Genomic DNA, 72,089 nt, shown 5'->3' with positions numbered 1-72,089 from the left:
CGCTGTCGTCGTCGCTCGGCTCGGCTTCGGCTTCGGCTTCGGATTCAGATTTGGCAAATGATCGATTAGATTTATTTTTTGGACAAAGTTTATTTCATTAATTATTTAAGAACTAATTAATGCCAGTCAGTTCATTAACGGCAAATGAGGACCAAACTAATGCTAATGGAACGGGTGCTACTGTTACGAGTGTTGCTGCCTCGTCGAGCCGTTCAACTCCTGCTCATGCTATGTCACCAGCAGAAAAACCCGGAAAGTTTTCCGGTATTGACTTCAAACGTTGGCAAATGAAGATGCTCTTCTATCTTACTACGTTGAGTTTGCAGCGATTCATCAAGGAGTATCCTCTGGTCCTTGCTGAAGGCACTCCGGATGATGAACGATTTGTTGTAACTGAAGCATGGAAACATTCTGATTTCTTGTGCAAAAACTACATTTTGAGTTGTTTGGAAGATAGTTTGTACAATGTCTATAGTGTCATGGAAACTTCAAAAGCATTATGGAATGCGTTTGAGAAGAAGTACAAGACTGAGGATGTCGGACTTAAGAAGTTCGTGGCTTCAAGGTTTTTAGATTTCAAGATGGTTGACACTAGGTCGGTCATAACTCAAGTCCAAGAATTACAAGTCATTGTGCATGACCTCCTTGCTGAAGGTATGACCCGAATCAATAATTTTATTAATAAGATTTATCTTGTTATTAATTATGAATTTATTATTGAAGGTATGGTCATAAATGAGGCCTTTCAAGTTGTCGCTTTCATTGAGAAGTTACCTCTATTGTGGAAGGACTTTAAGAACTATCTAAAACACAAGCGTAATGAAATAACACTTGAAGATTTGATTGTTCGTTTGAGGATAAAAGAAGACAACAAAAATGCTGAAAAGAAGTCACGTGGAAACTCGACAATAATAAGGGCTAACATTGTTGAGGAGGCGCCACAAAATAAGAAGAGAAAGAAGGATTCTGGACCAAAGAATTGCCCAAGCAAGAAAAATGCAAGGGTAATTCCACAACTATTGAAAGTCTAGGCATAAGGTCGTGGACTGTCGTGCACCAAAGACTGATGTACAAAAGAAGAAGAATAAGAAGAATCAAGCTAACATGGTTGAAAATGTTGAAGAAATGGAGGACTTGTGTGCCATGTTGTCTGAATGCAACTTGGTAGGAAATCCTAAAGAATGGTGGATTGATTCTGGAGCCACCCGCCATGTTTGTACTAACAAGGAGTTATTTTCTTCTTATGCCCCCGCAGGACCTGATGAGACAATCTTCATGGGAAATTCGTGTACAACCAAAATTGGAGTTGACAAGATTGCGTTGAAGATGACGTCGGGAAAAATTGTGACTCTAAACCAAGTTCTCCATGTTCCAGAAATTCGCAAGAATCTTGTGTCAACCTCACTTCTTGTCAAGAATGGATTCAAATGTATTTTTGTTTCTAATAGCGTTGTACTAAGTAAGAATGATGTGTATGTAAGAAAAGGTTACCTGAATGAGGGCCTTTTTAAGTTAAATGTAATAGCAGTTCCTATCAATAAAGTTAATGTTTCTTCTTACTTACTTGAGTCAAACACTTTATGGCATGCACGCCTAGGTCATATCAACTTCAAAACGTTGCGAAAAATGATAAATTTGGAAGTATTGCCAAAATTTGATTGCATTAATTCCAAATGTCAAATATGTGTGGAATCAAAGTATGCTAAGTATCCTTATAAGTCCGTTAAAAGGAATTCAAGTCCTTTAGACTTAATTCACACAGATATTTGCGACATGAAGTCAATACCATATCGCAGTGGGAAAAAGTATTTCATTACTTTTATTGACGATAGTACGAGATATTGCTATGTTTACTTACTTAATAGTAAAGATGAAGCAATTGATGCTTTCAAGCAATACAATAGTGAAGTTGAAACACAACTAAACAAAAAGATCAAGATGATAAGAAGTGATAGGGGTGGCGAATATGAATCTCCTTTTGAAGAAATATGTTTGGAAAATGGCATTATTCACCAAACAACTGCCCCTTACTCTCCATAATCTAATGGAATTGCGTAGAGAAAGAATCGAATGTTGAAAGAGATGATGAATGCGTTGTTGATAAGTTTTGGTTTACCATAGAACTTGTGGGGGAAAGCTATACTTACAGCTAACCGAATAATCAATTGTGTACCTCATAGTAAAACACAGTCCATTCCTCATGAAAAATGGAAAGGAAGGAAGCCCAGCTTAAAATACTTCAAAGTGTGGGGGTGTTTAGCTAAGGTACAAGTTCCTAACCTAAAAGGGTTAAGATAGGTCCAAAAACGGTTGATTGTGTATTTATTGGATATGTAACCAATACTAAGGCATATCGTTTTCTAGTTCATAAATCAGAAAATCCTGAGATCCATATTAATACGGTAATAAAATTAGATAATGTTGAAATCTTTGAAACTATTTATCCGTATAAAAAGGAAAGTGAATTGTCCTACCAAAAGTCAAAACGACCTCGGGAGGAAACAACAAATGGTATGCCTAATGAGGAAAATTCGAGAAGAAGCAAACGTCAAAGAACATCTACTTCATTCGGTCCAGATTTGCTGACTTTCCTGCTAGAAAATGAGCCTCGAACCTTCAAGGAAGCAATGTCTTCCTCAGAAGCACAATATTGGAAAGAGGCTGTCAATAGTGATATAGAATCCATATTGAGCAACCACACTTGGGAATTGGTTGATCTTCCTCCAGGTAACAAAACTTTGGATTCTAAATGGATTTTCAAGAAGAAAATAAAAGGTGATGGTACTATTGACAAATACAAGGCAAGACTTGTTGTCAAAGGATTTAGACAGCGAGAAGGTCTTGACTATTTTGACACATACTCGCCGGTAACAAGAATTACATCTATTCGGATGCTAATAGCGTTAGCCGCCTTGTATGGTCTTCAAATCCATCAAATGGATGTAAAAATAGCCTACTTAAATGGTGATCTAGAGAAAGAAATTTACGTGAACCAACGTGAAGGATTTGTGGTTCCGGGAAAAGAAAAGAAAGTGTGCCAACTTGTTAAGTCCCTTTATGGACTAAAACAAGCACCCAAGCAATGGCATGCGAAATTTGACCAAACAATGTTGTCAAATGGCTTTAAGATTAATGAATGTGATAAATTTGTTTACATTAAGAATGTTCTAAATCATATAGTCATTATTTGCTTATATGTTGATGATATGCTAATAATGAGCAAAGACATTGCCGACATTCAAGCTACTAAGCGAATGTTTGCTAGTAAGTTTGATATGAAAAACTTAGGAGTTGCCGATATAATTCTAGGAATTAAAATCCAGAGGACTCCTCAGGGTCTGGCTTTGTCTCAATCACATTACGTGAAAATGGTACTGGAAAAATTCAAACACTTGGAATTTAGAAGTGCAAGAACTCCAATTAACTTAAACCATTATCTTGTAAAGAATAAAGGTGAAAACACGTCTCAATTGGATTATGCCCGTGTGTTGGGAAGATTAATGTATATCATGAACAGTACACGTCCTGATATAGCTTGTGCAATAAGTAAATTTAGTCGATCCACAAGTAATGCCAACAAACAACACTGGTTGGCAATGAAACGAGTTCTGGGATATTTGGAATATACCCAAGATTACGCTTTGCACTACAATAGATATCATGTGGTTATCGAAGGATATAGTGATGCAAATTGGATAACCGGCTCAACAGAAACAAAGTCCACAAGTGGATATGTTTTTACTATTGGCGGAGGAGTAGTATCTTGGAAGTCTTCCAAACAGACGTGCATCGCTCGCTGTACAATGGAATCAGAGTTTATAGCTTTGGTTAAGGCCGGCGAAGAAGCTGAATGAATTCGAAATCTCTTAGAAGACATTCTGTTCTGGCCAAAACCTTTGGCTCCTATATGCATACATTGCGATAGTGAGGCTGCAATAGGACGGGCAGGGAGCGTTATGTATAACGGAAAGTCTCGTCATATACGACGAAGACATAAAACCGTTAGACAACTACTCTCTAGTGGAATTATCACTATTGATTATGTAAGATCAAAGGCTAATGTGGCGGATCCGCTTACAAAAGGCCTAACTAGAGAGGGGGTTGAGAAATCATCTAAGGGAATGGGACTATGGCCGAGGACAAGTCATCATGGCATTAACTCTACCTAGAATTTTGGATATTCCGAGATCTAGGTTCAAGGAGCTCAAACAAAGTTGTGATTGACCGGTTCAACATTGCCAAAGTAAAATCTTTGGTCCCTTCTCGTGATGAAGACAATGTTCAGTAACAAGGATAGAACTTTACACGTTCTTTAATGATTACCTAAGTTTGATGTGGTATTTATCAAATAGTGTCAATCTAAAGGATTATACGTTTAGGAATCACCTATGTAAGTGTGAAGTGGAAGCCGCTTCAATGAGAATTCTGTAAGGCCAATTCTCTACTCACTTATGAAATCAGGCGGTATTCATGGCTGAAACGAATACAACAATGAGAACCAAAAGACGGTTAAGGATTAGTTGTGTGACATATGGTTGTCTAGGTATACACTAAAGTTTGACGGTTCAAAGATATCAAATCTACCAATTGACCGAGTATATCCGACATATGCTCACTACGAAAAGTTCAAAGGGAAACCTACTTATCCAGATGCAATTAATCCTTACTTGCAAATCACACAACTTTCATCTATGTTCATTCTTGTTACAGTCATTCCCATTCATATGGGGGATTGTTGGACTTTAAGCCATTGGGCTTTAAAGACTAGAAGTGTGAATTGGAAAATGGTGGGAAATAAAATGGAGGGAAATGAAAAATTTGGAAAATTTGAATCAAGTGAGCTTTTTCATTTATGACAAATGAACTTTGTCCCTCATTGGTGGGGGGCAACTACACTTGTGTATATAAATATAGGATCACTTCTTAGAGCTCTTAAAGGAGTTGAAGAGAATGAAATCGCGCGCCGTCGTCGTCGCTCGGCTCGGCTTCAGATTCGAATTTGGATTTAGATTTGGAAAATGATCGATCGATGAGATTAATATTTTGGACAAAGTTTATTTAATTAATTATTTAAGAATTAATTAAATGATAGTCAGTTCATTAACGGAATTAACTAGAATGTTTCCCTTCTGTTCACATTATGAATAGACACCTCTTCCTTTCAAATATCTGTTCACATTATGAACATACATCACACCTCTTCCGACAATTGCCTATAAATTCCAAGGCATGGCTTCCTTTTTACATACAGAGAAAATATAGAACTTCCTTCTGAAAATCCAGCATTCTACTTCGCAGTTTCTCTTTTAAATTCGTAAGTGTGATTTTGCTCCGTTCTTTGAGTTCGTTGGTATCCTGCAGTTTGTATTGCCACTGTTGCAGGAAAGTTTATTCCGTTTCATCCTGGGAGGATTTAATCTATTAAATTGGCAACTTGTGAGGGGGTTAAAATTCATTAAGGACACATAAGGAAATTGTGGACTCGGAATATTTCTTATTGTTTACAGTTTTTCCAATTTCTTCTAATAGTTTTCTAATTTTTGTTTTAACATAATAGCGACCACATGCACCAACAACCATCTCGTGGAAAATTCCTCTTCTGATTAATGTGATTCTCTGAGGATAATGACACACCCCAAAGCTGGGGAGGCAAGACTGGCACCCGTTGCCTCATTTAACCGACCGTACCAACCTGAGACTAAAGGACTCTCAACATACAATGCTATACTTTGTCCATAGGGCCACATTGCAAAACAATTTGTGAAACAAAATATAAAACTGAATGGAAACTAGCTCTGACTGAATATCAATATAAAGCTGGGCCGACAAGACCGTCATAACTACTACAGCTGACAACCCAAATAAATATATATACAAGCCCTACAAGCCCAACATGATACTGCACTGACTGACAGGATATGTCTACAAACCTCTACTGATGGATTTACTGTGGTCGGAACAAGGCCCTGACCTACCCATATAATATATACTCTTTCTGTTTCAATTTATGTGAACCTATTTCCTTTTAGTCCGTGCCAAAAAGAATGACCCATTTCCCTATTTGGAAATAATTTACCTTTATGCAATAATTTATAGCCACACAAAATATATGTGCCTCATTTTACACCACAAGTTCAAAACTCTTCTCTCTTTTCTTAAACTCCGTGCCTAGTCAAATGAGTTCACATAAATTGAAACGGATGGAGTATTATGTATGTATTCATTAAATTAAACAATACTTGAAGAAGATTAGAGCGTCATGCTGCGGGACTTCCGAAGGACGTGGAGTTTATCGATCAAGTTGAACTCGGATAGCACCTATTGCTACCTGTCTGTCTATCTGAACTTGCATGCATGAAATGCAGCGTCCCCAGAAAAGGGAAGACAATACAAAATAATGTACCGAGTATCTAAGGCAATAGGATAACTGAAAGCTGAAACTGAACTGATAATATAATAACTGAAAGTAACTAGGAGTCAAAGATGATCTGAAGATATACTTACTTGTTGATACTCACTTAACTCTCTCAATATAGTAAGTAAAATAGTTTTCCAGCCTTATAAGGCTCAATACGTGTAATTGCTCGATCGTATAATGCTCACTCATAGGCGCTCGGTCATACTAGGCTCGGTATCTCGGCCATTCCGGGCTCGATCATAGGCGCTCGACCACAGTATGCTCGGTTTATAACTTACTATTTGATCTAAGGTTGGCCAATAGGGGCCTGCTGTTACACCCCATATTTTCGTACGTGGAAGTATGCCATAAGTAAATTGATATAAGCTCGAAAATGAGATGTTACATTCTGCATTTTCATACGTTAAAGTTTCATCGTAAGCAAATCGACGTAAGTTCGGGAATGAGATTATTTTGAGATTATAAGCATTATGCTATTTCAAACAAGTGATGAGTAAATTCGTGAAGGTGAGCGGGTAAGCAAATCAAAGAAAATAATTTTCGTCAAAGTTTGACATGTTGGGATAAAATAAGGCCCGAGCTAAAATACCTGATATTTATGGACTAGTACCATACAAGGTATCACATGACCATGATAGCAAGGTGTATAAGGTATGTTAAACTTGAGTGGCATTTTAAGTAATTTGAGATAATCCTTAATTATATGGATTATTGAATAATGAGGGAATTAACAAGTTAATTAATAATTAGTGGATGATTAATTAAAGTCTTTGGATAAAGACTAAGGCATTAACGTGGCAGCCACATACATGAGCCATTAAGTGACTCTTGAACAACTTTGCAAGGTGGCAATCTTTAAAGAAATGATTGAAAAATGACTTCTTAAATTCAAGATTTGCATTACTCACAAAGATATGGAATTCACAAAAAGTCATAAAGACTCTAACGTTATTACTTTAGTAAGTATCTTACAAGGTTGTGATCAAATTCACAAAGTGATCATATGGAATTTGCTACAAAAATTCATACGAGAATTCATAAAGTAATCGCAACGGGATTTTGCGATTCTAAGGGAGTACGGTGCAATTTTTTTCAAGAATATCATATGAATTTTTCTCTACTTCGATCTTGCCATCACGTGTTTTGTCGAAATTAATGTGTGATAGAGGAATTGTCAAGAGAATTGACTCAGGTATGTTAAGACTATCCTTTCTTTCCTTTTTGGCATGATCCATGTGATACAAACGAAATGAGAAGATGCACAACTTCCATAAATGACTCTATTCATTGAAATGCTAGAGATGCCTATGTTCTTGATTCTCCATATGTCTTATTATTTTATCATCTTTTCATGGGTCTCAAAAAATGCGTAAGTTGATAAAGGTTATTTCATGATATCAATCAACGGCATAATGGTCTTATGACAGTCCGAGAGATTTTGTTGACAGAATTCTCATGCATTGCATTCATTTATACATTTACATTAATCTATGACCAGATGATGTTATATAAGCATATATATGTATATTATATGTATATGGGATATGGAAATAGGTTACGGCGTTATATACGCACCACCACCTGATCAGCTGGTGTGCATTGATGATTTTGCCCACAGTGGCCGAGATAATATGATGGGATACCCTTAGAGACTTGATGATATTATGTACATTATACCTATGCATGACACGACATTTATATGCACGTGCATGACATTATAAATGTTTCAGAATTTACAAAGTTATTTAGATTTACAGGCAGAATTCTTTATTCCATGTTTCATCTATGTCTCTTATATATTGATCGTCTTGCCTTACATACTCGGTAAATTATTTGTACTAACGCACTTTTTGCCTGTGGAAGTGTGTTTCATGCCTGAAGGTCCCAATAGACAGGTTGAGAGTCCTCCAAGTAGGCTATCAGCTCACCGGAAGATGTTGGTACGCTCCATTTGCTCCGAAGTTGCTTTTTTGGTCAATATGATTTAGATGTGTATTGTTTGGTATGGCAGGGCATGTCCCGACCTTTATGATAAGTATGTAATCTTAGAGGCTTGTAGATAGATGTCATATATACGGATACTTGTATGGCCTTATCGGCCTGTATTTTAAATATATAATGGATCGCATTGGCCTTATAGGCCCGTATGTCACAGGTATGAGTTTCTATATCAGGTTGAGTCATTCTATGTCGGGTATTACCTCATATTTACTCTGATTATCTCATGGCACCCCTTTTGGCCAACTTAACTATGATGATGTGATAAGTAAGATATTTATGTTGGTACTTGGTTAGGTAAGGTACCGGGTGCTCGTTATGGCCCATAGGTTTGGGTCGTGATAAAAGTGGTATTAGAGTAGTTTTGTCCTAGGCAGTCTATAAGTCGTGTCTAGTAGAGTCTTGTTTATGGGTGTGTCGTGCACCATACTTATAATCAGGAGGCTACAAGGCATTTAGGACTGTCACTCTTTCTTCTTACTCTAGATCGTGTGGTAGAGCTCAATTATAAAAACTCACTTTTCTAAACTCTATCTTATTCATAATACGACGATGCCTATATCTAGAAAGATGGTTGGTAAGGGATTGAATGCGGCTGTGGAATTGAGTCAGAGGAACTCGATTTTTCATGATGCTTATGATAAGTAAATGTAAGGTCTTCAGTAGATCATGTGTGTACTAAGACGTGTAAGTCTTTTGATAAGGAGCCTTAAGGCAGGAATATCTATCCACCCCTATGGTAAAAGTCAATGCGAGATTCAGAAGATAGATACAAGTTTCGACAAGTAAAATAAGCAAGATGAAGAAGGGTATGAGGTGCCAAGTTAATGAAGATTATCAGTATTTACAATTCAGGCAGAGGAATATAAGTTTTTTGAGTTACCTTCAACAATAACAGAGGTATGTATAATTGGTCACACCTATCTCATTTATTCCCTATGGAAGCTAACAGAAGTATTATAAGAGAAGGACGGCTATAAGGATCCGGATGGGGATAGAGTGACCCAAAATGGTGGATGGATTGTTTGAGTTAGTTGACATTTCTGAAGGGTATTGCAAAGGTGCAAATAGATCTCCTTGTGAGACACCCAAATAGTGCACTCTAGAATAGTATAACTAGATATGAATACTAGAATGTTAAAAAAAATTACAAAGATAGGCACTGGAAGCCTTGAAAGGGATAAATATTACCTTAGTGTGGCTCCCATCCCTAGTAAAGAAAGAATGTTAGACAACCCAAAGAGCCGGAAGATGAAGCAAGGGGAGCTAGAAGCAAAAGAATGTCCTATTGAAATTTTCAAAATAAAGTGATAGACAGAAATGTTAGCAGGAAATGAGAAGAGAGTTAATGAAGCATTATGAGTAAGATGTGATGCATGGATGACAACGGTAGATAAAAAAATGAAAATGACAGTATTACAGAGTATATAGTCAAGTGAAGGAAAAGACGAAAGGAGTCAGGCCTTGAGATAACAAAAGAGTATAGGCCATAAAGTCATATCCTTATTTCGAGGAATAAGTTCGTAACTCCAACGTGACTACCAGAAGGGAGGGTTAAACCCAAAGTAACAGAAATTAGTATGGGCAGGTGAACGAGATACACTAAAAATGAATTAGGCACTGAGTGATTTGATAATAGTCATCATTATGAGAATTTCATATTGCATTCTGGCGGTAATAGAATGGACAACAGGAGAAGATTCATGAGAAATTCAAAGAATGGTCATTCAGGAAGACGCTTCCCTAAAGCGAGCAAAGTTAAGCTTAAGGGACTATATGTGCCAATTACACTAAGTGTCACCATCGCGAGTAAGGAATTTCGTTATCCTTGGCACAGAAGGATTACCGCAAGGCGAGTAAGGGTCATCGATAATGTGAAAGGACGCCAAAGATGAAGAGGTAAAACATCTATAGGTAGGTCATTGTAGCTCCAACTCTTAGTACTCTCCTAAAGAGGGAATATGGAGTGATGTGGCATTAAGTCAGAATTAAGTGGTTCTAGTAATTATAGAATGGTAAAGGAAGAATGCGATAAAAAATGAGAAAGGAACGAGATTGCATTTATTTAAATCTTACATATATGCTACGATTCCAGAACATTATGCAAACACGACATCAAGGAAAGGAAGTAAGGGTCCCTACCCGGAGTGTTATTGATAAACAAGGAGCCAGTGCAAAAGGTAAGTTAAGACAAAGTAAATAACTCAAGGAAGATTACGTGGAATATTAATATGAGAATGGGCCAACGAGTAGTTGGTAGTTGATTTAGGAAAAGCCTAGTTATGGCTAGATAGAAGGTTACAGACGAATCAGCAGATAGAGCAAGATAAACATAATAAAACCCAATATAGTGAATTCAGCCTTGCAGTAATGCCATTGTAATACTTGAGAAATATTCAGATAGGAGTTGGGGTATTTAAAGGTACTATATGAATGTTATGGGAATAAAAGAGAGTGCTACTGGGAAGACAGTCAAAATATCAGTTCATAAGCAGCCCTACAAGCATAAGGGCAAGGAGGTAAGTAACTAAGGATAATTATAGGCAAGGAAGGACATCAAAAGGTCCGTCGAGTATACGATGTAATATGCTCGCAACTTTACAAGAGTCAGAGAGTCCTCCCTAAGTACTAAAACGAAAGACTAGCTGAGGGAATAAGGAAGAAGGCTTCAGCCTAAGCACAGTGACCTAAAGAGGAAATGTTCTTGTAACAATAGTCTCACAACAATATTATCTGCACTCCATAAGAAAGTGGCACCTACCGTGGCTAATGAATTGGAAGTAAAATCAGAAGTGATATTCAAGATAACATGAGTTATATGGAATTCAATATGTGTTGGCACTAAGGTAAGCTAAGTATGCACGTAACAAGGGGCAGGAAGACCAGGAAAAGTAATTGCTTACATTTAAAGAAAGCTGAGAAGGAACGGAAAGAATCATTCGATTAATAATCTAGAGTTAGTTACGTTATGAACGCACTTAAGAGTCGGAGTTTTATACATGCAACATATATATTGACAATCATACAGACATAGAAGACTCCAGTATAAGTTAAAAGAAAGAACTGAGCCTAAGGCATAGACAAAAGATTGAGTTGTTAGAAGATTGTATCATGGATATTCCATAACGCCCATGAAAGCTAAAGTAATAACTAATATCAGGAGCGCAGATCGAAAGATATCTTAAGCCTAAATAAAGGTTGATCAGAAGGAAGAGGAAACTAAAGAGGTACATCAACCAAGTAAATCCGGAATCTGATTATTGGACCCAGAAAATTATAGAAATCGTGATTGAGAACATTGCAGGATCACCCTTAATATCAGAGGTACAAGAGAGAAAGTACAACAACCATATTCTATAACGGCCCTACGATAAAGCAGTAGTAAGGTAAAGGTGAACAATGTACGAAATACTCAAATGCAGAAGGTTGTAAATAGTTCATACTTCAGATAAAAGAATAAAGCAAGGGAATTCAGTATCCAAGAATAATAGCGGCATCGTCAGTAGCATATCTTCCAGCCTATGGTTAAGAGATCTAGCCAAAAGAGTAAATAAGAGTTAGAGATGATGTGATGTCTTGTTTGATGTTCCAGAATAACATAAGGAAATCTATGGTGCAAGCAAGTTGAAGGAAGGATGCAAATAGTATAAATAGATACGTATAGGTCGCAAGCTAAATATAGTAAAGCGACAAGGTTTTATGATAGGAGTAAGGATGAGAAAAGGTGAGTGAGAAGGTGACGAGAATGGATAACTCCTCGGGATTAAGCCCATGAAAGCAAGAGAGCTAATGGTTTCTCTAAGTTATAGAAAGTTCAATATAGCCGGAATGAACTCAAAGGAATCTAAGACTAATAGCATCTAGAAGAAATGGAATGCTGCCCTAGTAGTGGAATGAGGGTATGATTGTGATAGATAAAGGATGACGTTTGTGCCTTCGATTGAGCAATGACCTGAAAAGGATTTCATGAATTGTACGGGATTAAAATACCCATGTAAGGGTGAGTCATATTGGGATGATATAAAAATACGATTATGGAAGTATAATATCGCCCATAGCTGGATCAATATAATTACTCCAGATGTCCCCGATGAGACGTGAGCCCTAGCGGTAGTGTTACATAAGAGGTCAAGTTATTAGTGATAGATGATAGATCAACATTAAGGTGAATCAACAATGGATGGACAAAAGTCACAAAGTATGAGGTGAGATTAGGCCGTCATTCTTAAGATGAACAGTAATGAAGAAGCATTAAAGGACATAGATTTATACATATAAGATAAGCAACGAGAGTAACCTGGAATTTGGTAGCAGACCTCAGTAACGATAAATCAAAGTAAGAGTTATGGCAGTAAAGTCATACGGATGGATAAACGGATCTATGAAATAAGGTATAACAATATTCGTAAGTTCAACAAAGTACCGAGCGAAGAACTTCAGTATACTTATAGATGCCCAGAGGGACATCTTGTCAAGCTCTGTATATGTTTACAAAGTGAGGCCTAGAGATTGGCTAAAAGTTGGAGGAAAAAGGAGAGAAGAGTCGCATAGGCGCATTTACAAGGTCAGAGTCGTACAGGCTACATGATAGAAGGTAACAATAGTTACGAGATTGAAGGATTCCGACCATAAGTTATGGTATGAGAAAGAGGCCTAAAGGGGGGGTGTCCAGGACTTTGAAATTATTTACAGAATAGTTGCCTAGATGGCAAGGAGAGTAATAAGGTATTCAGAAGGCATAAGTCATGAAAATGATAAGTGCATCAGTCAACATTCGAGGACGAATGTTTCAAAGGGGGGAATGATGTTACACCTCATGTTTTCGTACGTGGAAGTACGCCATAAGTAAATTGATAAAAGCTCGAAAATGAGATGTTACATTTCGTATTTTCGTACGTTAAAGTTTCGTTGTAAACTAATCGACGTAAGTTCGAGAATGAGATTATTTTGAGATTATTAGCATTATGCTATTTCAAACAAGTGATGAGTAAATTCGTGAAGGTGAGAGGGTAAGCAAATCAAAGAAAATGATTTTTTGTCAAAGTTTGACATGTTGAGATAAAATATGGCCCGAGCTAAAATACCTGGTATTTATGGACTAGTACCATACAAAGTACCACATGACTATGATAGAAAGGTGTATAAGGTATGTTAAAAGTGAGTATTTTAAATAATTTGAGATAATCCTTAATTATGTGGATTATTGAATAATGGGGGAATTAACAAAATTATTAATAATTAGTAGATGATTAATTAAAGTCTTTGGATAAAGACTAAGGCACTAACGTGGCAGCCACATACATGAGCCATTAAATGACTCTTGAACAACTTTGCAAGGTGGCAATCATTAAATAAATGATTGAAAAATGACTTCTTAAATTCAAGATTTGCATTACTCACAAAGATATGGAATTTACAAAAAGTCATAAAGACTCTAACGTTATTACTTCAGTAATTATCTTACAAGGTTGTGATCAAATTCACAAAGTGATCATATGGAATTTTCTACAAAAATTCATACGAGATTTCATAAGGTAATAGCAACGGAATTTTGCGATTCTAAGGGAGTACGGTGCAATCTTTCTCAAGAATATCATACGGATTTTTACCTACTCTGATATTTCCATCACGTGTTTTGTCAAAATTAACGCGTATTAGAGGGATTGTCAAGAGAATCGACTCAGGTATGTTAAGGCTATCCATTCTTTCCTTTTTGGCATGATCCATACGATACAAACGAAACGAGAAAATGTACAACTTCCATAAATGACTCTATTCATTGAAATTCTTGAGATGCTTATGTTCTTGATTCACCATATGTCCTATTATTTTATCATCTGTTCATGGGTCTTAGAAAATATGTAAGTTGATAAAGGTTATTTCATGATATTAATCAAAGGCATAATGGTCTTATGACAGTCCGAGAGATTTTATTGACATAATACTCATGCATTGCATTCATTAATACATGTACATTGACCCATGACCAGATGGAATTATATACGCATATCTATGTATATTATATGTACATAGGATATAGGAAAAGGTTACGGCGTTATATACGCACCACCACCTGATTAGCTGGTATACGTTGATGATTTCACCCACAGTGGCCGAGATAATATGATGGGATGCCCTCAGAGGCTTGATGATATTATGTACACCTATACCTATGTATGGCATAACATTTATACGCACGTGCATGATATTATAAATATTTCATAATTTACAAAGTTATTTAGACTTACAGGCGGAATTCTTTCCATTTTTCATCTATATCTCTTATGTATTGATATTCTTGCCTTACATACTCGGTACATTATTTGTACCGACGCCCCTTTTGCTTGGGGACGCTACGTTTCATGCTCACAGGTCCCGATAGACAGGTAGAGAGTCCTCTAAGTAGGCTATCAGCTCAGCGGAAGATGTTGGTGCGCTCCATTTGCTACGAAGTTGCTTGTTTGGTCAGTATGATTTAGACATGTATTGTTTGGTATGGCGGGGCCCTGTCCCGACCTTTATGATAAGTTTGTACTCTTAGAAGTTTGTAGATAGATGTTAGGTATACGGATACTTGTATGGACTTGTCGCCTATATTTTAAGTATATAATGGATCACATTGGCCTTATAGGCTTGTATGTCACAGGTATGAGTTTCTATATTAGGTTGAGTCATTCTATGTCGGGTATTCCCTCATATTTACTCTAGTTGTCTGATGGCGCCCCTTCTGGTCCACTTACCTATGATGATATGACAAGTAAGATATGTATGTTGGTACTCGGTTAGGTAAGGTACCGGGTGCCCGTTGTGGCCCATAGGTTTGGGTCGTAACACCTACCCACCGGTTATAGCTCGATGGTGGTGAAAATACAGTAATACTACCCAATAGGGGCCTGCCCACCGATTATGGCTCGATGGTAATGAAAATACTATAATACCATATATTTATAGAGATAGAGAGAGAGTATTATAGAGAGAGAGAGAGAGAGAAAGACTTTTTGCTCTCATGACTGGAAGAAAATAATACTTAATTGAATATAAAGTCTCGATAAGGAAGAATACTGTAACTTATGAGACTAGGATAATGTACATAAGTTCAAGAATATGAACTTCTCTTTATGTCTCGTTATCAAATACATGTAGTTACAGGATCATGCCAAAATGAAGAAAGGGTTTAGCCTTTACATACCTTATCACAATCTTTCCAATAACCACATTGAACTCGTCTCTTTGCACCTTAATCTACACCAACGATAATAATACTATCGTTAAGTTACGAAAGGTACAACTATCGCACAACGAACGACAAGCTTATTTTATATTAAAACGGGCAGCATCTCCCCTATAATCTATACTTCCTCCCAATTCGAGATAACACCAACAACACAATAACACAACAATAAAGATATATATACATCATTTTCTAATCTTATATCGATCATAAAATACCACAAAACATCCCGACATACCTCAATCATTTCATACACAAAACGACAACTCTAGTAGTGTCAAACAATCCGAAAATATTACGACGAATGACCAGCCCACCACCCTGCCATTATGTGGTATTTCTCCACACCCTTTCTCCTCAAAAACTCCATAAAATATTAACAAAACATTCAACCCAACAACAACACAAAACAGCCCCCAAAATAGTCCACTACAAGTTGAATAACTCGAACTCACGGCTTCCGATCACCGTCCCGTGAGTTCTTACAATTATAGAATGAATTTCTATACTTTTTTCAACATAAAAATAGTATAATTACCCTATTTGGTTAATATCTCAGCTCCTATCTTGGTTCTTCAATCATTAGGCCCTCCTCCAACTAGAAATTGAAAAGAAGAGAAAATCATTTAGGATTTGTGTTGGATTTTTTGGGAGAAGTTTGCAGGGGATTATCTCTGATTTTTTTTGCTCTATAATGACTGTAATATATGAAGGAAATAATACCTTAAAATTTCCCTTTGTCCTACCCAAAATATCCCCTTTTTGGACATATTTAGTCCTCTCATTTATGCAAGCAGGTGATACATCTACTTGTCACATATGCAGTCTGCGTAGTCTTGTAAAAACACATATATCTCTCTACTCCTATGTCGTATTGGCAAACGATTTAATGCGTTAGAAACTAGACTCATATATCTTCAATTTTATGGGTGGATCACCCCGTAACTCTAAGTACATTCGGAGAAAAATGCAGTGATATTTGACCCAAATTTCAATAAAATTTATGAACATAACTTGTGATAACTTTCATCGACTTTTGTTCCACAACTCGCTTGATGTCAAAACTTAAAACATGACTATAATGTGACTAAAATAACTCATAACATAACCCTCCTATCATGTTAGGCACCCTAGTCTCACCCAAAGGTATGGTTTATAACACTCCCAACTTGTCGACTTTCTACGAAACATTATTTTCTTCAATTCGTTTAGCTTCTGAACCTTCCAACCCTTTTGGTACTTATTGTTCATGATCTTAGTTTGTAACCTCCAAAGCAACATGATTAACTTACTTTATATACTTTCAAATATGATCTCACTTTTTGGTCTTACATCAGTTTACTTATGACGTACTTTTACGTACGAAAATATGAGGTGTAACATCATTCCCCCCTTTGGAACATTCGTCATCGAATGTTGACTGATGCGTTTATCAGTCTCCAAACCTCATAATACTTCCTTAAAACATGTTTTATCTTATTATTATCTTGGTAAAGGTCCTTAAACTCTCCGACTTATATTGATCCACTTAAGATGCATTCCAACATAAAAGTATCGGGTGTAATATCCTCAGTTATCCCCCCCAGAACATTCGTCCTCGAATGTTTACTCTTAGAGACTTGGAAAGATTTCGCCAGAGTCTCCTCTGTACACTAGATTAAAACCAAATTTCACGCTGCCAGAAACCATACTATACATGCCACACATGGCCAATGTCTATAAGTAGCAACACTTGGCCTCATACAGCTGTCAATCATAAATACTGCAAGTCAAAAATAAGAGCTTACCCGATGACCTACTGGTTTGAATCGGGATGTGCTAAAGTATCCCATCTCAATCCATATCTTCAGTTTGAAATAGGTGGGGGTATTTAGACTTCTTTTCTTCCTCCATTTTCCACATCATCTCTTCCACGTTCTTGCTTCTCCATAAAACTTTCACGGAGGCTACCTCCTTATTTTGTAGCTTGCGAATTTGTCGGTCTAGGATGGAAAATGGAACTTCCTTGTACGATAAGTCCTTAGTGATTTGTACATTATCAGTGGGCACCACTCGGATAGGATCCCCAATGCACTTCCGTAGCATAGATACGTGAAAAACTGGATGGACAGACTCCAATTTCGAGGACAAATCTAACTCATAACTACTCGGCCCACTCTTCGAATAATCCTATAAGGCAATACCGTGGGCTAAGCTTCCCTTTCTTGCCAAATATCATCACGCCCTTCATATGTGACACCTTTAAGAATACCTAGGCATCAACCCCAAACTCTAAGTCTTGTCATCGCACGTCAGAATATGACTTCTGATGACTCTGAGCTGTCAATAGTCTCTCCTGAATAAGCTTTACCTTCTCTACAGCTTGCTAAACCAAGTCTAGCCCATATAACCCAAATTCTCCACATCAAACCACCCTATAAGAGATCTGCACTTACACACATACAAAGCCTCATTTAGAGCCATCTGGATACTGGAGTGGTAAAACTCGATAAGAGGTATATGTCCATCCCAATTTCTTACAATCCAAAAAACATGCTCATAACATATCCTCGAGCTTCTGAATTGTGCGCTCGGCTTGTCCATCAGTGAGTGGATGAATAACTGTGCTAAGATTCACCTGTGTCCCTAGACCTCTCTGAAATGACATCCAGAAATGTGTTGTAAAATGGGCCCCATGATTAGATATATTAGATATTGGTCTATCTCTATAACTTTGTATAATCTTCGGCTGTATATGTAGATCTGACTGGTAGGAAATGGGCTGATTTCGTGAGCCGATTGAGTATCACTCATATAGAATCGGACTTACGATAAGAACGAGGCAAACCTGTGATGAAGTCCATATTTATCGCCTCTCATTTCCACGTGGGGATATCTATAGTCTGCATTAGCCCTCCGGGCTTCTGGTGCTCTACCTTCACCTGCTAGAAACTAGGAGACTGGGCGACAAACCCAACAATGTTCTTCTTCATATCGTTCCACCAGTACACATCCTTAATGTCATGATACATCTTCGTCGACCCAGGATAAATGGAGTACCACGAATAATGTGCCTTTGATATAATCTTGTCTCGTAGCCCTGCTACATCTAGGACACACAGACGACCCACTTGTATTTGAGAACCCCATCTTCCTTGAGCTCTAATAACAGCTTCTTCTACTGTGGAACTCACTCTCTCAACTCGACCAACTCTGGGCTGCCTTTCCTTTACTTCAGCTATGAGAGATGATTTTTTAGTGTTTTGGAGTACAACTCCACCATCATCAAAATCTACTAAACGAACCCCCAAAGAAGCCAATTGATGAAGCTCTCTAGCGAATTCTCTTTTCTCAACCTCTATATGTGCTAAGCTACCCATAGATCGGTGACTTAAGGCATCAGCTACAATATTAGCTTTCCTTAGATGGTACAGAATGTTAACGTCATAATCTTTCAATAAATCTAGCCATCGCCTCTATCGCAAATTCAACTCCTTTTGCTTGAAGATATATTGCAGGCTTTTATGATATGTAAGCACATCCACATGAACACCATATAAATAATGCCATTGTATCTTAAGTGCATGAACAAACGCAGCTAACTCGAGGTCGTGGGTCGAATAATTCCTCTTATGCTTCCTCAACTGCCATAAAGCGTACGCAATTACATTCCCATGTTGCATCAGGACATATCCAAACCCGACACCTGAGGCATCACAATACACGGCATAACCTTCTGTACCCTCTGGAAGTATTAGAACTGCCACTGAGGTCAACCTGTTCTGAAGCTCTTGGAAACTCCACTCACAAGACTCTGTCCACTGAAACTTAGTTGCTTTCTGAGTCAGTTGCATCAATAGTGCCAAAAGAGAATAAAAACCCTCTACGAACCTTCTGTAGTAGCTTGCTAAGCCTAGAAAGCTACGAACCTCTATCAGAGTGGTAGGTCTAGGTGTAAAGCCCCGCAAATTTCTATAGCTAATTGGATTAATATTGATCTTGGATAATATTAATTAGTAAATAAGTGAGTGGTTGAATTAAATTACATAAGGTCACTTGCACATAAAATAGGTATAATGGGATTAGTGGTTGGAGTGTTGAGTAAAAGAAGTTAAGAGTTTTGATTGGAAAATGTTTGCAAGAAATCAAAGGATGAGGAGCTTCAAAGGTGGGATGCTGGCCTGGATGCGTCACATCCCCATCGCACCAGTGTTCCCAGCTGCCAAAGTCGAGTCAGTGAATTCCAGCCATGGCATCCACCTCTGCGTCCGCTCAAGATGAAGGGACTGGGACACGCACGATAGTGCATGCGACGCATCCCCCGCAACATCCGAGCTGTGAAGCCTTTTAAAGGCAATTACGGAAAGAATTGGCCTTTTATGTTTTGGGGCTTTGTCTTTGAAGACTTAGAGAGAGAAGAAGGCTCTCTACCATTAATACACCTTAAGGTAAGAATTTAATTCTTTCTTGGTAGATCTAGTTCATTAAATACACCACTTAACTCTTCAACTACATGGAAATCCTAGATTGTTGAAGAAAAGCTCAAGAACACTTCAAGAACCCAAATCTTGAATTTTCTAGGGTTTGACAAAAAGGTAATCCCTTCACTCCAAACTTATACATTATACTCCATGGATGTATAAGAGTATGTTTGTGAAGATCGATTTGTATTTAGACCTCTATTCATGAAACCCTAGAAGAGTTGGTTGGTAGGGATGATGAATAGTGTTGGGTATTGTGCAAACGATGTTATTTTGAGCTTCTAATGGAATGACTAGATCCCAATGTATTTTTAATGAAGGATTCGGAGTTAAATTTCAAGGATTTACTTTCAAATGATGAAATGGGTATTTTTGCTAAACTTATGAAATTAGACTTAAAGTGTTTGGCACTTAGCTGGGTTAGTTGGTATTGTCTGACGCATTATTGAATTATGTGAGTTCGCATAAGTGGATTGTGACTCGTCAGCATTATTGGATCATTTGGGGTAAGGTTGGAAGCAATTTGAGGTACGTTGAGACTTATTACCTTTGGAGATTTTCTCCAAACTCATATCGAGGCATGATTAAATTGAGTTTCTAAATGTGGGTCCCATCTTGTGGGGACGAGCTTGTTGAGATTTCACCATCTGTTGCATCATAAAGGGTTTAAGTGCTATGAATATTATTTTCTTGAAATGTTATTCAAATTTTAAAATTTAATAAATGAGAATAACACTTGTAGTATTTTCTTTTAACGCAAATACATGGGTTGTGAAATATTTTGGGTTTAACTATTTTCAAATAGTTGATTTGGCTATGAATATCGTCATTAATAAGTGTAAAGGTTTTGGGAGTTACTTAAGTTCACCAAGATTGACCTTGCATATTTTTCCTCATTAGGTCATGAAACTACACGTGCCGGTGTAGGCGTAGAACCTACCTTACGGTTGGGGACTACGGCAGAGTACTTCCCATTAGGGGGTACTATTATGCTACTTTATTAGCACGGCTGAGTCGATTCGTACGACACCACGATGAGATGACCTGAGCAAGTAGGGTATATGATACTTGCCGCTAGGTACATAACCTAGTTGACTTTTTCTCGTGTCGGTGATGGCATAGTTCTCCCGGTAAATGAAAAATCTAACATGATTTCGAAAAGATCAACGCTAAAGGAAGGCATTGAAAAATGTTTTATCTTATTATTGGATTTTATTTTCTAAATTGTTTATTGATATAAATGCTCCTTTCTTATAACAATTGTTATTGCATATCTTACAACTCCTTAAGGCTTGTCCTATATTTTGTTGGGTAACGGTTCATGATTCGTACTAGGCATGTGGAGCTTAGTCCTTTCGGCCACATTTCCATTTCTGTTTTCAGGGACTGGATCTGAGCAGCTTGGACCGTGTGGATAGGGCAGCTCTACATTTTCTGTTGATACTTTTGGTGAGACTCCACTCTCGCACCCGTAGAGGACATTATTATATTATCATTCTTTTGAGCCATCGGGGTATGCCTTGGTTGGTTATGTCATTCCGTGTCATAAAGATTCCATAGATAGTAGTAGTATTCATTTTGGGTTGTAATTCTGTGGTTACTCATATGGCATGCATGAATGAAACTTTTCTCTAATTTTTTTGGAGTTTTCTTTCAAAGTAAAATAGTTGGTTAAAGATATTTTTATGATTTGGGTTATATATTAAGGTGATTGTGTTTTGAAGAGGCTTTCATATCCCCTATTAGGCATACATATGAGTATTAATTTATGGGATGGTTCACTCGGGTCTGCTAAGCCTAGAATGCTATGAATCTTTGTCGGAGTGGTAGGTCTAGGCCAAAATTTCACAGCCTCAATCTTCTGAGTGTCTACCTTTATACCTCCATCAGATACAATATGCCCCAAGAATGCTACAGATTTTAACCAGAATTTACACATTTAGAAAACTTAGCATACAGCTTACAATCTGACCGGATGGTACCCCGACCTCAAATCTATCTTTGAAAAGCATCTAGCCCCTTGCAACTGATCAAACAAGTCATCGATCTTTGGAAATGGATACTTATTCTTAATAGTAACCTTGTTCAGCTTCCTATAATCGATACACATCCTCAACGAGCCGTCTTTCTTCCACACAAATAGTATCGGTGCACCTAAGGTGAGGTTTGGGTCTGATAAAACCTTTTTCTAGCAAATCTTTTAACTGCTCCTTCAACTCCTTCAATTCGGCAGGAGCCATTCTATACGGAGGGATGGATATTGGTTGAGTTTCCGGAAGCAAATCGACGCTAAAATCAATCTCTCGCTCTGGAGGAATACCTGGAAGCTCATCTAGAGACACATCTACATACTCTCTAACTACTGAAATAGACTGAAGTGTAGGTATCTCAGCATCTACATCTCTAACTCGCACAATATGATAAACTCACCTTTTTGCGATCATTTTCCTCGCCTTCAGATAGGAAATAAACCTACATCTGGGTGTCGATGTGTTACTTACCCATTCAAGGACTGGCTCACCCAGAAAATGAAATCTGGTTGCCTTTGCTCGGCAATCAATTGTGTCATAGCAAGCAACCAACTAGTCCATGCCCATGATAGAATCAAAATCCATCATCTCTAGCTCAACTAGATCGGTTGAGGTACGACGACTACAAATTATCACCGTACAACCTCGGTAAACCTATCTAGCAATAATCAGTTCTCTGACCGATGTAGATATCGCAAAAGGATCACTTAGTATTTCAAGCACTATACCAAACTTTCCCGCGACAAACGGGGTAATATACGATAAAGTAGGTCCTGGATTAATCAAGGCATAAGCATCGTGAGAGAAAATGGTCAATATACATCTCACAATGTCTGGTGAAGACTCCTGGTCATGTCGACCCACTAAAGCACAGATACGATTCTGATTACCACCTAAACTGGAACCTCTACCTCTGCCTCAACCTCTACCAGCCAAAGACTGAGACTCACGCCCTGAAGGACACAAGGACATAGATGATCCTGTTGTTGAACTCGTGGCATACCCCCAGAATCTCTACTCGGGCAATCTCACATCATATGCTCCGGACGCCCAAATATATAACAAGCATCAGAACTTGCTCGACATTGGCCCAAGTATCCTCTACCACATATGTCACACCACGGCGTAAATGACCATGTCTTCCCTGAACCTCATTGTTGCTGCAAACTCGATGCCCGTGAGTTCTCACCTGGTCCTGACTGAGCATATTGGTCAAACATGTAACCATATATCTAAGGCGGTGGAGGTCTAGGTGGCCATCCGAAGTAGTGGGGCCTATAACTGCCCTGAGACTGCTCATGATACCTAGCAAATCTCATCCTCTTACGCTGCCCTTGCTCACTTCTCTTTGTACCCTATTGCCGACGCCTGCCCCTTTCTATATTCTGGGCGAATGCCTGAATCCGGGAGATATCCATATTATCCTACAATGTAGCGGTGGCACATGCCTCGGTCAACTATGGGGTCAAACCTCTTATAAACCTGTGGATCTTGTCCCGCATAGTAGCAACTATGGATGGAGCATATTTGGCCAATGAGTCAAAACAGAGACTATACTCTTGAATGATCATATTGCCCTGCTTGAGGGCTAGAAATTGATCGACTTGAGCATGTCAGATCTCCCACGGTAAGGACTGGTCAAAGAAGGCATCTGAAAAATTCTCCCAAATAGCTGGAGGTGCATCACGTCCCATGAACCTCTCCCATCCCTCGTACTAAAGGATGGCTATATCTCGGAGTCAAAAAACTGCTAGCTCAACTGCCACTTTCTCCGTGGCATGCATAACCCGAAAGATCCTGTAAAGCTGATTTATGAAATCCTGCGGGTCCTCCCTCTGATCTGTCCCCGTGAACTTTGGGGTACTCAAGGAAATAAACTCTCAGACCCTTAAACTCCCAGACCCCTCAGAAAATCCTGCACTAGCTGGTTCCCTAGCCTGTTTCTGGTTAGCTACCAAATGGAAGTGGAGGGGGAACTGGATGTGCAGTATCCCTGAGAATCTCCCCAGGTGGTGGAGGAGCCGGTAATGGCTGAGTAGGGGTCTCATCCTGAGCCTCAGACTGGTCCTCATCTACTGGGGGTACCCTGCTGGTCCCCTCACCCGCTGTTGTATCTCTCATCTGACTAGTCATAGTCTTCCTAGTCACCGTCATCTCTGTATGCAAACACCAATACGTAAGTTTAACTCAAAATTTCTTATAACTCAGTTCTACAGCACGATTTAGATTTGAAAGAAGGGTAACCAACTCTTAAATGCCCTATAATTTCCTGCTTATATAATGTGATGCACAACACATTTATAAACAAGACCCTACTAGACACGACTTGTAGATTCTATAGGATAGAACTGCTATGATACAATATTTGTCACGCCCCAAACCTGGGGAGGCGAGACGCACCCGGTGCCTTACTTAACCGAGTGTACCAACCTGAGACTGAGGGACTCTGAACATACAATGTCATACTTTGGCCATGGTACCACATTGCAAGACAATTTGTGAAATAAAATATAAAACTGAACGGAGACTAGCTCTGACTGAACATTAATATAAAGTTGGGCCGACAAGACCGTCATAAGTACTAAAGCTAACAAATCAAAAAAATATACATACAAGGCCTACAAGCCTAAAACATTTCACTGACTGACAGGATATGTTTACAAGCCTCTATTGATGGATGTATTGTGGTTGGAATAGGGCCTCGACCTACCTATAATATATATATATATATATATATACATACATACATACTCAAAACCATAAACCCGGCAACTTGGAAGGACGTGGAGCTTTCTAATCAAGTTGAACTCGGACATCACCTACTGAGGAGGTCTACCTGTTTGTCTATCTGAACTTGCATGCATGAAATGCAGCCTCCCTAGAAAAGGGACGTCAGTACGAAATAACCCGAGTATGTGAGGAAATAGAATAACTGAATTGATAATATAATAATTGAAAGTAACTAGGTGTCAAAGATGAAACAAAATATAAAACTGAACGGAGACTAGCTCTGACTGAACATTAACATAAAGCTGGGCCGACAAGACCGTCATAACTACTACAGTTGACAAATAAAAAAAATATACATACAAGCCTAACATACTTCACTGACTGACAGGATATGTCTACAAGCCTCTACTGATGATGTACTGTGATCGGAATAAGGCCCTGACCTACCTATATATATATATATATATATATATACACACACACACACATACATACTCAAAACCCTAGACCCAGCAACTTGGAAGGACGTGGAGCTTTCCAATTAAGCTGAACTCGGACAACACCTACTGAGGAGGTCTACCTGTCTGTTTATCTGAACCTACATGCATCAAATGCAGCCTCCACAGAAAAGGTACGTCAGTACGAAATAATGTATCGAGTATGTGAGGAAATAAAATAACTGAAAGCTGAAACTGAATTGATAATATAATAACTGAAAGTAACTGGGAGTCAAATATGTTCTGAAGATATACTTACCTGTTGATACTGACTCAACTCTCTCAATATAGTAACTAAAATAGTTGTCCGGCCTTATAAGGCTCGGTACGTGTAACTGCTCGACTATAGTAGGCTCAGTTATAGGCGCTCGGCCATACTAGGATCGGTATCTCGGCCATTCTGGTTCGCTCATAGGCGCTCGATCATAGTAAACTCGGTATATAATTTACCATCTTATTAGAGGTTGCCCAATAGGGGCCTGTCACCGATTATAGCTCGATGGTGGTGAAAATACTGTAATACTGCTCAATAGGGGCCTGCCCACCAATTATAGCTTGATGGTGGTGAAAATATTGTAATACTATATATATAGGGCCAAATACCTATGCGACCCCTTAAACTTGGCTCCAATTTTTATTTTAACACTTTAACTAAGGTCAGTACCTATTGAACACTCAAACCTGGTCTTACTTGTGCCTATTAAACACAATAGCTGACATGGCAAAAAATGTGTACTTCACCACTCTTAAGCGCGTGAATGGATCTGAAATTATATATTCCTTCTTTTTTATTTAAAACCCCCTTTTTTCTAAAGCAACCATATCACCACCTTATTAACTCCATTATTGTCGCTCCTCCGCCATTGGTGCGACCATTCTCCTTCATTCTTCTTTCTCCTCACACCACCCTCCACCCTTCCCCTTCTTCTCCTCCCTATCCACCACTGCCACCACCACCATCGATCCTTTCCCTTCCCTCCTTATATGAAACGGAGAATTAAAAATTCAGAGACGGAGAACAAGTTAACTCAGGAGGTTGAGTTGATGAGATAATTAAAATTGATTAGAAATTGGATTAAAGAAAATTGGTGAAGTATGATATTGACGAAGAAGACGACGATGGAAAATTTTCCGACCATGAAGCTCTGCAAATTTTCCATGAACTTCAAATTATTTTTTGTCTTTAGATATTTATTTTTTAGTCAATGGACCAACTTCATATATCATTAATTTGCTGCAGAGCTTGAAAGAAATTAGATTCCATAGAAGACTCTCCCCAATACTCATACTCAGCGTTTAAACAGATGGAATGAAACCCATTTCTCTTTCTCTTTTCTTTTTCTCTGTTGACTTGTCTTTTTCTTATTGGTGTCATTTGTTAGGTCAATGGCAAGTAGCTTCACGTTTTGAAGTTTGTTTAGGGTTATAAAAAAGGTGTTTAATAGGTATAAGTAAGATAAGGTTTAAGTGTTCAACATATACTAGCCTTAGTTAAAGTGTCAAAATGAAAACTGGAAGAAGACAATACTTAATTGAATATAAAGTCTCGATAAGGAAGAATACTGTAACTATGAGACGGGGATAATGTACATAAGTTCAAGAATACGAACTTCTCTTTATGTCTCGTTATCAAATACATGTAGCTACAGGATCATGCCAAAATGAAGGAAGGGTTTAGCCTTTACATACCTTATCACAATCTTTCTAATAACCACATTGAACTCGTCTCTTTGCACCTTAATCTACACCAACGATAATAATACTATCATTAAGTTACAAAAGGTACAACTATCGCACAACGAACGACAAGCTTATTTTATATTAAAACGGGCATCATCTCCCCTATAATCTTTACTTCCTCCCAATTCGAGATAACACCAACAACACAAGAACACAACAATAAGAACATATATACATCATTTTCTAATCTTATATCGATCATAAAATACCACAAAACATCCCAACATACCCCAATCATTTCATACACAAAACGACAACTCTAGTAGTGTCAAACAATCCGAAAATATTATGACGAACGACCAGCCCACCACCCTGCCATTATGTGGTGTTTCTCCACACCCTTTCTCCTCAAAAACTCCATAAAATAGTAACAAAACATTCAACCCAACAACAACACAAAACAGCCCATAAAATAGTCCACTACAAGTTGAATAACTCGAACCCACGGCTTCCGATCAACGTCCCGTGAGTTCTTACAATTATAGAATGAATTTCTATACTTTTTCCAACAGAAAAAAATGGATGAAAGAGAGTAGTATACTTACCTTATTTGGTGAATATCTCAGCTCCTATCTTGGTTCTTCAATCCTTAGGTTTTCCTCCAACTAGAAATTGAAAAGAAGAGAAAATCATTTAGGATTTGTGTTGGATTTTTTGGGAGAAGTTTGCAGGGGCTTATCTTTGATTTTTTTTTTGCTCTATAATGACTGTAATATATGAAGGAAATAATACCTTAAAATGACCCTTTGGCCGACCCGAAATACCCCCTTTTTGGACATATTTAGTCCTCTCATTTATGCAAGTAGGTGATACATCTACTTGTCACCTATCCAGTCTGCGTAGTCTTGTAAAAACACATATATCTCTCTACTCCGATGTCGTATTAACAAACGGTTTAATGCGTTAGAAACTAGACTCATAGATCTTCAATTTGATGGGTGGATCACCCTGTAACTCTAAGTATATTGGGAGAAAAGCTCAGTGACATTTGATCCAAATTTCAGTAAAATTTATGAACATAACTTGTGATAACTTTCATCGACTTTTGTTCCACAACTCGCTTGATGTCAAAACTTAACACATGACTATCATGTGACTAAAATAACTCATAACATAACCCTCCTATCATGTTAAGTACCCTAGTCTCACCCAAAGGTACGGTTTATAACACTCCCAACTTGTCGACTTTCTACGAAACATTATTTTCTTTAATTCGTTTAGCTTCTGAACCTTCCAACCCTTTTGGTACTTGTTGTTCATGATCTTAGTTTGTAACCTCCAAAGCAACATGATTAACTTACTTTATATATTTTCAAAGATGATCTCACTTTTTGGTCTTACATCAGTTTGCTTACGACGTACTTTTACGTACGAAAATAAAGATATCTTGCTTAATAACGTTGCTGATTGTACTTCAGATGCACAAAAATAAAGTCAAGACCATCAGTTCCATAAGGTCATTAGAGTCTGCATATCAACCATTTTGGACCAAATTATAAAGCCAAAACTGGTATCTAGTCTACATACAGTTTCTTCTTAACCCCAAAAAAGGTTAACTGCTTCAAAATGCGACTAGACTTGATACATATATCACAAGAAGAGGAAGAAAAAAAAGAATAAAAACGACAGGCTTTAGTGATCAGATATCATCCACAAGAACCCCGGATGAGATACTTTCCAAGGCACAATACTGTCAAACCAAAACAGAAACATTAGAAAAAAAGTTAACATCTTCATTTAGGCTCCATCTTCATCTAATTTACTCTTAGGCAAAGGCATTTGCCCTTCGTTTGGATCTTCTTCTTCAACCACGTGATCAGGTGGAGGGGCTTGCTCCTCTCTTTCACTATTTTCAGGGCGAAAGTTAATAGGGAACTTTGTTACTCTGGGTTTGTCTGATAATATATTTCTTTGAATCCTATCAATTAGGACTTTTTGCGGAGGCTCTTCCCTCAGTTGCTCATCATCATAATCATTGTTCACATAGTAGCCAACTCGTACAAATTCCTGCCCCACATATGAGCAGGTCAGCAAGAGCACAGTGACACCAATAATGTCTTCTTCACGAATTTTTGAAGGATCTGGAGGGTCCGCCTAGCATCAAGATTGTAAAATATAGCATAAAATCAATGAGGCAGACAAAGCATTAGTTCTATAATGAACCATTGGAAATCCAGGAGATAATACCTGCAAGACAAAGCGGTAATTTCCAACATTTACGGGGCCAACAAGAACACTTTCTAGAAGTTGGTCATATGTCTCATCCTCAGCTGATCCAACATAGATAAGCTTCCATTCCAAATCTGCAGAGCATATGACAAAACAGATTTATCTGATGCAACCAAAATCAAATAATTTATAGTTACAACAACAACAACAACGAAACAACTAGGCCTCAATCCCAAGTTAATTGGGGTCAGCTGCATGAATCCTCACTAACCATGTCGCTCCATTTAGACCCATTTCAATCAAACAAATTAGATTACAGAAAGAAAATAAGTATGGTAGTCTTAATCCGTGAAACAGCCAGAACGCACCCAACTTCTTCTTTTTTTATAAAACTCATTTTGGTGGGAGAATTTCTATCCACAAAGAATTAAGCTTCTATTCATTCAATCCATAGATCATTTTACTGAAATTTTGATCCTAAAAGAGAAGGGAACTGTGTTACCAAAACAAACAGATAACCTAAAAAAGGGTGGCCTTATTAAGCAAATATTTATCTTTCAACAGGCAGATACTTACATAACAAAAGTAAGTATATGCAATAACACATGAAAGAAGAAAACTAAGTTGGAATAGTATGCATCTAAAATAGAAAATTCACAACAGCAGTAGACTCGATTTCCTCTCAATTTTAGCATATAACAAAGATAATTTTCCCAATTAGTTCAACAGAATGTATCTGTAAGATCTCATTATCTGCAACAGACAGAATCACAAACTTCAATTGACAGGAGTTCTTGAGTAAGATAGAAGGTCCCCTAAAAAAATGCTAAAACTTTAAGTCCGTTCTCTTCCCTTTAACCACCTAAAGAGTCCTTAAAAGTTGGGACAGATGGTTGAGGTCCCAATGTCATTTGTTGTTCTGATACGGAATAAATAACACTCAACCAGATTATGGAGGACTAACATCCACCTTTGGTTTGACTGTAGGGGTGAATAAGCAGTTACACAAAACTATCTTATATCTGTTCTTCGAATTGATGATTTGATGGCTGGCTCCTGGCAGATCACATTTTCACTAAGGGGATTATTCATACCATGGGTCATAAACTAATTCATCCCTTCCAGAGTTTTCCCAACCTCTACCAACCATTGTGCCACTTGACCAACTCCTATGAATTGTTCCGAAAATATTTTACTTAATTGACACTTAATAGATGAACACCTTGGTTCAGAAGTTGTTTTGCACTCTGTATCCCACGAATCAAGCGAATGATAAAAACTATTAAATATATACAGTTTTTCACCGTTATAAGCATTGTTATATCCCCTCACAACAATCCATTTCACAAAAAAGTTCTATCCAGATCCATCCCTAGTTTGATGGTATTATGTCACCCTCAAATCCCATAAACAGACCAAACAGCCCCAAAGGAAATAATGCAAAGTAGGTTATTTGATTCATCTTATGCATTAGGATTCAGAAATGGAGGACTACCGAATGTATTAATGCTTCACATAAAATATGGTATTAAATATTATACTATGAAATTCCTACAGCAGTATTAGAATCTCTCTGCTGCGGTCATCAGCAAATGAAAATCCCTTTCTTGAAGCTACTGCCGGAACTAACATCAAGACACCACCTCCCCCACCTTGAACCAACTACAAAGGATACTTTAAGTGACATGCCAAGATGCTTCATTGCTTTGGGCACACATGCAAATAATCTAAATCAGATGATCAACGAGTTAGACCAATTAAGTATTAATATTGTTAGACCGTGGGCAGTAAGTAAAATGAAATAAAAGGGAGAGGCTCACAACGAGTTCATTCTTAAAATTCAAATATCCACAATCCGAAACGGAATAACATTTGGACTATTTGGAGGAAATATATGCCTTTTGTGCTGCACATAAAACATGAAATATCTGTTCAAGTGCACTGTGCAATAGACTCCAACATGAAGGAATCCACAAATTTTATGAGCCCTACGACTGATTACTCCTATAATTCTCATTCAACTTCCTCTGAGCATTTGATAATACGCAACATTGCTCTTATGATGCTATTTTTCCCGCATAATATTAGCAAGACCAACCAATTAAGTACTAATATTTATGATTGAAAGAACCACCTCACTATAGAACCCTACTTCTAGCAAATCAACCAAATTTATGCACAAACCTTTTCGGTATCTTTCATCTGAGGTGACCTCAAACACTAATATATTTAGCCTATGGATATCTCTACTCAAGTTGCCAGATTCTACAATAGCTTAGCAAAAAGAAGGCCAGTGCTTTAATGAAATAAACAAATACTAATTCCTACAATATGAAAAAAAAAAACATAAATATTACAACATGAACTCTCTGTATATAAAAGCAACCCTAATATGTACCGAGATACAACATGCAAAAATAGGTACCAATAATTAGCAAAAGAGAGAAATGGAAGAAAGAGACAGAGAAAGCACCATCATCGAGAGGAGTAACGCACTCGTAAGAGATTTCGAACTGGAAAGGGGTCAAAAAAGACGCCGGATTGTCTAACACGGCGACATTCGTGATGTTCACCGCACTCATACTGTATCGAAACTAACCAAAGCTGTAAACGGTGAGAACCCCGGATGTCGGATTCAGCGAAGACGACCTCAAGTTCTAGAATATTAAGCAAAGAGAGCAAGTTTTCTTCACCGCCATAACCAACAATTTCAAGAAAAAGGCAACTGATTAGAACAAAATACCCAGAAAAAACGAAGCAGCAGCAGCCCCTCTATTTTGTGGTGAAGTTGCTCGGACGAAATGATTTCCTTTTATACGTGTGACCTGCTGTTTCTCCGGCTACCGGGTATAGTAGGTTTCTGGCGGGAGTTTTCATCAAGTCCATCATAGCTCTTGGGGGAAATTTATATATTTCCATTCCATTAAATAATGTAAAAATTATACATAGTATATAATACTACTAGAAAATATGCATACCAATAATAGGGATTTAAGCTATTTAAAAATAAAAATGTTTTTCATGCAAATTCCTGCATAACAATCTTCTTTATTGGTCGCTGGATAATTAATTCCTTCATTATTAATCACTGCATAACAATTTATTCATTCTCATTCGCAATTAAACTACTCATACACGTGAATTATACAACTCTTTATTTTATTCTATTCTGATGCTATTTAGAGATTACCTTATACTTATTTTGTCCTGAATTTTTAAACTAAAAATCTTAAATTCAGAACAATTAAGGATATTTTTGTCCCAAAAAAATTTAAATTCCAGACGCACTATCTAATTCCTAAATAGCGGCCCTTTACAATGGCTACCTGATATACGCCATAGATTTTGCCAAAATAAATTTGGATTTTATTTGGCAAACACATGTTTGGCCATAGATTTTGCCTACATTTCAGCAAAACCCCGAATCCCAAATCCTAGCTGGTTTTAGACCAAAATATCACTATTATATTTTTAAAAAAATTGCCCCAAACTTTTGTATTTTATAAAAAAGCTCACAATTTATTATTTTGTAACAATGTTGTTTCGTCTTCTCGGTCATCTGATAGTGTATCATGTAGTTCATTATAAAAATGATAATTTTGTATCAAATTCATTTATGTTCAGGACTATGATTTGCGATAATATAATGAATATTATTGATAATGGTTTGGGTATTTATAATAATTTTTAAAATTTGTGGGTATAAGATATGTTTCATGTTTTTTCAAATTAAATTTGGAAAACATATTTTTGAAAACTTATGTCCAGACATATTTTTTCACCTTCAAACCAAACTTCACCCGTGAAAAAATTGAAAATATATGGCCAAACGCTAGCTTTATTATTATGGGTGCTTCCACTTCTCCTTTTAAGCAAAGGCAACAGCAAAGCTGAACCCGGAGGTAACACAATCTTTCAGCATTTCTGAGTAGGATATCAAAGTGCAAACTCACACCAATAACAATGTTTCTGCTATTATCACTTTTAGCCCGCGCCCGAAACTATTTATATTCGGTAGCCGAAAAAATATATAAAACTTGTATAATTTTTGTATATAACATACAAAATGTATATATATATAAAAAAAATATATACATTTTTTCGGCTATTATTTTGAGAGCATCTATACAATGTCATTTTTCCTAAACAAACTTCTATGAGTAGGATACCAAAGTGCAAAAACACACCAATAACAATGTTTCTTCTTGTTAAACACTCTGGTGTAGATTAGTAATGTGCTCAACACTAGAGAGAGAGAGAGAGGGGTTCCTTTAGGATAACCAAAATCTACAATTCATGTTCAACATTCACATCCATTCTTCTAGTCTGAGAGCGGAACATGTCGGCTATATCTGCAGATGTGCTACATTCCTCAGGTTTCCTATCTGACAAACACCGAATGAACCTAGGGAATCTGACAGAAATACCACGAGATGGATGGACTGAACCAATGGCTGCATGATGCACTGGGGACACCGTGAAGTCAGCACCCCTTATCTCCCACACAACTTCGGGAGAAAACCACATATCGGCCACTTCTGCAGTTCGATAGTAATGTGGCTTTTTGTTGAAGATTTTGTCCCCAGAGAAGAACTCCTCCATCTGAAAAAAGTTAAATCAGCAAGTCACAATTACTCTACTGAGTGCCAGAAAGTGACTGATTTCTTCCACTTTCTTCCACTGATGTAATACCCTTCACTACCTTCTCTTCTTCTTAAAGTAGAATTTTGTTATTCTTAACTTTTACATTCCATGGACACTAACCCCACATAGGTGCTCTGCGCACTCGAGATTCACATTGATGATAGAAATGTTTGTAGGAAATGAAGGCCTTCTTCAAACACCATTTCCAAATGCATACATAAGAATTTGATAAATAGAGACACGCAGAAATATGACAACAAAAAGAAAATTCAAGAGATATTTTTAAGGGTAATGGTCAAGCATGCTTTTATGCGCAAGTAACTAGATATATTTAAAGAGACAGCACTCACTTTCTGAGTATTTTCTTTCTCCCTCTCATATCTCCCCCCCCCCCCCCAAAAAAAAAAAAAATAACCCCAACAGAACACCCCAAAACCACAGCTCTCACGTATAGCAAGATTTTAATTCTACTCCCCATATAAAGCACTCTTCCAATAGACAATCGACAATTAATTGGCTACAGCAGTTTGTCCATCCAACTTACACAGAGTATCTGGCTATGCCTCAACAATAAATTGGATCTTCTCAGAGTAAGGGTTTACAGATAGATACTCACAACCCCGTCTATTACCTAAAACAGATGACATAGACGCTGGAGCTATTTAACAAGATAACCAACTGCCTATCACGGGCTGATCTATGGGCTCTATTCTCTATATTTGTGAACCACAATCAAACTCAAAGACCTTGCACACCTCAGGATCCTAACAAAGCAAATAAAAATGCAGGAGCTTCTTTAAAAGATGACCAACTCCCACTCATGTCGTGGACCTATGTGACCTTCTTTGTGTTTATCTATAAAAGCGAAACAACAACAACAAACCCAGTTTGATCCCAACATGTGGGGATATCTATAAAAGCGAACCACGGTTAAAATCAATAACTCTGCACCCCTCAAAATTTCACAATAAAAGATATCACTAACCAATTATCCTCGTAATTCGCAAAAAAAAGAATGTCTTACTATGAGTAACCATATAAAAGCTTACATCAGAATAAATTTTATCGAGCCACAATAGGCTACTCAACAGACCTAAATGACTACACGCAGGGAAATTCTGCAGGCAAAATGGATGGAATGAAGATTCAGTGATTGAAACTTGAAAGATTCAGAGAATGAACTCCTATACCAATTTCAACTTGATTGCCAGTAGAATAACATGGGGGAAGGGCATGAACTAGCATTCAAGTTATCAAAAGACGGCTTTTGTGTGTGGGGGGGGGGGGTGTTATAAATATCAAAAAACAATCTTTCTGATACAGATCAAAAGACAAGTTAATCAAAGGAGAGTTTGTTCACCAGAATGCCAATACTAGTATCTACAAGTCCAAGACTATAAGATGTGGGACATGGTAATCAAGTTATATCGCTATTGAACTCACCTCTATGTAGAATGAATCAGAAAACCCAGACATGACCCGGCAGACACTCTGGAATTCCTCAGTGTCAGGGTTGTAGCAGGCCATAAGGAAAGGACTATACCTGTAATTTAAAAAGTAACACATTAATCACATGAAAGCATTCATGCAAAAGAATCCATTGCAATTTATCAGCGGTCATAAAAGAAGCGAGAGAGGGGGAGGGGGACGTTCTCTTACGTGCCCAAACAATATATGCATAACATATAAACATTAGAAAGTAACACATTAATCACATGAAAGCATTCATGCAAAAGAATCCAATGCAATTTATCAGCGGTCATAAAAGAAGTGACAAAGAGGGAGGGGGCCGTTCTCTTACGTGCCCAAACAATATATGCATAACATATAAACATTAGGAAACAACTCAGACGTTTGTAGCACTGAACTGTCAAAATGACATCAGTAGCAGCATATGCTCCCACTTTATTGGTAAAGCCAGCAAAGTTTGCATGGCACAATCATCTTTAGAGTAGACATTCCCGCTAACGCTAAGTTATCTCAAAACCTTAAATAAGATTTCTATGTGAAGAAATGCTCCATTCGTCGGAATTTGCAGTTTACTCCTTAACTTTCCGCATAGTACATATTTAGAAAGGTATTCCTGCTAAGCTATCTCAGAACCTAAAACAGATTTCTGGGTGAAAGATGCTCGAACTCCTGCAAATTTGCAGTTTGATGCCTTAACTGTCTGCATAAGAAAATCAAAAAGAGAAGAAAAGTTGATCATTACCATCCTGCTTTCCTTCCATTCCCATACCAAGCACCAATCAGAACCAAGTCCAAGGAATCACTTAGTCCTTCCACGTAGTCTCTCTTGACCTGCAGACAAGGTCCAGGATTAGGACTAGAGCTCTAATCTTGCTAATGCAATATATCATTCTTCGAGTTGACACCTTTAACCATGCATCAGTGCGCTTTGATGGTGTGTATCCAGCATCTATATCAAGGGATTTCACCATGATTCCTTCACAAGAAGAATGTAGCGCATCATCAAGAAAGCTGTTCATCCTAGCCAATGTGGCTTCGTTATCTGCACAAGCATCATCGGACTCTACCTAAAGAAAGATAGGTTAGGTAAATTACTGAATAGCTGGCAACAGAATGCGCATGTTACGTATTAGCCAACACAACAAAATTATACACCAAGAAGAAACTTACAGTCATTTCTGCCGCATACTCGAAATAACCCACTTTGCCATCACCAAATAAATCCTTCAGGTCTGATTTTCACACACCAAATTTCAAATATTAAGAGGACAGTTTTACAATATCTATTACTCCCTCCGTTTCAATTTATGTGAACCTATTTAACTGGGCACGAAGTTTAAGAAAAAAGAGAAGACTTTTGAACTTGTGGTGTAAAAGAGGCACATATATTTTGTGTGGCTATAAACCATTGTATAAAGGTAAATTGTTTTCAAATATAGAACGGGGTCATCCTTATTGGCACGGACTAAAAAGGAAATAGGTTCACATAAATTAAAATGGACAGAGTACTAAACTTCTACACTAATAGGAAGAAATAAAGATGCATACATTTTCGCCTTTGACGGAGTGGCACATGCAACAATCTGTAGACAAAGAATTCTACAGTTATAGAATCCTAAAAAGGATGTGAACGTCTCAAATGAAATTTTAAAAGAGAGCAACAAGAATCAGCCAGACACAAATTAATGTGGAATAGCTCTATCTAAAGCATAAAAGCCTCAGATTGCATGATCAGCCAATTTTTGAAAGAAGCAGCACATGGAAAGGTCTCCTCAAACCTCACAACTCGGTTGAAGCAGAAACACTAAGGTTACACGCGTTACATCTCATAGTGCAACTTCACATTGTATAAACTGAGAACCTCAATCATGCACCTTTTTTTCAAGGCTCTTGATCGATTAAGAAATCTTTTACTCTATGTTGCGCGGACTCTCCAAAATGTAGCCACACTCGTGTCGGATCCTTCAAAAATGCACTACTTTTGGAGGATCCGACACGTATCCGGCCACATTTTCGGAGAGCCCGAGCAACATAGCTTTTACTCCCTCCATCCGTAAAGGAATGACAGTTCACAGCAAGAGGTCAAATTCAACTGTTGAGGTGATTTTTTTCATTAAATTTTGACTATTCACAATGAAATTTACATATTATAAACGAACCAGATAATTTAGAAAGCTGAAATATTTTTAACATGTTTGAACACTGTAATGAATGAAAAACTTTTCAGTCATTCAATAATAATTGTGTCATAAAATCAGATAGAGGAAGTACAGTATCATTTCTACTAAAATCAGATAGAGGAAGTATAGTATCATTTCTACTAGCTTCACGTGCTCTCCTCCTTTCCAATAATCTTATGGTATATTATTTTCTTTAGGATTGAATTTAACTGCCATCTTTCTCAACAAATTTAAAGCCCATTGAGTCTTGTAACCTAGAAGTCTAATTGCCAACATTAAGGACTTCTTAATGAAATAAGATCACTTTTTCCAGGGTTATCTTTCCCCAAAAAAGAAAGGACAGTAGGGATGTTATGGTGTATATTCATTAGAATCGATAAGGGACTATTATATCTATGTAATTATGTAACCTTGATATCTTTCCTAGTTTAGAATAGGTCTATGTACTACTTAAACACCCACTAGCTTGGGAGAATGATCAAGAAGTCTTTTATCTCAATCTTATTTTCCTGGTTTCATTTCTCACAAGGGAATTGGCATCTTTGCACTGGATGAGCTTCCCTATAATTTTTCTTCACGTGCAACAAGTAATAGCATAAACATATTTAGGAATGACATCTTTCCATATTTAGGAACAATTAACTTTACACTTCCCACTTTATCCTTGATGATGATTTATAGCCACACAAATTTTTATGGCTTGTTTTAGACCACAAATTTCAGAGGTCTTTCTTTGTTAAATTCCACGACTAGTCGAACACCGTAACATATATTGAGACAGAGGGAGTATAAATTATAGACCTCCTATTCACATCATATACCTTTGTGTCTCATCACCAGGTAAATCCATTTATCAAACTATCAAAGCTTAACAATATTAACAAACTACCCTAACTCATTAAATGAGATTTATAGATCAAAACTGGTGCATGTCACCGACACAAAACATGATTACTATGAAAACAGTACCATTAATGATAGACAAATGTGTAACAGCAGGTATTGCCATCCACAAAAAAATTGGAGAAATGGTTATAGTAATTACTGTTCTCCATTTGCAAACATGATATCGAAGACAAAAATGCATATCTCAACCTGCACCAAGAATGGTAAAAAGTAAGAGATGTCAGATACCAGAATATATTTTTACAGACAGAAAACAACTTTTAGGGGGACTGTCTATCAAAGGCACTGCATAAATATTTTACAAAAATTGGTTGACCAATAAGGTACAAATATCACACTCCTTGGGGTGTGGCCCTTTCACGGACCCTACATGAATGCGGGATGCTTTGTGCACCGGGCTGCCTTTTTAATAAGGTACAAACTCCAATTTAAATAAAACATAAACATAAGAAGACATTTCTCATTACTTTTTGACAAGGGACATTTCTCATTACTTTAGCATGTGGATTAAAAATGAATAAAGACAAGCTCCATTGCCAATCTGCTGTGATCATTGTGAACATGGAGAAAGGGGGTAACCACCATCTTTCCACACACAAGGTCCAAATCCAAATGATAAATTAGATTATTATGGGGATGTCAGAAGGCTAAAGAAATTCCTGATTGAGAGGATTGACAATGACCTTAATTTTATCTAATGCGATGATGGAATCTTTGGTCCCTCTCTCTCGCGAAGATAGTTCTTGGAACGACATGAGCTTTGAACCATTTTTTCTATCAATTGCAACAACCTGAAAAAAGATAGAGGTCATAAACAACAAAAGTTCATTAGTGATTACAATTTCAGCCCAATGGCTGCGAGGGCACTTCGACTATTGATACATTTAACACAGACACCAAATTTGAGTATATAACATCATGGTTTGGTGATGGACACAATCAGACATGGATGCATGCCAGGTGAACTCGATACACATGTTGAACCCATTTTTTTCCCACTCATTATAGGACAACAGTGTCCTTAATATGGACAACTGCCCCTTGATTTAAACACATGTTTCCAATTATTGTAGAGCACCTACATCTAAAACTTGACAAGAATATCAAGGCCTTAATGTATTCAATAAGATTATTCAGGAGCAATTTTTTTACTAAAGCTCCCCAATCTACCGTCTTCCAAACAACAATGACCTAAAACACAAGGCCGAACCAAAAGAACCACTAGCATTCTAATTAGCATAGGAGTAGAAGATGAAGAATCTGGCTTAACAAAGAAACACAACATGGTTCCACCTTTTAATTCCCTCCGAATTCGTCACAGTTGTTTCTCAGAGTCACTCTTTTCTTCTTATGTTTCTTTTTCTTCTCAATTTTTTTTTATTGGATATATTCACCGTGAGTTTTTTTTTTAATTTTTTTTTTCTCAGAGCTTTTTTTGATATATTCCCTGTGAGCTTCTGGCCCGGCTCTAGTTGGCTCACATGTTCGAAACTCCTGAGATTATGGGTCCACCCCTTTACCCTGCTTCCAACTTAAATACCAAATTTTTTCCATGGTAGGGTTAGAACCAATGACATGTGCTTTTTTCTTAAATTTTCCACTCTGTCACCTTGCTGATTCATTGCTTTTACCCGTTCCTGCTGGCATATTTTCTTCTTTAGCTTCTCTATTATAATCATCTTTTTCAATTGAATATCCAAAAGAAACTTGCTGTGCTTTATATATGCTTACTTGATATTGGCCGTTTGGATGCTTTATTAGCAATATAACAGAATGGTGTAATGTGTTTTTCTTGCATTGTAAGGACAGTCTTAAAACTTCTGTGTTTTATAAACTAGGCACTATGTTATATCCTTTAAATATAATATCCTCTCTCCCATATAGTCTCCCAAAGTTTTTAATTTAACGTGTCTTCCCTCGAATCTGTCTCGTGCTACTTAAAGTGGAATTCCATATAAGAAATACCTCTGCATCCAATATGAATGTCGCTCCTCTGGGACCACATGATTCTGTAATTATGTTTACCAAATCAGGGAATCTCGATGTTGTTTCATCCCCATTCCGTGAAAATACACGGACCGAACCACCAGCTAATTTATGAATTTGAGCTCGCTGACCATCATATCTGCAAAATGGATATCAGTACTTTAAGATATGAGTATGTTCAAAAATAGCAATATCTACAGGCTATATTTCAGCATCGTTAAAACATTGTATCAGAATATTTCTCTTCGGATGTCAATTCATTCATTTTTTCAGAAAGCATAATTATTCGGCTGGAAATCCAAGAAACCGCAAGATACCATTCGTATTAGAAATGATTGGTAAGTCCAGGTAAAGCGAAAATTTTCAGCATGATTCAGGTATTCAAGTATTCACTCAAAATAGAAGCAAAGAGAAGATAATGCACCAAAAAACATCATCACTCCTGTACTTTTCGAAGTTAATTGGATCCTACTAGATAATAGGCTACTAAATAAAGGACCGTGGTACTACAAGAGCTGCCATCACTCCCCTTGCATGAAAACGACAGAATACAGCATCAGGTCTAGATCAAAAACAACTACCAAATAAGAAGAAAAGTCAACCATACCAAATAACAAATAAATAAGAGTAGGACTCCTAAACTCTTTGATACTAGTACTCAAATGATATAACTGAGGAACTCAACAACAAGTATGTGAACTCCAAATAACCCTGCAATTCACTCTCCCTAAAGTTTAAGAAGACTCAGTATCTTCTTGAACTATGACTTGTTAGAACTAAAGAAATAGAGAAAAGATAAAATAGTTTTAAAATTGTATGTAGTTAAAAAATTATTAAATGAATATGAACCTAGTGCTACTTGCAATCAGCTAAAATACAGAAGGTAAAAGAATATTAGCTCTGTTATCACAATTTCTTTTCCTCATTCTTCTTTTACTTTTTTTTTTTATTTCTAGTTTTATTTTTATTTTATTTTTAATTTTTTTTTTTTTTTGGGGGGGGGGGGGGGGTTTGGAAGGGGGTATAGGTAACCTAGTATTCTCAATTTCACGAAGATAAAAATGCAGTTTGGAGCATTGTGGTGCGACACTAATAAAGCACAAACATCCGTAAAGGGGCATAATTTTAGAATATTCACTTGAAATATGCCAGTCCGACAAAAACCCTATGGAGATGCTTCACTTTTGATTAAACTGTGTCCCTACCAGTTTCATCAGAGTAGTAATTTCATTATCCCACAAAGACCATTTCATTACATTGATGGATGAGCAAACAAATGAAACAATTAGCTACAATGTCCAAAAAACTGATGGAAAAGGAAGTTTCGAGCAGTTACTAATGAAAACATTAGCTACAATGTCCAAAAAACTGATGGAAAAGGAAGTTTCGAGCAGTTACTTGTACTCGCATGTAAAGGCTTTGTTCTGGAAGAGCTTCAGCACTTGAGGGGCGCCATTAGTAATTCTATCATCAGCGAAAAATTGAGGAAGTATGAGAGATGGTCCATTGTGAAAGAAACAGTAGGACGTAGTACAAAAAGTGCATCATAAACACAAGTACACATTTATCTGTACTTTGCAAGCATTGGTTTGATGGGTATGCCTGGATCCATTGACAACGTATTTGAGGAAAACTCAATCCCCTTTTCCATCAAAGAAGGAACAAGTACATCCTGGTCAAAACAGAGCACTAAATTAATTAGAGACAATAAAAATTAGATAATTCTAGGCAAATCATACTCAAACATCGATAGCCTCTTGCAGAAGGAAATACGTGACTAATTATCTTGAACAAATTGAAATGCTTCACGATTTTAAAATGGCACATTTAGCTCACCGAAGAAAAAATATAAAAAATCATGTAGTTTTTCCTTTTTTTTGTAAGCACTTGGAAACAGTTGAGTGAAATGGAAGTAAAAAAACATACGACCCAGTCAATGATTAACATAAAGTAGAATCACCAAAGATACACACACACACGACTAACTACTTCTAAGTGCATGAAAACATAGAACCTAATACCAATCTTCTAATAAAACCATTAAACTTGAAGAATAACGCTTACCAAGCTGGGAAGGATGTTATATGCTTCAACTGCTTCTGCTGAAAGTCGCTAACGTCAAGGAAATAAAGAATACTAGTTAGTAGGAAAACCATTAAGGCAATATCAATGAGTTCAGAAAAAGGGGAAAAAGCAGCAGACATGGACGGTAGAAACATAAATTCAAGCTATCAAGAGAATTTCCCCACTTCAATCTCTCGTGTTTGATCAGAACACCAAACATCAAATGCCAGCAGCTCTTACTCATCTCCACAAAGGAGTAGCATCTTTGAGTGTAGTCCACCAAAACAAAAGCATGGGACTCAGGGTGAAACATTCAAGAAGAATGTCCCCTACATATGGAATGAAATTAAATAGAGACTACTATCTCCATCCTGTCAACCTCCTATGAACAAACCTGCAGATTCTCTTTCATGTTTTCGACTGGTCCATCATAAAGAAGAGAATTGAACACAATAGCTTGAGCTAATGCAGGAAGAACAGTTCTCATCATGGCTCCAATCCGCAAATTCCTGACCTACAGCAGAAAAAGTAAGCAGAGGTGAAACAGTTAGAAAAAAGCAAGCAGGGGTGAAACAGTTAGAAGAAAGCAAGATATCTTGCTACACATCATCTTTCACAACAAATCAACATGGCAGAAACAGGAAAAAGAGCTTGTTTAGGTCTTTATTTAGATTAAAGTGTCCTCAAGGGATTGGTTCTAAGCTGATTGGCAAACACCAAATGGCTTTTATTAAAACATGATTTAACCCATGTTTTACCACAGAATCAGGAAAGGAAAACTACTGCATCAAATATAGATTTGAGACAAATATCGTGTGGACTTCAAAGTTCTCTGGTGATTATAATATTCTATTAGGTTGAGTTTGCCAACAAGACCAAGTTATTGTGAAAAACTCTGGAGCCTACTGGTTTGGAGGAAATAAAAAATGCACATAGAAAGCTATTCTTATTTTGCTTACGCTGTTTTAGATGAGGGGTGCAGGGATACAACTACAAAGTGCAATTATCAGTTCTTTTACACATTTATGAGCCTGTAATACCACAGCAGGGCTTTTTATTCTTTGAAGACTGAAACTGTGAATCATACCAAAGTTCTGACAAGAAACTTCATCTCCTTCTCCCTACATGAACACATGAGATTGACAATGAGGCTTTTCTTTCGGACGCCACTCCCACTACCTGCCTGTAAACTGATATATTGTATATAGCAATTATCATTTTGTCATCGAAAGCATACAGAAACCATAAGAAATAAAAAAGGAATGGCAAAATGTATTACAGAGTTGAACTGAACTTTTTGATACTTTTCAAAAAAAGAAGTTCAAGATAAACTATCCTAGCAGTATATTTTCAAGTAAAGCCAAAACATTAAAAATGCACAAATTCAGGTTTTCCCCCTTTATCATCTGATTAATGATTATAAGTGTGGGTATTTCTTTTTTCTTTTTTTCTAATTTTTTTTTTTTTTTTTTGGGGGGGGGGGGGGGGGGGGCACATTACTCAAACCAAACCAAGACAATTGTAAGAGAAGCCAAAGGTATAATGAAGTAAGCTTATCAAAAAGCGTAAAATAATCCTCTTAAGTGGGTAGACAACTCCCCACATTACAATGAAATTGTGATACAGATCGCAAAAGCTGGTATACTTCTGAATATACAAAGGTCAACCTTACGCCCCATCCAGAACAATAAAAAATAAGCCCGCAAGAAGATCATCAGAACCAAATAACTAGCTATGTTGCCGTGGATAGCATCCATTTACTACATAAAACATCTAACATTTTTGCAACACTCTATTATCTTTCATCTTAGACAGACTTCGTTGTATAAATGAGAAAGGATACAAAAAAGTAGAGATTGAAGCTTGCCATAAAAGAAGGAAAACATAGTCTGATATTCACGAAAAGGATGTGCATGACAGAAAAAGAAAAAGAAAAATGATGCAGGAATACAGTGGACTAAGGGAGGAGGCATGGTTCTGGTCGAGGAGTCAAAAAATCCAATAAAGACTAAAGAGAACCTATTTGAATACTGAAAAGAGTACATGATCTCATTCAAACGATCAGCAACAACTATTGCATACCAAAAGGAGTCAAAATCATACCTTATCCTTCTAAGAGTAGAGTATACACCCCTAATTGTAAGTGCCACTGGAGGAGCAAGTAACGATTGTGTTTGTCGGCAAAGTTGAGCAACATCACCTAATCCCAAACAAACAGGCAATAAACTTCAACCCTGCAACAAAAAGCATCCACCAACCAAAGAGAGGAGAAAAGACAAAGCACTGGCTATCCATTCTCCAGAAACCTAGAATGACAAATGTTCCTACCAAGATCACCTAGGCTGTTATATAGTTCTCGTACTTTCGATCTCTTTGTCCCGCATGCCTCCTCAAGTGCTGCTATAACAGTACTGCCCCCAATATTCAATTCCTGGAGCATGATAAGATCACAGTTGAGATGATACTCTTCGAATTCAAATAATAGCAAATAAAATAGAAGTAATGATGTATAAAATCATGCACATATATAAAAAGAATTTAATCACAAAATAGAAAGGACATTTGTAAATTGCAGCCATATCTATCTATATAGAATAGGAGAAGCAAATCAATGTGATGATGTCAAGTGTCCAATTTTGGACAAAAATAGTATGTTAGTTAATAATTAATTACTCTTTTTAATTTGAATTAAAATAATTAAATATCTATATATTTTTAAGGAAACTATTATAAAATAAAATCTATCTATATAGAATAGGAGAAGCAAATCAATGTGATGATGCCAAGTGTCCAATTTTGGACAAAAATAGTATGTTAGTTAATAATTAATTACTCTTTTTAATTTGAATTAAAATAATTAAATATCTATATATTTTTAAGGAAACTATTATAAAATAAAATCTATCTATATAGAATAGGAGAAGCAAATCAATGTGATGATGCCAAGTGTCCAACTTGTTTTTTGAGATGAGAAAGTTTTTGAATAATAATTCATATGGTCATGCTATATAGATAAGATCATGTAACTAAAAATATTATAATAGATAAAACTAAAGAAAAAAACATAAACAATAATTTCAAGAAATAAATAAAATATATAAAGATATAATTGAACTTATTATGTAGTAATTTTAATAAAAAAAATTAAACTTTCATATTAAATACAAACCGGAAGAAGAATTCAATTTAATTTCTTATTGAAAATAATCCAAAAATAATAGTTATTACAATTATTAGTAGATTTATGACATAATAAAAGAACTTCTGTGTTTAACCTTTGAACTAATACAACACCATCCATTTAGGAAAACAATACAACAATATTCGTATTATAGGTAAACACTAAATGAAAAAAATTAAAATATTGTACAACAAAACTAAAATAATAAAATAACAACTAACAATATGATATTAAATTATAATTTTATAAGATTAATATTCTGTCAAATTATCCGCGCATCGCGTAGGTTCTAAACACTAGTATGAGCATAACACTAACAAATATGGTTGTTATTGTCACATCTAATCTCTACCATCTACTGCCCACCACGAAAGCAAGAAGCTACAACAGATGTGACATTGTGAAAGGCCCTGGCATTTTGTAACAACTGTTGTTTAGCTTATGCATTCTCAATTATAAGGATGGGACTTTTTCAAATTTCAGTACGATTGGGTAGCTATGGCAGAAAAGTCTTTTTAAACCTTTACCTTTTCAAAAAAAAAATGGCAGGAAAGTCTTCTTCAAAATATAGTGTGAAGAATGTCAGTAGAACAACATTATAAAGGAGAAAACCCATTTATTTATGACTAGGTCGAGTCATTTAGACTCCCCTTTGCTTCATGGCACATAATTGAAATTCCCTGCACTTTGAGATATGCATTAGACCAACCTTTAGTTTAATGTCACTAGAAGGACCTCCCTTATAGTCTATTACTCCTATAGAACAGTTAAAAGCTTGTGATCTCATCCAAAATGCAATTAATTTAAACTTCTACTCTCCAATGCGAAAGTATTTACAGAAAAATATAGGGCAAACAATAAAATGAAAAAGTTGTCTGCAATCTTTAAATGGGTCAATCCAACTAACTGAATCCTCATTGAGTCACTTCTCTCTCCTTTCTCGAACCTCTGGACACTCCACCTCTCCCATTGCCTTAGCCCCCTTCACTCACCTTTCCCCTTCCTTTAACCTTCTGGTTACTACACTCCCCACTCCCAACAACCAGGTCCTGCCCCTTCCCACACTCCGCTCTCCCTCTTTGCCACCAACTTCTATTGACCTACCGTCATACTTCCATTCCTCAACTCAACTTTCCCAGCCCAATCTTGGCTCCTCTCCTCCAATTCCCAACCCCTTCACTGTCCATCTTGCCCCCCACCCCCACCCCACAAACACCAAAAAAAATCTCTTTCTCTTTTTAGCCAGTTTTGCTCTAGATTGCTTTTAAAATGTGAATTTAATTTCAACAATACTCTAATTTGCAATTTCCGTAATAGGATCCTTAGTTCATATATTCTTACATATCCTTTCTTGGTCTAAAAATAAGAAACCTAGTTAAAGTAACAAGCCTTTTGTTAATGGGATTTGGGATAGCTTGGTAGATGACTAGAGTTAAGCTAACAACAACTGTGTATAGACTTTTGGCAATATCCACCTGGTATTAGTGAAGGTGTGTGCATCCTGACCTAAACACTAGGGTTATCAAAAAAAAGGATACTAATGAAGATTATTTGAATTATCTAAAGAAAAGGTGACGGCCTTTAATTTAGTTTATTTTATTTTTGGGGTCTAATTTTAAATCATCCCTTTTGTGACTACAAATATCATTACAACATATACAAGTAATACCTTGAAAAATTTTACCAACTTTTTCCTTTCAAAGGTGGTAATAATGAATCATGAATCCATTATGTGACCCAAATGCCACTTTTAGAACAAGCTTAAATGAGATAGTACGCAAACAACAAACCTATAGAATTGCTGCGAAGACATTTCACTTTACGTATTTGGACAACTTAGATAGAAAGGAACAATAGGTGCCTTGAGGATAGCTTTCTATCTTTATCTTTTGTAAACTCGGAATATTTTATAAGATTACACCTTTGGTGTAACCGAAAAGCTGTAGATGGACTAGATGATGCAATGGAAACCATGGACTTAAATGTTTAACGGACTGAATTCCACAAGTTCCTTTTTGTGGAATTCAAACATCAAAGTATATCACTTTGCTTACCCAAAAGGACAAAGGAAAAGAAAAGGAATTGCAATGGAAGAAGAAACTTAAAGCAATGTTAACATATGAAAATATAAAACCATGGGCCAAAACTGAGGTAATTATGTCAAAGTAGTCAACGAATACACACTCCTGGGCATTAGTGAAAATCGAAATAATTGGCACACAAAAACAATAAGAAGAAAAATGCATCACAATGTTAGAATTCAACCACTAACCAAGAGGCAAAATCTTATAGACAATTATTGTATTAGACTAACCGTATTTTCATGGTCAGGAGCTATCTTGTTTGTGCACAAGTACACTGCAGGAAGCACATCCTCAGGAGACAATGCAAGCAAGCTGTGAATGAGCAGTAACTGATCAACTAATACAGCCATACTTTCTTTGAGATTAGAGGGTGGGTGGATGAAGATTTTGAATCCACGCTACTCCTAAGTCTGTAGACTCATGAAATTGTATTATTTATTGGTGGTGGAGCTGCGGGATTGGATTCTCCCAATTAGCATAAACTACCATTTTACCTCTCATTCATCCCACTACCCCTGCTCCCTTAAGAAAAGGGAACCCTGTCTTTTTCTGGTTTTGATCTGTTACTTTTGAGGATAAGTATATTATTGATACCCAATCAAAGCAAGAACCCAGCTAGTAATCCAATAAACCCAATGGCATAATAAAATCTATAAGAACACCCATGCTTAAACCCTTAACAAATGCCCCTCAGTATAACCCAACTATCTTAGAACCCTTGAAAAGAAAATGATGCCTAAAGGGTTAAAGAGTAGTAGCAACAAACCTCCGAAACATATTGCAGAACATTGATGTTACTTTTATCTTGCCTTTTTCTTCCTCTACCAATTCAAAAGTCCGTGAAAGATGTAGGTATGGAGCAGCCTGCCCCTTGCTCCAGCTAGCTGGGGAATAGAATGAAAGAAAAAAGAAAGGAAAAAAAGTAATATTTTACTGGTGAACAGATTTTACTTGGATAACAAAGTTGGACTTTATGCTTGAATATATCCAAATAATTACATCAGAAATGGTAAATTACAAGACACCAACCATGTTCCAAAGGAGAATATTTCTCAGGTGGAAGTGATACATAATTTACAGCAGTATTGGCTAAGGGAACTCCAGACAAGGATAAATCCGGGTCATTTCCTAATTTTTTGGGCAACTTTTCATCTTTGGAAGAAGGGAAAACCTCTTTAGCAGGTTGCACCACTTTGCTGCTTTCAGAAATCCCGCATCCAACATCTTTGTGTTCTGAAAAATAAATGTCAAGTGCCATACTTATGTCTCCTTTAGTCTTTGCTAGTACTGTGGCAGCATAACTTCTTAAAGACTCATCCCCATTCACAATCTGAATAAACCGATCAGCTTCCTCTTTATAAGACTCAACGGAGGCACTTAGTAGCACACTGTTATCATCGTGGGAATTTCTACTAGCAGTTGCACCATTACCATTCTGCACGGATGGAGGAGGCTTTTTACTGAAGAACTTTGTTATAGTACACTGCTTCGATCCACCAGGTTCCATACTTACATTTCCTCTTGCTTTTTTAAGCGACTTGTTTTCAGCACTTCTCTTCCTTTTACCCGGAAAAATAGTTTTGCAACTGGAACGGTTCATGTTGGGCAGTTTAAAGGTTTTATTTGATGCAGTTGTCTCACCCTGCTGCGGGCTTTTACCAACCCATGGTTTGGGAGACAGCATAGATTCATCTCCTTTTGGGTTAAAAGGCAATGCAAACCCATTTGGTGAATTTGGCTCAAATGAAGAGGTAGGAGAATTACTGACAGTGACCCGTTCGCGGTATTCGGTTTCATGTTCATAAAAGTTAGTGACTGCATCAACAATATTTTTCCCCGAAATACTAAGTAAATCCAGCATCTGGTCTTTAGTGACCCAAATGGGTAAACAGTCTTTAAGTTCTTTCAGCTCTTCTTCCACATCGCCTTCACTTATTTTTTCTAAACCTTGCAACTCAGGTTCTCCTTGAGGAAATGAATGGATAATATCCTCCCTATCACCATTATTGCAGATCTTAGAATCCAATGAAGTATCCTCATTTTCTTGCTTGGTGATACTGACTAAAGCATGAGCAGATTCGCCTCTGTTTTCTTGATTGGTGATACTAATTGAAGCATTAGGAGATTCTTTTGCATCCATATCTTCCTCCCCTTGGACACAACGATGAAAACCCATTAGAAATTCTTGCTTAATGGACATCTCATCGACCAAGCCAGCAAAATGCTTCCGCATGGCATTGGCATGTTTGCTATCCAGCTTCTCAACATCTATGCCTACTGTTGGTATGACACGCTTTGGTTTCAGAAACTTCACATATTGTCTAAGCTCATCGTAATTAGAATGTTCACTATATGGAACAAGATGTATCTCAAAGGAATCTTTCTTCCTCACAGAAAACTTATTTCGCTTCACTTCATAAGTCCAGCCAGTTGGGACAAAACCAACCACCTTGGAATACCCTTTCTCTCTCATGATCTCGTTCATTTTCACAAAATTGGGTCTGAAATATGGCCAAGTCTCACCCAACACATTCCACCCAACAACATGAACATCAGTTTCAGATTCAAAGGTAGTAAACACCCCATCCTCCCCATGACCTAATACCTTCAAAACTGCTATTTTCCTGCCATCAACGTGGATCTTTCTCTTACATCTCCACGCAACCTCCACTAAAATCCTCTCCTTCCCAATAACATAAGTAGCAATAAGAAACAATATATGTTTCAATGAACCCTCATTCTCAGCTCCATATTTCTCTATAACACCAACTATATAATCAATTGACGCATCTTGACTAGGGAATATAAATTTCGGATTACAGTAAGTTGTATCTAAAAATACAGCATCAGCACCAACAAATGCATTTAAAACAGGCTCTAATTTCATTTTGTCACAATAACGAAAATCACCTGTGTGAATATACCGCTCAAATTTGCCATAATTAACTGGATTTTTAAATAAAAACTGCACAGCACCAGGACAATGATTGGCGTCGATGAGAAATACCTCGGAGCCGTCGATTAAAACGGCTTCGGAGAGCGGTAAAGACACTACAAATTGCGCGGGAACATTGAGGACTTGGATGAGAAGGTTAGCGGTTATGGAGGAGCAAAAAATGATACCTTTGGACCAATTAGGGGACAGGCCAGTATAGTGATCGGAGTGGAAATGAGAGAGGAAGTACGAAACTGAGAAATCGCCGGCATATTTGAAACCGTCGATGATAAAACGAGTTTTTGGAATCAGTTTCGGTTGGGGGACTGAGGGAGGGAGAGCCGGAAGAGGGAGGGGTGGTGGGTTTGAATGTGAGGAAGATTGACCGGGGAGGGAGCTAAGAGCGGTTGTGTAGAGAGTGGTAGAGTCAAGGGTTAGGGTTCCGGCATCGGAGGACATGGCCGCCGGTAAAACCGATGATTACAGTGGAAATTAAACGACTCGAAAGAGGACTTGGGTGATGCTTTTTATGTTTTGAGGAGGTTGGATTGGCGCCAGAAGAACTACTAGGGGTGGGCAACTGGGCATATATAACCCAAATTCTTAATTATTTATTATTGGGTTATCGGGTTAACGGTTCGGTAACGGATTAAAACTTTTTTTTAATTGGGTAATCGGTTCGGGCTCGATTTGGCAATTCTGTTATTGGGTAAAATCGATAACCCAATAAGGATTAACTAATTTACTAGTTTACCCTTAAGTATATACATACTAGGGTTTCATAATTCACTCTTTGATTTCCCTATTCTTTCTCAGTTTCTCCGCCTCACGCCCTCACCAGTCAGCCCATCAAGACTCAGGCCGGCGTCAGTCATATCACGCCCTCATCAGTCAACCTGTCAAGACTTAGGCCGGCGTCAGTCACATTTCTCAACTTCTTTCTTTCACTCTTCAGTCGCATCTTCACTTTAATTCTCAGATCCATCAGATTCTTCAGTCTCATCTTCACTTCACCCTTCAGTCGCATTTCTCAACCGCATTCTTCAGCTTCATCTTGATTCTTCGTGTAAGTTTTTAGTTGCTTCATCTTTATCTTTTTCTTAGTTTATTTGGAAGCATTCTGGCTCTCAGGGGCGGATCTACGTGTAAGGGATGGGGTGGTACGCCACCCGCAAGCTTTGGCCGAGACTATACAATAGTATGTATACATATATGTATATATAGAAGGAATGTATACAAATATTTTAAGTGGCACCCTCAGTAACAAAATGGCTCAATGTGTCACTGGTAAGGCACCACCATTTTCACTCTAATGGTGGGGTTCCAATCCGTCCTATCTCATTGTTTTAAAAACTTTTGTTTGGTGCATTTAAGACCATTACATAAGGATCTTTTGTCTCTTCTTTCTCTTTACTTAATTGCTCTTTTTTGTTTATTAGTAGGTCCTATTGACTTATTCTTTGAACTTATTAATTTATTTTGATTTTTTTCTCCTTTTTTTCCTTAAACATTTAACAAAAAATATACGAAAAAATTCTTTCACAAATCTATTCAAAGAAATCCCCCTTGTTGCACTTTCCTAACTCCTCCGTGATTTATCAATAGATAATAAAAAATTAATTGTTTTCTCCAGGATTTATTTTGTTGTCAGATTGCTCTAAAGTAGGACAATTGTATATAATATCTAGTGAATTAATTTTCATAAAAAATATAAATTGAAAAATATCTGTAGACTTACTTAATCTTTAGAGTACGTATTAGTATAAGTTTTTGCCTTAAGTAGCTAAAATGATAACGAGCTTTTTTTCTTGTACAAAATTCATAATTCAGTTGAATTTTTATACTTGTTTTCCATATTATCATAATTATTACGTAATCTTTTTGCTCGATCGATTTGTTTATATTAACTCCAAAGACGAATAATCCGAACCGAAATCCAATTAGACCGAACCGATTAAATTTGTACCCTATTTAGTAAATTGTAATATGACTACGTTCAAAAAATTTGGCACCCGGAGCCTCTAAATCCTGGATCTGCCTCTGTTGGCTCTAGATTTTTCTTAGTTTGTTTGAAAGCTGAAGTGAGATTTGTGGTGTGCTTTAATTGTTGAGCTGTTACAAAGTTATCTATGTTTAGCAGAACTATTTGATGAAGATGTTCAGTCTTCAAAGCAGTCGAAGGGTAGTGACTCAACTTCTCACTTTTTCTTTTGACATTTACAAATATTACATCACAAACATGTGCATCGTGGCTGACACTTGTATTTATTATTCATTTAGATCCCTTGTATTTGCAGAAAGTGTCGAAGTGAAAATGTGACTCATATTCTATTTTTTCATCACTAACTGATATTGGGATTTTTGTTTATATTTTTTGGGTTGAAGAATGAAAGATAGAAACTTTTGTTAGTGTTTATTTTATGGATGTTGCAGTAAATTTAAATTCTTGTGGAATAGAACAGTTTTGAAAAGAGTATTAGCCAAACAATTCTTAAAATCTTATACATTGCGAAACAGTTTTATACATTGTGAAACTATTTTAGTTGTTTTATCTTATCGGGTAAACCGATAACCGAACCAATAATGATCGATAATCGATAACCAATATCTTATCGGTTTGGTTATCGGGTTATGATATTTATAAACCGATAACCGATAAGCAAAACCGATAATATTCATAACCGAACCGACCGATGCCCACCCCTACTACAGGCTTCTGTCGGACTTCTCTCATTGTTTTGCGATTTGGTAATCTAGTCCTCTTTCTTTGGAAAATAAGACACTAACCCCTGATAATTTTGCTATGCGCCTTTGAGTCATGGACAACGGATTTGTAGCCTGTTTGGCCAACCTTTTTTTGTCAAAAGTGCTTTTGGCCAAAAATTGAGGTGTTTGGCCAAGCTTTTGGAAGGAAAAAAAGTGTTTCAATTTGGAGAAGCAGAAAAAAGTAGCTTCTCTCCAAAAGCACTTTTTTGAGAAGCACTTTTAAGAAAAATACACTTAGAAGCAGTTTTTTAAAGCTTGGTCAAATATTAATTGCTGCTCAAAAGTGTTTTTCAAATTAATTAGCCAAATACAAACTGCTTCTCGCCAAAAGTACTTTTGAGAAAAGTACTTATGGAAAAAAGCATTTTTCAAAATAAGCTAATTTTTGCAGCTTGGCCAAACGGGCTATTGGCTTTTGGTTACAATTTACACAACTAATAAAGAACTTTGCCTGCTGACATTGGTACAGTTACGCACTAGGTATTGATTAATGTTACCATTGACTTGCTTGAACAATTTTAGGTTCCATCACAAATTTTCATGTTCTCTCTCATAGTTGAATTTTATCAATTGTTGTTGTATAGGTCCAAATTTAGATGACCATGGCTACTGGCGAATACGATAAGGTACGAGATCCTTACGACATGGAGTCTTCTGGCCGCTGAAGATGACGACTGACAGCGGTTAGAAGGCGCACGACATTTGTAGTAGTGTAGGTACAACAAAAGGCAGTAGGAATATACTTTCGAATATTCTTTATGCTATATCTTTTAGGGTTCAAAAGGGGTTGTCCTTTATAAATTGAAGTGAAAGATTTTGTAAAGACTACTAATTTTTGGCTAAGAGCATCTATTAGGCAAAATACATAGTTTACCCATTAAACTTGCACGAAAATCCCTGTTACACACCCTTTTGTTTACGGAAAACTTCTTATACACTCAACCTTTTGTCGCGCCCCCTTTTTTTAAGGCAAAATCGTGTTCATGACATTTGAGAGGACAACTCGTTCCCTCTTGGGAATTGGGTTTTTTGGGTTAAAGAGTCACCTAATGATTAAAGTGCATTAGGACACTAAAGAAGAGTTCGAGTTGGAAAAACAACGTTCGGGTATGGGCTAGAAATTATCTCGAGGGGAAGGTAGGCACCCCCCAAGATCCACTAGTGTGGTTCCCGACCATGTTACAATTGTGACTTTGAATAACAAGTAAGCAAATAGAAGTCTCAAGTAGAGGGGAGTTTTCACATAATATTGCGAGCAAGTTGAGAGTTTGACGAAAGTAAAGAAAGCAGAAATTTTAAAGAAATAATTTGAGAATAAAATAAACAAATAAAGGAAAAGGGGTACTATGTTTACAAATAATATGGATCACATCAATACAATAGCCGATAATCACTCCTCAAAAGAGGGGCTATACGTGGTATTAGCGCACCGGTCATCATATCCATATCTACCCTTCCCACCCCGTTAAGGTATTAAAGCGCGGAATAGTATCGTTTCTTATTTCATGCTATTACCCGTCCCAATCCTATTAGTCCCGGAGGCATTTGAGACTACTAATCCTAAAGGGGGGGAGTTGGGGCTTTTCAGAGTTTTAAAAGGATAAAAAGTCTAGGCGACAAACAAAACACATAAGCAATTAGGGGGAAAACAAATAGCAATTAAGGCTCAAACAAGCCTCCTCACCCAGAGGAGCAAATATATAGCATGACTTCAAATACTGGTTATGGTCTGAATTAAAGCGTTAGGACATGTTGATTTATCACATATTTCTCAGATGAGGAGTCCGAATTAGCCTTGTCTGATTGTAGTTTATCAAAACTGACACAGTTAATTGATCACCTAATGGTTTGCCTAGGTGGGATAGCATGACATCTAACAACACTGATTTTAAAGAAAGGATTACTGGTTTTATAAACAAGAGTTCTGCAGATTGTAAACGATATTACTACTGATTTTAAACTCAGAGATGGAATAGCGAAACTGATTCAATTGATTACTCCTATAGCCATGATTTCTAAGCGTTATTGGTTTTAAAATGATTATGTAAGTGCAGGAGCCCTATAGGCATGGTATCTAGAATGAAGTTGATTATTATTAAACCTATGATTGTTTGCCTAACGACAGATGAATATGCAGAAATGCAGAAACAAAACTATAGTCATGATTTCTATATGCAGAAACTTATAGGCATGGTTTCTAATGCAGTAATGAAACAACTTAGAGGCAAGATTTCTACGTGTAATGCATAACTTATAGGCAGGATTTCTAAATGCATAAGTGCAGAAACTTATACATGATTTCTATATGCAGAAACTTATAGGCATGGTTTCTAATATAATAATGAGACGACTTATAGGCAAGAGTACTATATGATATGCATAAATGCAGAATTTGTAAATAGTAATCCATATGAGCATGCTGTCTACCCATATGCATACATAAATGACCCTCCCTTTTTTCACTAGAACCCCATAGTTATTACAAATTATTACAAACCCGAATGAATCAGAAAAAAATATATATCAGAACTTCCAGCTGCAACCAAACAGCCTAATTCAGACTCAAGGTTTAACAATATGAGATAAACCAACTTCCAGGATTCGTTTTTTTCAAAAGCCTTTCTCTTATTTGGGATGTGTCAAAGTTCCCAAGAGTCTCAAAGGGACTCAGGGCAGTGCTTACACCCCAAACACATTACAGAATTAGATTATAGTGCAGTGTGGAAGAGTCAGCCCTCAAATGTCCAAGTTCAGAGGGAACTCAGGGTCCCAAAGCATGGCTCATAAGAGGGGGGACAAAACTTAGAATCTAAGAGTAAGTGTATGTGCATAGAGGGGGATTAGGGAAGGCCATGGCAGGTTGGTGGTCATGCCCAATAATTTAAGAGTGCTGGCATACCCCTGACTAGCCTGTCAGCCAAAATTGGGAGTTAGGATCCATTGAGGATCAGGTTTGGACCTGGGCAGTAATTTGGATACTGCTAGGCCATGAACCTTAACTCAAACACATAGAAGGGAATAAGGATAGGGATTCATAACAGAAAACAGATGCAAGGAAAGAACATACATAGTTAACATTAATCATGAACAACAAAGTAAACAGGATTGCAGAAAACTATAAATAAACACATAGGGGTGAGGCAGGAAAGCTAAATTAGAACATACTAGTTTCAGGAAAAACAGACAAGTAAAAGTAGTCTTGAAAAAGCCAAGTTGCATGCAAAAGTTCCAAAAGATCTCAAGCAAAGCAGAGTATTGAAAGAAGTATTGAATTCAAAGCAGTATTGTAAGTATTGAATTGAAAGTTTAAAGATTGGTAAGTGTGAAGGTGTCGTGTATTGAACTCGAAGTGGTGTCAAAAGTGCAGAAGGGTAGTCCCTTTTATAGTGCAGAAAACGAGTAAGAAAAGGTAAGAAAATAACTTTGAAATTAGTCTCATGTGATCTCCCTTCAGTTAAGGGATTTGATTTCAAATGGGTAGAATACAATTGAGGAAAGAAATTTGATTAAAATCTTTTCACAGTAGCATAAAAAGGGTAAATACATAGAGTTTATTTAAGGCAAAAGTCCATTGGTACTTGGTTTGTAAAGAAAAAGGAAACGGAATCAATCAGACAACCACTAAAATCAACATTACAGGCTTAGTTCGAATGAACCAAGTCAGGAATAGGTAAAGAGGGCTCAATTAAAGGAAATCAGTAACAATCAGTCATGACTTATTAAAAGGAATTTGAAATCAATCAATTAGTTGGTAAAGACCTTTTGAAAGAAGAGTTCTCATATATAAAAGCACACAAACATGTGAATCAAGAAGTTTATTTAGAAGAGAGTTTAATCACAGAGAGGTTCATAATCATAAGCAAGAAAGGCTGCAAGTCCCGTTTGTAGACTCACAATGAGTCTGAGAGTCCAGGGTCCCAAAGTGTAACCCTAATTCAAACACAAAAATCAAAATTGCCAAAGGAAACTCTAAATACTGGGGTTTCAAGATGAATCAGATAATAGAGATGAGAAGGCAAGCCACTCGATAGAGGCTCAGAAGTCTTTTCCAAAGACTTATGAGAAACAAACAGACACGATACATAGTTAAGAGCATGGAGAACACGTTTTGAGAAAAATTCAGAACTTAAACAAGTTCAGAAAAAAAAGTGATACAAACTTAGGCAAAAACAGATGAATCATGCTTAGTAAGAACGCAAACATAGTCCAGTAAAGCCAACAACATCAAAGAACTCACAGTAAACACATATAGTAGAAGAGTAAGAAAAACATAACACGGATTAACATGTGAGTATAAGAGTAACGTGTATAGTAGAAAAAAGTAGAAAACAGTACATGTGTAGTAAAAGAAGTCATACGAGCATAACACAGACAAACACACATAAAGAAAGAACAAAAAGAATCAGAAAGATGCTTTTGAAAAACCTTTCAGAAACCCTAAATCGAAATTAAACGATTTTGAAAAGAGAATTTGGGGAAAACCGTTAAAAAGATCAGTAGAACACAGACATTTTCCAGATCTAAGAAAATAAGCAAGTAAAGAACCTCGGACATCTTAGGGTTTCAGAGAAACCCTAGAAATGAGAAAGGTCTTGAGGAAAGTCAGATCCTGAGTCGAAAAGACTCATATTGCTTGAACATGCCGGGGTAATGGCCGGAGAAGCCATAGATCTACGGATCTGAGAAGGATCTGAAGAGAGCCATTGAAGTCGGGCTTCAAAACCTTGAATAGTTTAGGTTTGATGGTGAGAAAGGATGAGTACAGACCATTCGTGGCCGGAGACGCCATGGATTCCGGTAGAAACATGGTGAGATAAGGTGGGAGACGATTAGGGTTTCGGAGAGGCTCGAGAGGATTTGAGAGATGAAGGGGTTCAAAGGCGGCATCTCAGGTGAAATGAATTAGGTCAAGGGGGTTTGGGAATTAAAAAGGAAAGGGTGAATTACGGTCGTTGATCAAAATGATCAACGGCCTAGATCAAAGGGGAGCCGGGTGGGGTTTTTTAATCGGGTCAGGGGTCAGGTAATTTGGGGATTGGGCTGGTTTAATTTGGAGGCGGAATTGGGTCAAATTGAGGGCCAAAATTGAAAGTTGAGAGGGCTGTAATTGAAATAGAAATGGGCTAAGTGTTAAATACCCTATTTCCCCTTTTTATTTTATAAAAATAGTAATAATAACTTTAAAAGTAAATTAAAAACACTGAGCCAACAAATACTATATAAATATTAATTTAAAAATACTGAAAATAATTTTATAATTATAAAATGCTACTAATCGTGAAATAGGCTATAATTGCAATTACATGCAATTTAGCATAAAAATACCAAATAGATTTGTAAAAAATATACAAAAATTACCTTAATTATATTTTGGTGTAAATATGAGAATAAGATAAGTTATTCACCAAAATGATAATCTTCGGAATAATTATTGGATTTTGTACTGCTAAAAAAAGACAATAAATTGATTTTAAAATCTTAAAAAATTAGGAAAAAATACCAAAACTCTTGGGCATGCTTATATATATATGTACATACTATTTTGAAAGTATTTTGTATATAAAAATACATAGAGAAAAATTGGGTATCAACAGCTGCCCCTCTTTACCCGGGAAGGATGAAAGAGTTGTTAGGTAAAGATATGATGGCCAATTTTGACCGAATGACACGATTTTGAAGAGTTTGACCGAGCTATGGTTTCTGAGCTGCCTACATATCCCTGGTATTACATAAATCAGGCCATATGTAGTTCGGGATCTATCGGCAGAGTATGCCGATGGAGATTTTCGAAAAGCGGACGCGATATTCAGGTTGAGAAAGGATGGTCAGAGTCTGATAGGCTGCGGGAACTGGAGCGGGATCGCTCATGCTGAGACGGTCATTGCTAGCCAGTGTACCTGCGAATGAACAATACCAGCATATATATATTGTGCATAAATTTAAACGTGATGCAAGTTCCCTTTGGACCGTGAATGTTGTCTTTGGACGGTTAGGATGATGTCTTCAGACCATGATGTCCTGGGCCATGAAGCATATGATAAAGGATTCGCAGGCTATGAAATTATGTTCTCGGGCTATGAGGATGATGCCTCCGAACCATGATGCCTTTGAATAATGATATGCAAAAGATAAAATGGGGTCCTTAGGCCATGGCATGGCGTTCTCGGGCTATGAAAATGGTGCCTCCGAACAATGACGCCTTTGGACAATTTGGCGATCTTTCAGCCCATGAAAATGCAGAAGGTGGCGATCTTTTAGCCGGTGCAACACGTAAATAAATGGCGGTATTTCAGTCATACAAGAGAAATAGACTGGCGATATTTCAGCCAATGCAAGAGAAATAAGGTGGCGGTATTTCAGCCATGCAGATGGAGGTAAAGCTTAACCTCGCAAGGCAGAAAGGTAGCCTTATGCAATGCAGGAGATGTAGATGGAGGTAGAGCTTAACCTCAGAAGGCAGAAAGGTATCCTTATGCAATACAGAAAATGCAGATGGAGACAGAGCTTAGTCTCGGAAGGCAGAAAGGTAGCCTTATGCAATGCAGAAAATGCAGATGGAGACAGAGCTTAGTCTCAGAAGGCAGAAAGGTAGCCTTATGCAATGCAGAGAAATGCGGATGGAGGCAGAGCTTAACCTCGGAAGGCAGAAAGGTAGCCTTATGCAATGCAGAAAATAAAAGGTGAATAGTAATGAAATCTCTTAGCTGATAGATGATAGCTGATAGTTGATTACTATATTGTGGCTACTGTGGATGTCGTGTACAGATAGCAACTGTAAATAGGTGATGATTCCGAGAGTTGTATTCCCGGGAAGTATGAGTGTATAGATATATCTGATGATTTTACGACTTGAGTGCCTGCATCCAAAGAAAAATTGTGAGTTTTGTAAAGGGGGAAAGGTTAGTTCGTTTCCCCATAAGCTTCGCTTGTCCTACTTGGCGTTGTGTATCATTGGGGTAGCGTTGCTAAACAAAGCAATTTTGATACCAGACATGCATGATTTAGAAAAAATGTAACATAAATACATAATTTAAAATAGTTTTCTTTAGATGAACCGACGAATGCAACACGGTTCAAGACATTGCAACCTCTCTCGCTCCGGAATTTTGAGAGTCCTTAAAATTCTACCCCAGTTTACTGGGCTAGTGCTTTTGACGGTTGCGTGCGATAAATGGCTGAAATTAAATTCGGAATTTTGAGGGTCCTCTTCAAAATTCTGCCCCAGTTTCCAATAGCGGGGGGAAATGAAAATTTTATTGAATTGTGACCGAACCCATAGGGCTGCCTACGTATACTCTCTTAAACGAGAATCAGGTCAGGCGTTCAAATTACATCATACAGGAAATCGTAAAAGTTACACATAGTATCGCTTCACTACATCTGAATTGATCGGCTTCGGCCAAACTTCACCGTCCATTTCTGCAAGTATGAGGGCTCCTCCGGTTAGAACCCGGTGAATCATGTATGGACCCTGCCAATTGGGAGAGAACTTCCTTTTGGCTTCATCTTGATGCGGAAAAATCTTCTTTAACACCAGCTGCCCCGGTGTAAACTGTCTCGGCTTGACTCTTTTGTTGAAGGCTCTGGACATTTTGTTCTGATAAAGCTGACCATGGCAAACTATATTCATTATTTTCCCATATATAAGAGCTAACTGCTCGTAGCGACTCCTTACCCATTCTGTATCGTCAGGTTCTGCTTCCTGTATGATTCTCAAGGAGGGAATTTCTACCTCGGCGGGAATGACTGCTTCTGTACCATAAACCAACATATAGGGAGTTTCCCCAGTTTATGTGCGAACTGTGGTGCGGTATCCCAATAAAGCAAATGATAACTTTTCATGCCACTGCTTATGCTTCTCTATCATCTTCCTTAGTATCTTCTTGATATTCTTATTGGCGCTTCTACAACTTCGTTCATCTAAGGTCTGTAAGCTGTAGAATTCTTGTGTTTGATCTTGAAGGTTTCACACATGGCTTTCATCAGGTCGCTGCTGAGATTGGAACCATTATCCATGATGATTGACTTCGGAATTCCGAACTGACAAACAATACGGTCGCGGACAAAATCTGCTACCACTTTCTTAGTCACTACTTTGTACGATGCTGCTTCAACCCATTTGGTGAAATAATCAAATGCCACTAGAATGAACCTGTTCCCATTTGATGCGGCAGGCTCGATATGTCCGATAACATCCATTCCCCAAGCGGCGAACGTCCATGGCGAGCTTGTTGCAGTAAGCTCATTTAGAGGCACCTTTATCATGTCTGCATGTATCTAACAGCGATGGCATTTTCGACATACTGGATGCAGTCCGTTTCCATAGTCATCCAAAAATAACCAGCTCGGAGTATTTTCTTGGCTAAGACAAAGCCGTTCATATGTGGACCGCAAGTCCCTGCATGAATTTCCTCCAATATCCTGGATGCTTCCTTTGCGTTGACACACCTTAGTAATCCCAAATCAGGAGTCCTCCTATGCAGGATTCCTCCGCTATGAAAGAAGTTGTTAGATAATCTCCGAAGTGTGCGCTTCTGAGTAGGATTTGTGAGTTCTGGATATTCTCCCTTCGTCAAATATTCCTTGATATCATGAAACCAAGGTTTTCCGTCAGCTTCTTCTTCTACATGAGCACAGTAAGTTGGTTGATCATAGATCTTTACCGGAATAGGATCAATGAAGTTCTTGTCTGGGTGCTGTATCATGGACGATAGGGTAGCTAATGCATCGACAAACTCATTCTGAACTCTGGGAACATGTTGGAACTTTGTATTTGTGAACCTCTTCCTCAACTCCTGTACATGATGCAGATAAGGCAGTATCTTGGAGTTCTTGGTTGCCCATTCTTCTCGGACCTGATGTATAAGCAGTTCTGAATCTCCGATCACTAGCAATTCCTGAATGTTCATGTCATTGTCCAGCTTGAGCCCTAAGATGCAGGCTTCGTACTCGGTCATGTTGTTGGTGCATAGGAACCTGAGCTTGGCAGACACCGAATAATGCTGGCTGGTTTCTGATACTAGGACCACTCCTATGCCAACTCCTTTGAAGTTTGCTGCTCTGTCGAAAAACATTCTCCAACCATCATAGGATTCTGCAATATCTTCCCCTATGAAAGATACTTCTTCATCAGGAAAATACGTCTTTAGAGGCTCGTATTCTCCATCCACGGGATTTTTAGCAAGATGATCTGCCAGTGCTTGTCCTTTGATTGCCTTCTGAGTCACGTAAACAATGTCGAATTCACTCAGCAGGATTTTCCACTTGGATAGCTTGCCAGTGGGCATGGGCTTCTGAAAGATGTACTTCAAAGGATCCATTCTTGATATGAGATAAGTAGTATAGGCACAAAAATAGTGCCTCAACTTCTGAGCTACTCAAGTCAGAGCACAATAGGTGCGTTCCAATAGAGAATACCGGGCCTCGTACGGGGTGAACTTCTTGCTGAGATAATAGATGGCCTGCTTCGTTCTTCCCGTTTCATCATGCTTTCCCAAAACACAACCGAAAGCTCCCTCCAATACTGCAAGGTAGAGTAATAGAGGTCTACCCGGCTCGGGCGGGACCAAAACTGGCGGCGTTGACAGGTATTCCTTGATTCTGTCAAAGGCTTTCTGACAATCATCAGTCCATTTGGTAGCGGCGTCCTTCAACATCTTAAATATTGGCTCACAAATGACAGTGGATTGAGCTATGAACCAGCTGATGTAGTTAAGTCTTCCCAAGAAACTTATAACCTCTTTCTTGTTCTTCGGTGGTGGAAATTCTTGGATGGTTTTGACTCACAATAAACCCAAGTAGTTTTTCGGTAGGAACCCCGAATGCACACTTGGCGGGATTCAGCTTCAAGTTGTACCTTCTTAGTCTGTTGAAGAACTTCCTCAGATCTTCCATGTGGTCAGTGGCTCTCTTGGATTTGATGATGACGTCGTCTACATACACCTCGATCTCTTTGTGTATCATGTCATGGAAAATAGTAGTCATGGCCCTCATGTAGGTGGCCCCAACATTCTTTAACCCAAACGACATCATCTTGTAACAATACATCCCCCATGGCGTAATGAAAGTCGTTTTCTCCGCGTTTTCCTTATCCATCCATATCTGATGATACCCAGTAAAACAATCAATGAACGATTGCAGTTCATGCTTGGCGCAGTTATCAATTAGAATATGTATGTTCGGCAAGGGTAAGTCATCTTTCGGACTGGCCCGATTGAGATCCTGGTAGTCAACACAGACTCTAACCTTCCCGTCCTTCTTCGGCACTGACACAATATTGGCTAACCATGTTGGATACTCTACTACCCTGAGAACCTTGGCTTTGACTTGCTTGGTGACTTCTTCCTTGATTTTCAAACTCATGTCAGGTTTGAACTTCTTGAGCTTCTGTTTTACTGGTGGACATGTCGGATCGGTAGGAAGTTTGTGAGCTACAATAGATGTACTGAGACCAATCATGTCATCATAAGACCAGGCGAATATGTCCTCATATTCCCTTAGAAATTCTGTGTACTCTTTCTTTTCTGATGGTGACAGATGAACACTGATGCGCGTTTCTTTGACATTTTCTGTATCTCCCAGGTTGACAATCTCAGTTTCGTCTAGGTTAGACTTAGGTCTATTCTCAAAATCCTCAACCTCTTTAACAACCTCTTCTGGTATATCATCTTCTTCTAAGTCTATATCCGTTTGTTGCGTTGTCTCGTTGCATGTCACAATCGTCGGTTCATCGATAAGTAATAGTAATGATGTGTAAATAAAGTAAACGATAAAAAGTAATAAGAGCAAGATTTATAAGAAACTGGAAAGCTTTGATAAATTTCATAATTGTTTTGAACATTGGAGCTCTTATTTCAATATTAAAAATGCGAAAAGAAAGTCAACTAGCGAAAAATAAAGATAATGCATGGTGCTTTGTTCAGCGTTGCTACCCCGAAGCTTTTCGGGCCCTGGTGGTTCTGATGGACCAATTGTTGAGGCGTGCTCCTCAGCTCACAACTTGTATAGAAGGGCCTTCCTCCCCCTCCTCCTCGAAAATGACACAACAATCCATATTATCATCTTCCAAAAACAAATTCCTCATCATCGCTAGTGCTTCCTCTTCTTCCGACCCATATATGACATCGACTGGCTGGAAGGTCTGCTTTAAGCGAGGTATCGAATGCTCCAGCGGGTAGTAGGGACTGTGCCATGGAGGCGACCGGTGGTTGAACTCCTCCCAAGTGTATTTATACCCCAAACCAAAAGTGGTACCGTGTTTCTTCAACTTGATAGGCTTAGCGATTCCTTGGAGATTCTTGCCAAGTCCCTTGCCAGGTTCGTATCCACACCAATTCAGTATACTTTCAATTTTGTTATCCCACAATTTATCCTTGTCCACGGCGTTCACTCGCTCAATGTGATGGTAGGTTTATCCGCCTATCTTTCTTCTTCCTCCGATTGCTGGGATGGTTTGGCGACTGTATATGGGATTGCTATCGTCACCGTGAATAATTACCTCTTGGTGATTCCACTCGAATTTCACTGCTTGATGTAGGGTTGATACTACAGCCCCAACGACATGGATCCAAGGCCGTCCCAATAGTATGTTGTAAGATGCTGGGTCGTCTATCACTTGAAAATCAACGATGAACCAAGTCGGTCCCATTTGCAGACACAAACTGATTTCCCCAATAGTGGACCTTTGGGATTCATCGAAAGCTTTGACAGTGATGGCTCCATCCTTGATCTCATGCAGGCTCTTTCCCAATGTTCTGAGAGTCACCAATGGACAAATATTGAGGCTGGACCCTCCGTCAATCAGGATTCTGGTGATGAAATAATCTTCGCACTGCACAGTGATGTGCAATTCCTTGTTGTGGCTTAGCCCTTTAGGTGGTAGCTCATCTTCGTGGAAAGTGATTTTGTGACTCTCCAATACTTGCCCTACCATGTTTGCCATTTCTTCTCCAGTTATGTTGCTGGGCACATATGCCTCGCTCAACGCCTTCAATAAGGCATTCTTATGTGTGTAAGAGCTTTGTAGCAGAGCCAAGATGGAGATCTGGGCAGGCGTTTTGTTCAACTGATCAATGACTGAATACTCTTTGGCTTGTATCTTCCTCCAGAGATCATCAGGCCCAGTTTCAATGACGGTTGGTCATCTAGAGGCCTGCTTACTAGACTCAGCTAGATGTTTTGGAGTATAAACCGTGCCGGTTCTTATCATACCTTGTGCTGTAATTGCTTCTCCAGATTTGGTTTTCCTTTTCCTTCTCGCCTCGGCGGTGTAATCCCACGGTATGGCCTTTGGGTAGAACAGTGTTACGGCTGTCATGGCCACCGGAATAGGCACCATTGCTTTGGAAGGTAATACAACAACCTCAAATGATACATGTGCCTTTGGGGACCCAAACTCGACCTCAATAGGCCCTGGCATCTTTGTAGAAGAAGGTGCTTTGATCTCAAGTGGTATGGACATGTTCACTTCGATGTCTCCAGAAGGTTGTATCTGGACCACAATCGGGTTAAGGGTGATTGTTGGTTTCTTTGGCTCGTCACCTTCAGCGATCAATCCAATCGACCCTTTGGGGTCCCAATCGTCTTTTATCTTAATCATGTGAACACCTCTACCCTTGTGGTCTAGTAGAGGGTTGTTACGGACATTCGGAGTAGGCTATTTTACCATAATGATCTTGTTGTCAATTAAATCTTGGATCTTATCCTTCAGAGAGCGACACTCATCAATGGTATGCCCCTTCATGCCGGAATGGTATGCATATGTTTTGTTTGGGTTGACCCATTGAGAGGGATTTTCGAGGTTTATGGCAGGGATAAGGGTGAGTAACCAGCAACTTTGAGCCTTTCATATAGCTGTTCGATAAGTTTAGCAATGGTGGTATACTGTTTGGGGGGTCTGCGGTCGAAGTTTGGTCGGGGTCTAGGGAAATTTTGGCGAGGGGGAGGTGATTGATAGTGGGCTTGTTGGGTGTTGTAGGCTTAGTAGACATGTGCGAGTTGAGGGTATCTGGGCGAAGTGGGCTGATATGTAGGAGGTGGAGATGATTGGTAAGTAGGCGGTGGAGCTTGGTTAGAGGGCAAGGGTGCTTGGTAATTTGGGGTAGGCTGATATGTAAGTGGAGGTAATAGGTAGGTTTGGTATTTGATTGGGGACTTTGTTCTCTGTGCAACTATCACGACACTCACATCCTTTTTCTTGGATGTGCCACCAAACTGTAGAGCCTTGTTGGTGGCCTATAATGCTTCAAAGTTTGTGACCATACCACTTTTAATACCTTCCTCGATCCTTTCCCCTAGCTTAATGATGTCGGAAATTTTTTGGCCTTCAATAAACATCAACCTCTCATAATATTGTGGGTCTTGAGCTCGGACGAAAAACCTATTCATTTGTTCTTCTTCTAAAGCCGGCCTGACCTTAGCAGTTTCTGATCTCCAATGAGTAGCATACTCGCGGAATGTCTCCGTAGGTTTCTTCTTTAAGTTTTGGATGTAGAACACATCTGGCGTATTCTCCGTGTTGAATCTGAATCTGTCCATGAAATAAGACGCCATACTTACCCAATTCGACCACTTCTTCGGGTCTTGGCTAATGTACCAAGATAGAGCATCCCCTTTCAGGCTTCTCATAAAGAGCTTTATGCGAATCTTTTCATCCTTCCCTACTCCGACCAGCTTGTCGCAGTAGGTCCTCAAATGGACTCTGGGATCCCCTGTGCCATCAAACATCTTGAACTTGGGAGGTTTGTACCCCTCGGGCAGTTCGACATCTGGCTGAATGCAAAGGTCTTCATAATTCAATCCCTCGATCCCCTTGCTTCCTTCAACACCCTGAACTCGGCTAGTCAGCTTCTTGAGTTATGCGGCTAGATTCCTGATAAGAGAGACTTTGTCATCAAACTCAGGTGTGCTTGAAATAGGTTGAGTATAGTGTGGTATGGTTTCCACATAGATGGGGGTGTTGTGGAGATGATCACTTGTGGAGTTTAGTGGTTCAAGGATGAGTAGTGGGGTGTTGTTTGAAGTGTGGCATGTGTTGCAGTGGTGATGGGGAGCGGGTTGGTTTTGTGGTTTCGGGATGTTTTGTGGAGGTGTGGGGTTTTGAGTGTTGGGAAAGTTGACATCTGGGGTGGTGAGGGAAAATGACAAGCTTGCCAAGTTCCGAACTTGGTCTAGTTCTTCCTAAAATTTCAACAACTTTTGCTCGAGCTGGGAGGCACTTTCCTTGGAAACCTGAATACCCTGAGGAACCCCTACCCTTTCAACTGAGTTCTCCTTTCTGATGTTGCTCAAATCTTCCATTTTTCTCTTGTTCTTGTTTTTGATAGGACTCGGAGGAGGAGGAGGCGGAGGACCCTTAGATCTTGTGGAGTATGATGACGATGCCAGAGTGCACGAACTAACCTTTGGGGAGGGGAATAAAATAAAAAATAAAAAATAAAAACAAAGGCAGCAAGTTAGTGCGAGCTGTAAGAAAAAGAAGTTGCGATATTTAAACACATAGTGCGAGAATATAATTTGTGTCCTAATTTGGGAGCCTCAATGTGCCTGAGGCAGGCCTAGCGACAAGTTGATTTGGAGAACTTATAATGCTAAATGCCTCATTTTATTGATAAAAATAAGACGAATCTCAAAACGACACTAAAAATAGCAGAAAATAAAATGTCACTAATGGCCATTGGCCTTATTACATTCTTAAAGCAAAAGAAAAGATTCCTAGCTACTTGGTCCCAGAAAGACCTTCTTCAGGTTAAATGTTTTCGTTGATCAGATCCTCCAGCTCGCGCAGATTTTCTAGTAAAAATGCCTTCGCCAGGCGTTCTCCTTTGCCTTCCTTAGCGTTTTGATAGTCGGTGACTCTTTTCCTCACTTTCCCTTCCAACTCCAGCAGACTGTATTCCAGATATTCCAGCTTCTCACTAGCCCTGGTGACTCTCTCTTTCCATTCGTTGATTCAGTTACTTGATGGGAGGTTCCTCCACCAGGTCAGCAAGAGTGAGGGTATGTTGACCATACCAAAGTCAGGAACTTTGTCATTTATTTCTGCAAAACAAAAGGGTGAGGCCATACTTCTGACAGATTTGGCTATTAAATATAAACAATTAGTATGACCAGCATTTAGTTCTCCAAATAAATGCACAGACATGGTAGCGTCCGTTTGGGTTTCAAGGAAACCCAGTGGACTTTGGACAAGGCTATCTTAAAGAGTCATTATGCGGACAACATAACTGACTCGACTAGGTTTGACAGTGATGCATGCACAATTGAACAGAGTAAGGTTTCTATGGGTATTAGACCGGTACCCTTGAGCGGATAACTCAAGAGGGAAAGACACGGAACTGTCCACTGCACCGCTGATCGACTGGTTTTACCGCAAATACGCCTTTACCAAATTTAGGGGTGATAATATTGGAAGGGCGCAACCACTCATTATAAGGGTTGCTATGGTATTTTGTTTGGCACGAGTGGAATATGATGTTGAATATGCAATTACAAGAAAGAAACAAGTTGTCACGTATTTGCACGTTCATAAAGTAATGATTACAATAATTGCTCATAATTACAATGACATTGAAGGAAAGCGGTAAAAGAAAGCATTAAAGAAAAGAAATAAAGAGCCAAGTTAGTTTCATAGCAGAAAAGAGGTAAAGACATTAAATAAAGGTAATAAAGAAGCAGTGAAGTCACAAGTAACATGAGATGGTAAAAGCCTAAAAAAGTCCCCAGCAGAGTCGCCATGCAGTCGCGCCCCCTTTTTCTAAGGCGAAATCGGGTTCATGACATTTGGGAGGACAACTCGTTCCCTCTTGGGAATTGGGTTTTTTGGGTTGAAGAGTCGCCACCAAATGATTAAAGTGCATTAGGACACTAAAGAAGAGTTCGAGTTGGAAAACCAGAGTTCGGGTAAGGGCTTGAAATTATCTCGAGGGGAAGGTGTTAGGCACCCCCCAAGATCCACTAGTGTGGTTCCCGGCCATGTTACAATTGTGACTTTGAATAACATATAAGCAAATAGAAGTCTTAAGTAGAGGGAGGTTTTCACATAATATTGCGAGCAAGTTGAGAGTTTGACGAAAGTAAATAAAGCAGAAAATTTTAAAGAAATAGTTTGAGAATAAAATAAACAAATAAAGGAAAGGGGGTCTTGGGTTTACAAATAATATGGATCACATCAATGCAATACCTGGTAATTACTCCTCAAAAGAGGGGCTAAACGTGGTATTAGAGCACCAGTCATCATATTCATATCTACCCTTTCCACCCCGTTAAAGTATTAAAGCGCGGAATAGTATCATTTCTTATTGCATGCTATTACCCGTCCCAATCCTATCAGTCCCGGAGGCATTTGAGACTACTAATCCTAAAGGGGTGGGAGTTGGGGCTTTTCAGAGTTTTAAAAGGATAAAAAGTCTAGGCGATAAACAAAGCACATAAGCAATTAGGGGAAAAACAAATAGCAATTAAGGCTCAAACAAGCCTCCTCGCCCAAAGGAGCAAATATATAGCATGACTTCAAATACTGGTTATGGTCTGAATTAAAGCGTTAGGACAAGCTGATTTGTCACATATTTCTCAGACGAGGAGTCCGAATTAGCCTTGTCTGATTGTAGTTTATCAAAACTGACACAGTTAATTGATTACCTAATGGTTTGCCTAGGTGAGATAGCATGACATCTAACAACATTGATTTTAAAGAAAGGATTACTGGTTTTATAAACAAGAGTTCTGCAGATTGTAAACGATATTACTACTGATTTTAAACTTAGAGATGGAATAGCGAAACTGATTCAATTGATTACTCCTATAGGCATGATTTCTAATCGTTATTGGTTTTAAAACGATTATGTAAGTGCAAGAGCCCTATAGGCATGGTATCTAGAATGAAGTTGATTATTAGTAAACCTATGATTGTTTTCCCAACGACAGATGAATATGCAGAAATACAGAAACAAAACTATAGTCATGATTTCTATATGCAGAAACTTATAGGCATGGTTTCTAATGCAGTAATGAAACAACTTATAGGCAAGATTTCTACGAGTAATGCATAACTTATAGGCAGGATTTCTAAATGCATAAGTGCAGAAACTTATACATGATTTCTATATGCAGAAACTTATAGGCATGGTTTCTAATGTAATAATGAGACGACTTATAGGCAGGAGTACTATATGATATGCATAAATGCAGAATTTGTAAATATTAATCCCTATGAGCATGCTCTCTACCCATATGCATTCATAAATGACCCTCCCTTTTTTCACAAGAACCCCATAGTTATTACAAATTATTACAGACACAAATGAATAAAAAAAAATACATCAGAACTTCCAGCTACAACCAAACAACCTAATTCAGACTCAAAGTCTGACAATATAAGATAAACCAACTTCCAGGATTCATTTTTCCAAAAGCCTTTCTATTATTTGGGATGTGTCAAAGTTCCAAAGAGTCTCAAAGGGACTCAGGGCAGTGCTTACACCCCAAACACATTGCAGAATTAGATTATAGTGCAGTGTGGAAGAGTCAGCCCTCAAATGTCCAAGTTCAGAGGGAACTCAAGGTCTCAAAGCATGGCACATAAGAGGGGGACAAAACTTAGAATCTAAGAGTAAATGTATGTGCATAGAGGGGGATTAGGGAAGGCCATGGCAGGCTGGTGGTCATGCCCAGCAATTTAAGAGTGCTGACACACCCCTGACCAGCCTGTCAGCCAAAATTGGGAGTTAGGATCCATTGAGGATAAGGTTTGGACCTGGGCAGTAATTTGGATACTGCCAGGCCATGAACCTTAACTCAAACACATAGAAGCGAATAGGGGTAGAGATTCATAACAGAAAATAGATGCAAGGAAAGAACACACATAGTTAACATTAATCATGAACAACAAAATAAACAGGATTGCAGAAAACTATAAATAAACACATAGGGGTGAGGCAGGAAAGCTAAATTAGAACATACCAGTTTCAGGGAAAACAGACAAGTAAAAGTAGTCTTGAAAAAGCCAAGTTGCAAGTAAAAGTTCCAAAAGATCTCAAACAAAGCAGAGTATTGAAAGAAGTATTGAATTCAAAGCAGTATTGTAAGTATTGAATTGAAAGTTTAAAGATTGGTAGTGTGAAGGTGTTGTGTATTGAACTTGAAGTGGTGTCAAAAGTGCAGAAGGGTAGTCCCTTTTATAGTGCAGAAAATGAGTAAGAAAAGGTAAGGAAATAACTTTGAAATCAGTCTCATATGATCTCCCTTTAGTTAAGGGATTTGATTTCAAACGGGTAGAATACAATTGAGGAAAGAAATTTGATTAAAATCTTTTCACAGTAGCATAAAAAGGGTAAATACATAGAGTTTATTTAAGGCAAAAGTCCATTGGTACTTGGTTTGTAAAGAAAAAGGAAAGGGAATCAATCAGACAGCCAATAAAATCAACATTACAGGCTTAGTTCGAATGAACCAAGTCAGGAATAGGTAAAGAGGGTTCAGTCGAAGAAAAATCAGTGACAATCAGTCAGGACTTATTAAAAGGAATTCGAAATCAATCAATTAGTTGGTAAAGACCTTTTGAAAGAAGAGTTCTCATATATAAAAGCACACAAACATGTGAAT

General features: G+C 37.9%; 2 protein-coding genes across 5 annotated transcripts; both read right to left on the bottom strand.

Moving 5' to 3' along the window:
- Positions 1-28,533: 28,533 nt before the first annotated feature.
- On the bottom strand, positions 28,534-32,154 carry LOC107805423 (putative histone chaperone ASF1A). Its single transcript, XM_016629464.2, has 3 exons — positions 31,747-32,154; positions 29,292-29,407; positions 28,534-29,198 (listed from the first exon to the last, which is right to left on the bottom strand). The coding sequence occupies exons 1-3, from the start codon at positions 31,853-31,855 to the stop codon at positions 28,842-28,844; spliced, it is 582 nt and encodes a 193-aa protein (XP_016484950.1). The 5' UTR covers positions 31,856-32,154; the 3' UTR covers positions 28,534-28,841.
- Positions 32,155-33,300: 1,146 nt separating this feature from the next.
- LOC107805422 (DNA ligase 6) lies at positions 33,301-51,279 on the bottom strand. 4 transcript variants are annotated; one of them, XR_012707810.1, is made up of 19 exons: positions 48,818-51,279; positions 48,555-48,672; positions 48,019-48,100; positions 44,852-44,954; positions 44,627-44,723; positions 43,611-43,713; positions 42,918-43,037; positions 42,524-42,571; positions 42,034-42,131; positions 41,858-41,923; positions 40,439-40,598; positions 39,157-39,264; positions 38,613-38,662; positions 36,936-36,970; positions 36,558-36,619; positions 36,293-36,450; positions 36,130-36,218; positions 35,361-35,460; positions 33,301-33,875 (listed from the first exon to the last, which is right to left on the bottom strand). XR_012707810.1 is itself a non-coding variant. In XM_075249845.1 (19 exons), exons 1-19 carry the CDS (start codon positions 51,180-51,182, stop codon positions 33,561-33,563), a joined length of 4,281 nt encoding a protein of 1,426 aa, XP_075105946.1. In that variant the 5' UTR covers positions 51,183-51,279; the 3' UTR covers positions 33,301-33,560. The 4 variants fall into 4 exon arrangements, 2 of the variants coding, with proteins under 2 accessions (XP_075105946.1, XP_075105947.1); XM_075249845.1 differs by having other exon boundaries at positions 36,293-36,454; XM_075249846.1 differs by having other exon boundaries at positions 36,293-36,454; positions 44,861-44,954; positions 48,818-51,271.
- Positions 51,280-72,089: the final 20,810 nt, after the last annotated feature.

The sequence above is a fragment of the Nicotiana tabacum genome, chromosome 3, assembly GCF_000715075.1.
Source record: "Nicotiana tabacum cultivar K326 chromosome 3, ASM71507v2, whole genome shotgun sequence".
In the NCBI taxonomy this organism is placed as follows: domain Eukaryota; kingdom Viridiplantae; phylum Streptophyta; class Magnoliopsida; order Solanales; family Solanaceae; genus Nicotiana; species Nicotiana tabacum.
This window is presented reverse-complemented; position numbering and strand designations above follow the sequence as displayed.

What these genes read in the sequence shown, in the direction of transcription:
- LOC107805423 (XM_016629464.2), bottom strand. Translation starts at nt 31,855, where the DNA reads ATGAGTGCGGTGAACATCACGAATGTCGCCGTGTTAGACAATCCGGCG. An exon ending in CGTTACTCCTCTCGATGATG is followed by an intron (nt 29,408 to 31,746) that starts GTGCTTTCTCTG and finishes TATGCTCTGCAG; the next exon opens with ATTTGGAATGGAAGCTTATC. An exon ending in ATTACCGCTTTGTCTTGCAG is followed by an intron (nt 29,199 to 29,291) that starts GTATTATCTCCT and finishes TCTTGATGCTAG; the next exon opens with GCGGACCCTCCAGATCCTTC.
- LOC107805422 (XM_075249845.1), bottom strand. Translation starts at nt 51,182, where the DNA reads ATGTCCTCCGATGCCGGAACCCTAACCCTTGACTCTACCACTCTCTAC. An exon ending in ATAACATCCTTCCCAGCTTG is followed by an intron (nt 42,132 to 42,523) that starts GTAAGCGTTATT and finishes TGTTTTGACCAG; the next exon opens with GATGTACTTGTTCCTTCTTT. An exon ending in ACTCCGTCAAAGGCGAAAAT is followed by an intron (nt 36,620 to 36,935) that starts GTATGCATCTTT and finishes TGTGAAAATCAG; the next exon opens with ACCTGAAGGATTTATTTGGT.